Source organism: Lolium perenne, chromosome 4 (assembly GCF_019359855.2).
Source record: "Lolium perenne isolate Kyuss_39 chromosome 4, Kyuss_2.0, whole genome shotgun sequence".
Lineage (NCBI taxonomy): Eukaryota > Viridiplantae > Streptophyta > Magnoliopsida > Poales > Poaceae > Lolium > Lolium perenne.
In genome coordinates, this window is record NC_067247.2 from 399467598 (window position 1) to 399539686 (window position 72089).

At 46.2% G+C, this 72089-nt stretch overlaps 6 protein-coding genes across 6 annotated transcripts; all 6 read left to right on the top strand.

Moving 5' to 3' along the window:
* The first annotated feature begins 14654 nt into the window (after positions 1-14654).
* LOC139829756 (pollen allergen Lol p 3) lies at positions 14655-15318 on the top strand. Its single transcript, XM_051327884.2, has one exon. The coding sequence runs from the start codon at positions 14682-14684 to the stop codon at positions 15036-15038; it is 357 nt and encodes a 118-aa protein (XP_051183844.1). The 5' UTR covers positions 14655-14681; the 3' UTR covers positions 15039-15318.
* A 416-nt stretch (positions 15319-15734) lies between these two features.
* Positions 15735-16885, top strand: LOC139830403 (uncharacterized). Its single transcript, XM_071818405.1, has 3 exons — positions 15735-16064; positions 16146-16555; positions 16621-16885. The coding sequence occupies exons 1-3, from the start codon at positions 15735-15737 to the stop codon at positions 16883-16885; spliced, it is 1005 nt and encodes a 334-aa protein (XP_071674506.1).
* A 1263-nt stretch (positions 16886-18148) lies between these two features.
* Positions 18149-18789, top strand: LOC127297562 (pollen allergen Lol p 3). Its single transcript, XM_051327883.2, has one exon. It carries the CDS (start codon positions 18214-18216, stop codon positions 18568-18570), a length of 357 nt encoding a protein of 118 aa, XP_051183843.1. The 5' UTR covers positions 18149-18213; the 3' UTR covers positions 18571-18789.
* A 2902-nt stretch (positions 18790-21691) lies between these two features.
* LOC127297563 (pollen allergen Lol p 3) lies at positions 21692-22339 on the top strand. The gene has a single exon (XM_051327885.2). The coding sequence runs from the start codon at positions 21762-21764 to the stop codon at positions 22116-22118; it is 357 nt and encodes a 118-aa protein (XP_051183845.1). The 5' UTR covers positions 21692-21761; the 3' UTR covers positions 22119-22339.
* Positions 22340-22810: 471 nt separating this feature from the next.
* LOC127348222 (uncharacterized) lies at positions 22811-23470 on the top strand. The gene is made up of 2 exons (XM_051374310.1): positions 22811-23140; positions 23222-23470. Exons 1-2 carry the CDS (start codon positions 22811-22813, stop codon positions 23468-23470), a joined length of 579 nt encoding a protein of 192 aa, XP_051230270.1.
* A 29387-nt stretch (positions 23471-52857) lies between these two features.
* On the top strand, positions 52858-53480 carry LOC127297564 (pollen allergen Lol p 3-like). The gene has a single exon (XM_051327887.2). The coding sequence runs from the start codon at positions 52922-52924 to the stop codon at positions 53279-53281; it is 360 nt and encodes a 119-aa protein (XP_051183847.1). The 5' UTR covers positions 52858-52921; the 3' UTR covers positions 53282-53480.
* The last annotated feature ends 18609 nt before the right edge of the window (positions 53481-72089 follow it).

The following is a 72089-nucleotide window of genomic DNA, read 5'->3' on the forward strand; positions in this document are numbered from 1 at the left end:
GTCCAAGGATGAACTACTCACGCATCAGTCCGGAGGCGGGCATGGTGATGTAGAGCCCTCCGGTGATGATTCCCCTCTCCGGCAGGGTGCCGGAGGAGATCTTCTGAACCCCCCGAGATAGGGTTGACGGCGGCGTCTCTGGAACTGTTCTCGTATTTTGGCTCTCGGTACTAGGGTTTTCGGAGACGAAGGAATAAATAGGCGAAGGGGCAGCGTCGGGGGAGCCAGGGGGCTCCCTCACCACATGTCGGCGCGGCAGTGGGGCCCCCCGCGCCGCCCTATGGTGTGGGCCCCCTGCTGGCCTTCCTCGACTCTTCTTCGGTCTTATGGAACACTCCGTGGAAAATAGGGACGTGGGCTTTTGTTTCATCCAATTCCGAGAATATTTGTAAACCAACTTTTCTGAAATCAAAAACAGCAGAAAACAGGAACTGGCACTGTGGCATCTTGTTAATAGGTTAGTCCCAGAAAATGTATAAAAACATTATAAAGTGTGAATAAAACATGTAGGTATTGTCATAAAACTAGCATGGAACATAAGAAATTATAGATACGTTGGAGACGTATCAATCATCACTATTGTCACGTGACGAACATATCACATGCATTCAATTTATCCCTAGTGAGGTAGCGAAAGAAAAGGCGAAGCCATAATTGATCTTGAACATATTGTCACTATCCAATCACTAAAACCATGCTACTCCATCTAATACACAAAACACCCCACACACACTCGTGCACATAAGTTTGATCATAAAAAATACTTAAGAAAGGGGTACACAATATGCATCTACCAATACATCTCACATATAATATGATCAGATCTCATAAAATAATATCATAGAATAAGGATCCATCACACATGTATTACAAATATGGCCATAATCATAATAGGAAGCTCATATATGGCACTAAGAACTATGAAGAACATGAAATAAATAGATCAAGCTACTACCACAAACCCGTAGTCCAGAGGTAGACTACTCCCTCTTGGTCATGGTGATGATGATGAAGACGTTGGAGAAGGTGGAGGTCCCTCCGGCGGTGATCCCGGCGGAGTTTCCCCCTCCAGTCTTCTCTACAACAGCCTCCGTTTTCGTGTTTATGTGTTTCTGCGGCGCTCTCCTCCCGAGAACTCTTCGGGGTCATGTATATGGGCGTTTTAAGGCAAAATACGTCGGTTGCAAAAGAATCAGGGCAATCGGATGATCCATAGTCAAAAGAGGCGGGATGGCGTGCCCTACCTTGCTAGGTGCAACAACTATGCTCTTCCGGACATCATGCCTCTCAATGTGTGGTTCTAGGGCCCAGGGTGCTTCTACCAATGAAAAAGTGATGCTCTAAAAATTCCAGGTCAATTTGACTCCGTATAGGTCTCTAAAAGTGAAAAATACACAAGACTGAGATTTCATGTTCTGCTGTGTTATAAACCAAATAAAGGGGATCATTGGTAAATCCCATTAAATCAATGTAAAACATGGTATTATCATCATATATGTTGCAAATATGTGGTAATTCAATATGATAAATGACAAAGTTCATGTATGCATGTTACATGCATCAGATGCCTGGTCGGAAGAAATCGACGATGCCACGGATACACAACCTTCTTACATCTATCCAAAAATATACTTTAAGTCTCACCTAAATAGTGCGTACATGCATTGTATCCCTTGTTTGTATGTCCTGATAGGTTACTAAGAGAAGGCCAATCACTGATGATTACGAACATCAATGCTCTTAGGTCAAATTTCTCTTGTTTATGCTCATCCACACACGTACACCTTTTTCGTGCCACAACTATAAAAGTCTTAAACTAATGGCCATAGGTACAAATCAATGTATTTGCTAGATTGCGTATTTGCATGAGCACTGACATCATAATGAACGTCCACTTAATGCACAACCAAGGAAGAAGTTTGTAGATGCATAGAGTCACATGCCAGATGTTCTGACTATAGTAGCTCTGCTTCCTAAAAGGATTCATGCCATATGTATTTAGACCAAACCATAAGTTCCTTGCGTCCTTTGCAAAGTCTAGGAAACTGCCTCTCGATTTTTCTCCACTGCGGCCCATTAGTGGGTTGTCTCAACATCATGTGTTTCTTACGGTCTTCTTTGTGCCATCGCAACAACTTTGCGTGCTCTTTGTTTCTTAACAAACGTTTCAACGGTGATATTATAGGAGCATAACACATCACCTTGGCAGGAACCCTCTTCATGGGGCTCTCGCCCTCAACATCGCTAGGGTCATCTCGGTTGATCTTATACCACAATGCACCGCATACCGGGCATGCATTCAAATTCTCGTACTTCTCGCCACAATATAGGATGCAGTCATTAGGGCATTCATGTATCTTATGCACCTCTAATCCTAGAGGGCATGCAACCTTCTTTTCTTCGTACGTCCTGGCGGGCAATTCATTATCCTTTGGAAGGATCTTCTTGATCATTTTAAGTAACATCCCAAATCCCTTATCAAATACACCATTCTATGCCTTCCATTGTAGTAATTTCAGTGCAATACCTAGCTTTTTGTTGCCATCTTCGAAATTTGGGTACAATAATTTCAGTGCACTGCTCGATGAGATAAGGCATATAGTGCATGACGCCTTGTCGGAGGAACAAGACGAAGGAGAAGTGGCACTGTCCTATAAAAGGAGCGTCAATAATCGCCATGGCAAGCAGCTCAACAAGCCAACCTAGAAGGTAGGGAGCGTCGTCCCCATGGCCGGAGGAAAGGGTTGGGAAATTGCCCTTGTTATGATCGCTTCGGTCGTAACCATGGAGCATCTTCATCATTTAACTTGATGCTTGGGTCAATGTTCACTATGAAGGGCGGAATTTCATCAAACTTATTATAATCTTCTGACATGTCTGTCTTGTCCTCCACTCCTACGATGTTTATTTTTCCTGAAAGAACTATGTGCAGCGTTGGCTCATGGTATGATGTATTCGTTTGCTTATTTTTGTTTTTCTCGGTTTGGTAGACATGTCCTTCACATAGAAAACCTGGGCCAGATCCTTGGCTAGGATGAATGGTTCATCTCTATAACCAAGATTGTTGAGATCCATTGTTATCATTCCATACAACTTGTCTACCTGAACCCCAGCTCCTGTTATCTTGACCCATTTGCACGTAAACAAATGAATCTTAAAAGAAGGTCCATAGTCAAGTTCTCATATCTCCTCTACGTAACCATAATATGTGTCCTTTTGACCTTTGTTGCTTGTTGCATCAAAGCAAACACCACTGTTTTGGTTGGTGCTCTTTTTATCTTGGGCGATTGTGTAAAATGTATTCACATTTAGCTCGTACCTGAAAGTCAATACCGTCGAAGATGGTGTCTGGGCCAACAAGTACAGCTGATCTCTGATAGTGCTATCATTCATAAGATGTTTTTGCAACAAACCGCCGAAACTCTCCATGTGTTCACGTATAATCCAGTCGTCTGACTGCCGTGGGTTTTGGGAGCAAACAAAATTCTTGTGTGCATTGATATACAGAGCCACCAAGGTGGAACTTTGTAGAACTCTGTAGTGTGCTTGAGTAAAAGAATGCCTATCCATACATATCATTGCTTTTTGTCCTAGCGTGCCTTTTCCACTCAGTCTCCCCTCGTGCCGAGATTCAGGAACACCAATCGGTTTAAGGTCAGGAATAAAGTCAACACAGAACTCAATGAACTCCTCTATTTCATAGCCCTTGGAGATGCTTCCTTCTTGCCTAGCACAGCTATGAACATATTTCTTTAAGATTCCCATGAACCTCTCAAAGGGTAACATATTGTGTAGAAACACATGTCCGAGAATGGAAATCTCATCGACCAGGTGAACAAGGAGATGCGTCATAATATTGAAGAATGATGGTGGGAACACCACCTCAAAACTAACAAGACATTGGACCACATCATTCTGCAACCTTTGTAGACTTTCTGGATTGATTACCTTCTGAGAAATTGCAATGAGGAATGCACATAGCTTCACAATGGGCACTCGAACATTTTCTGGTAGAAGCCCCCTCCATGTAATCAGAAGTAATTGCATCATTATCACGTCACAGTCATGAGACTTCAAGTTCTGGAATATTTTCTCTGCCATATTTATTATTCCTTTTATATTCGAGGAGAAGTGATGACCCACAAGTATAGGGGATCGCAACAGTCTTCAAGGGTAGTATAACCCAAATTTATTGATTCGACACAAGGGGAGGTAAAGAATACTGATAAGCCTTAACAACTGATTTGTCAATTCAGCTGCACCTGGAAAAGCACTAGCAACAGGGGTGATGTGAAAGTAGCAGTAATATGAGAGCAATAGTAACAGTAACATAGCAGCAGTAATAGCAATATGAGAGCAATGGCACCGGAAAATAGTTGATACTACTTCCAATGACATGTAGAACAAGTATATTATGATAAGAGATGGACCGGGGTTCCCAGCGATCTACACTAGTGGTAACTCTCCAATAACAAGTGACAAGTGTTGGGTGAACAAATTACAGTTGGGCAATTGATAGGAATCAAAACATTAAGAAAGAACATCAATTCATTAATCATGTAGGCATGTTTTCCGTATATAGTCGTACGTGCTCGCAATGAGAAACTTACACAACATCTTTTGTCCTACCAGCCGGTGGCAGCCGGGCCTCAAGGGAAACTACTGGATATTAAGGTACTCCTTTTAATAGAGTACCGGAGCAAAGCATTAACACTCCGTGAAAACATGTGATCCTCACATCACTACCATCCCCTCCGGTTGTCCCGATTTCTGTCACTTCGGGGCCATTGGTTCCGGACAGTGACATGTGCATACAACTTGTAGATACAATCTAATCAACAATATAGAGCTCAAATCTAAGATCATGCCACTCGGGCCCTAGTGACAAGCATTAAGAATAACAAGATTGCAGCAACAATAACTTCACAAACTTTATAGATAGACTAATCATAATGTATCATCCATCGGATCCCAACAAACACAACACCGATTACATCAGATGAATCTCAATCATGTAAGGCAGCTCATGAGACCATTGTATTGAAGTACATGGGGGAGAGTATACCGACATAGCTACTGCTAGAACCCGTAGTCCATGGGGGAACTACTCACGGAGCATGGCGGAGGCGGTGGCGTTGATGGAGATGGCTTCCGGGGGCACTTCCCTGTCCCGACAGGGTGCCGGGACAGAGTTCTGTCCCCCGAATTGGAGTTTCGCGATGGCGGCGGCGCCACAGTAACTTTTCTGGAGTTTCGTCAATTCGTCCTGCGTTTTTAGGTCGAAAGGGATTTTATAGGCGAAGAGGCGGCGCAGGGGGGCACCTGGGGGCGCCACACCCTAGGCCGGTGCGGCCAGGGTCTGGCCCGCGCCGCCATGTGGTGTGGTGGCCCCCTGGCCCCTCTCCGACTCTTCTTCGGTGTTCTGGAGCCTTCCGGGAAAAATAGGAGGTTTGGCGTTGATTTCGTCCAATTCCGAGAATATTGCCCGAACAGCCTTTCTGGAACCAAAAACAACAGAAAACAAGAACTGGCACTGTGGCATCTCGTTAATAGGTTATTTCCGGAAAATACATGTAAGTATTGTCATAAAACAAGCATGGAACAACAGAAATTATGGATACGTCGGGGACGTATCAGCATCCCCAAGCTTAGTTCCTGCTCGTCCCGAGCAGGTAAACGATAAAAAGAATAATTTCTGTAGTGACATGCTACTTACATAACCTTGATCATACTATTACAAAGCATATGAAATGAATGAAGTGACTCAAGGCAATCATCTATAGTTGCTAACAAATAGGTAACATATAGCAAAACTTTTCATGAAGAGTACTTTCAAGACAAGCATCAAAAGTCTTGCACAAGAGTTAACTCATAAAGCAATAAATTCAAAGTAAAGGCATCGAAGCAACACAAAGGAAGATATAAGTTTCAGCGGTTGCTTTCAACTTTCAACATGCATATCTCATGGACATTGTCAACATAAAGTAATATGATGAATGCAAATATGCAAGTATGTAAGAATCAATGCACAGTTAACACAAGTGTTTGCTTCTAAGGTGGAAGGAAGTAGGTAAACTGACTCAACATAAAGTAAAAGAATGGCCCTTCGCAGAGGGAAGCATTGATTGCTATATTTGTGCTAGAGCTTTGGTTTTGAAAACATAAAGAGAGCATAAAAAGTAAAATTTTGAGAGGTGTTTGTTGTTGTCAACGAATGGTAGTGGGCACTCTAACCCCCTTGCCAGACAAACCTTCAAAGAGCGGCTCCCATTTTATTTTTATTTTTGGGTGGCACTCCTTCCAACCTTTCTTTCACAAACCATGGCTAACCGAATCCTCGGGTGCCTGCCAACAATCTCATACCATGAAGGAGTGCCTTTTTATTTTAGTTTTATTATGATGACACTCCTCCCAACCTTTGCTTACACAAGCCATGGCTAACCGAATCCTTCGGGTGCCGTCCAACAATCACATAGCATGGAGGAGTGTCTATTTAGGTTAATTAATTTGGGACTGGGAATCCCATTGCCAGCTCTTTTTGCAAAATTATTGGATAAGCGGATGAAGCCACTAGTCCATTGGTGAAAGTTGCCCAACAAGATTGAAAGATAAAACACCACATACTTCCTCATGAGCTATAAAACATTGACACAAATCAGAGGTGATAAATTTTGAATTGTCTAAAGGTAGCACTCAAGCAATTTACTTTGGAATGGCAGGAAATACCACATAGTAGGTAGGTATGGTGGACACAAATGGCATAGGTTTTGGCTCAAGGTTTTTGGATGCACGAGAAGTATTCCCTCTCAGTACAAGGCTTTGGCTAGCAAGGTTGTTTGAAGCAAACACAAGTATGAACCGGTACAGCAAAACTTACATAAGAACATATTGCAAGCATTATAATACTCTACACTGTCTTCCTTGTTGCTCAAACACTTTTACCAGAAAATATCTAGACCTTAAGAGAGATCAATTATGCAAACCAATTTTAACAAGCTTTACGGTAGTTCTCCACTAATAGGTTTAAACTACATGCAAAAACTTATGATCTACTTGAGAGCTCAAAACAATTGCCAAGTATCAAATTATCCAAGACATATGAGGCATTTTCTGCTTCCAACCAAATAAAGATAAGTATTGTAGCTTCCAACTTTTATCATTGAACATTAAAAGTAAAACGAAGAACAGGTGTTCATATGAAAAAGCGGAGCGTGTATCTCTCCCAAACAAGGATTGCTAGGATCCGAATTTATTCAAACATAAACAAAACGAAAAATAAACACACAGACGCTCCAAGTAAAGCACATATGATGTGACCGAATAAAAATATAGTTTCAGGGGAGGAACCTGATAAGTTGATGAAGAAGGGGATGCCTTGGGCATCCCCAAGCTTAGACGCTTGAGTCTCCTCGAAATATGCAGGGATGAACCACGGGGGTATCCCCAAGCTTAGACTTTTCACTCTTCTTGATCATATATCATCCTCCTCTCTTGACCCTTGAAAACTTCCTTCACAACAAACTTCTCATAAACTTCATTAGAGGGGTTAGTACTCAACAAAAAATTTGAATCCACCTTGGTCCTGTAGTGGCACATTGCAAGAACTCAATAAAACATTAGCTACAGCTCTCTATGTCTAGAAAAGCTCGCTTAAAGTCCACAAGAGACAATGCAAAAAACAGAGACAGAATCTGCCAAAACAGAACAGCCAGTAAAGACGAATTTTAATAAAATACTTCCGTTGCTCAAATCAGAAAACTCAAAACTAATTAAAGTTGCGTACATATCTGAGGAAGACGTACGTAAATTGGCATAATTTTCTGAGTTTCCTACAGAGAATTAGACCCAGATTCGTGACAGATAGAAATCTGTTTCTGCGCAGAAATCCAAATCTAGCATCAACCTTCGATTAGAGGCTTCACTTGGCACAACAAAACACAAAACTAAGATAAGGAGAGGTTGCTACAGTAGTAAACAACTTCCAAGATACAAATATAAAATAAAGTACTGTAGCAAAATAACACATGGGTTATCTCCCAAGAAGTTGCTTTCTTTATAGCCATTAAGATGGGCTCAGCAGTTTTAATGATGCACTCGCAAGAAATAGTATTTGAAGCAAAAGAGAGCATCAAAAGGCAAATCCAAAACACATTTAAGTCTCACATGCTTCTCATGGAAAGGAGTCTTGTACACAAATAAATTCATGAAGAACAAAGTGACAAGCATAGGAAGATAGAACAGGTGTAGCTTCAAAATTTTAAGCACATAGAGAGGTGTTTTAGTACCATGCAAATTTCTACAACCATATTTTCCTCTCTCATAATAATTCTCAGTAGCTTCATGAATAAACTCAACAATATAACTATCACATGCAGCATACTTTCCATGATTTCCAAACACATAATTTTTATCAAGTTCAAGAATAGTGGAATTAAAACTTTCAAACTTACTTTTATTAATAATATAACAAGGTAGTTGATCAATCTCAAGAGATATGGGACACATAGATAAAGTTAAATCCTCTCCAATCCCATTTTCATTAGTAGTACAATTAATAGTATCAAGTAACATAGGACCATCATCTAGAGCTTTATCATAAACATTTGCTAAGCAAAATTCTTTAGTACCATGCATTTCGACATCAGGCACAAACAAAGCATTATCATAAGATTTATCAAAGTAGCATGGATTATCATAAATAACAGTAGCATAATTATTCTCACAAGTTTTACTTATAGGTAATATTTCTAGAGAATCCACAGGAATATAACATTCAACCTCTTTCGGTAAGCATGGAGGACAATCAAATAGTGTAAGAGATAAAGAGTTACTCTCATTAGAAGGTTGGCATGGGTAGCTAATCCATTCTTCCCCCTTTTGTTCGTCGCTCTCCTCTTCTTTTTCATCCAATGAGCTTTCAGGTTCATCAATTTCCTCCTCTTTTTCATCCAATGAGCTTTGAGGTTCATCAGTTTCTTCTTCCACATGTTCCTGCAAATTGTGAGTGCATTCTTGTGCATTAATGTGTCTCTCTTTATAATCAAGGATATAAGGATTCCTATTGTAGCATTCTATGCAAGAATTAAGGATAGTAGAGACATAATCTTTAAGGTCTTTACAAATAGCACAAGTTTCATAATTCTCAACCATGAAGGATTCTATCTCGGAGGCTCCCATAAATAAGACAAATTGTTCTACCTCTTCGAACCCATAATGAATATAGCAATTCCGATTATAGCTCTTAATAAAATATTCCTCACTAAAGCCACATTGAAATTTAAGATGTTTAGTATCCTGTTGAGAGCAACAGTTTATGTCATGGCGTCTAAGCAAGATTCTAGCAATTGTATTTAATTTTTCTATCATAGCACTCATCACTTTTCCCGTTCTTGATTCTCTATAACAATTATAACATTCCATAAGCTCCAAGTAGGTTGTAGGTTCTCCCATAACAGCAGTTTTTTCATTTTTAGATTTTTCAAATTTTTATGGATTTTTGGGTATAAAATAAAACAAGACAAAAAGAAACTAAGCAAAAGTAAACTACGCAAACTAATACTAGACAGAAATAAACTAAGCACAAATAAACTAGACAAAAGTAAACTAAGCAAAACAAAATAAAATAAAACAGAGAAAGAGGTAGAGTGTACTCCCCAGGTGAACTTATGAGTAGAGCTATGCCTCCCCGGCAACGGCGCCAGAAAATAGTCTTGATGACCCACAAGTATAGGGGATCGCAACAGTCTTCGAGGGTAGTATAACCCAAATTTATTGATTCGACACAAGGGGAGGTAAAGAATACTGATAAGTCTTAACAACTGAGTTGTCAATTCAGCTGCACCTGGAAAAGCACTAGCAACAGGGGTGAGATGTGAAAGTAGCAGTAATATGAGAGCAATAGTAACAGTAACACAGCAGCAGTAATAGCAATATGAGAGCAATGGCACCGGAAAATAGTTGATACTACTTCCAATGACATGTAGAACAAGTATATTATGATGAGAGATGGACCGGGGTTCCCAGCGATCTACACTAGTGGTAACTCTCCAATAACAAGTGACAAGTGTTGGGTGAACAAATTACAGTTGGGCAATTGATAGGAATCAAAGCATTAAGAAAGAACATCAATTCATTAATCATGTAGGCATGTTTTCCGTATATAGTCGTACGTGCTCGCAATGAGAAACTTGCACAACATCTTTTGTCCTACCAGCCGGTGGCAGCCGGGCCTCAAGGGAAACTACTGGATATTAAGGTACTCCTTTTAATAGAGTACCGGAGCAAAGCATTAACACTCCGTGAAAACATGTGATCCTCACATCACTACCATCCCCTCCGGTTGTCCCGATTTCTGTCACTTCGGGGCCATTGGTTCCGGACAGGTACATGTGCATACAACTTGTAGATACAATCTAAGCAACAATATAGAGCTCAAATCTAAGATCATGCCACTCGGGCCCTAGTGACAAGCATTAAGAATAACAAGATTGCAGCAACAATAACTTCACAAACTTTATAGATAGACTAATCATAATGTATCATCCATCGGATCCCAACAAACACAACACCGATTACATCATATGAATCTCAATCATGTAAGGCAGCTCATGAGACCATTGTATTGAAGTACATGGGGGAGAGTATACCGACATAGCTACTGCTAGAACCCGTAGTCCATGGGGGAACTACTCACGGAGCATGGCGGAGGCGGTGCCGTTGATGGAGATGGCTTCCGGGGGCACTTCCCCGTCCCGGCAGGGTGCCGGGACAGAGTTCTGTCCCCCGAATTGGAGTTTCGCGATGGCGGCGGCGCCACAGTAACTTTTCTGGAGTTTCGTCAATTCGTCCTGCGTTTTTAGGTCGAAAGGGATTTTATAGGCGAAGAGGCGGCGCAAGGGGGCACCTGGGGGCGCCACACCCTAGGCCAGCGCGGCCAGGGTCTGGCCCGCGCCGCCATGTGGTGTGGTGGCCCCCTGGCCCCTCTCCGACTCTTCTTCGGTGTTCTGGAGCCTTCCGGGAAAAATAGGAGGTTTGGCGTTGATTTCGTCCAATTCCGAGAATATTGCCCGAACAGCCTTTCTGGAACCAAAACAAAGCAGAAACAGAACTGGCACTGTGGCATCTCGTTAATAGGTTAGTTCCGGAAAATGCATGAAATCATCATAAAGTGCAAGCAAAACATGTAAGTATTGTCATAAAACAAGCATGGAACAACAGAAATTATGGATACGTCGGGGACGTATCAAGAAGCCAGATGAGTCGACCTTGATACTGGTCAGGCATTCAAAAAATATTTCATTCTCTGCTTTTGTAAGAGTGTAGCTGGAGTAATGACGTCCTTTATCTATCTCATGCAGTTTCCTTGGGTCTTTCATAAGTTGTTTGTCCTCCCGTGCTTCTGGTTTATCTTTTATCTTCCCCTACACGCCCAGGAAGCCTAGCAGGTTCACGCAAAGTTTCTTCGTCACGTGCATCACGTCGATTAAAGTGCCCCTACACGCCTTTTATCACGTAAGAGTTCACGCAAAGATTCTTCGTCACATGCATCACGTCTTTTATCTTCCCCTACACGCCCAGGAAGCCTAGGACTTTCCAATAGGGTAGCTCCCAAAATAAGGATTTCTTCTTCCACATGGCCGTGTGTCCGGCAGCGTCATTCGAAACAAACTATTCGTCAGGACCCTTTCCAAAGATTACTTCTAGATCCTTGACCATACCAAATATATCATCACCATGACGGTGGGCATGCTTCTCCCGGTGATCTGCCTCATCGTTAAAATGCTTTCCTTTCTTTCTTACGGGATGGGTACACGTAAGAAATCGATGATCCCCAGGTACACAACCTTCTTAGATTTATCGAAATATACATTGTCAGTCTCATCTAAATAGTGTGTGCATGCATTGTATCCCTTGTTTGACTATCCAGAAAGGTTACCAAGAGCAGACCAATCGTTGATGGTTACGAAAAGCAACGCTCGTAGGTCTAATTCTTCCTGTTTGTGCTCGTCCCACACACGTACACCTGTTATGGCTCACAGCTTTAAAATTTCTTCTACTAATGGTTTCAGGTACACATCAATGTCCTTGCCAAGTGCTTCGGGCCTTGGATGAGCACTTGCATCATAATGACCGTCCGCTTCGTGCACAACCAAGGAGAAATATTATAGATACATAGAGTCACATGCCAGGTGCTATGACTGCAGCTCTGCTATCCCAAATTTTTCATGCCATCTGTACTTAGACCAAACCTTAAGTTCCTTGCGTCCTCTGCAAAGTACAGGTACTTTCTATCGATTTTTCTCCACTTCTACCCATCAGTAGGGTGTCTCAACATCGCGTCTTTCTTATGGTCTTCTTTGTGCCATCGCAACAACCTGGCGTGCTCTTTATTTATGAACAAACGTTTCAGCCGTGGTATTATAGGAACATACCACATAACCTTGGCAGGAACCCTCTTCCTGGGGCGCTCGCCCTCAACATCACTCGGTTCGTCTCATCTGATCTTATACCACAATGAAGTGCACACCGGGCATGCATCTAAATTCTCGTACTCACCGCGGTAGAGGATGCAGTCATTAATGCATGCATGTATCTTCTGCACGTCTAATCCTAGAGGGCAGACGACCTTCTTTGCTTTATACGTACTAGCGGGCGATTCGTTACCCCTTGGAAGCTGTTTCTTAATTATTTTCAGCAACTTTTCAAACCCCGAGTCAGTCACACCGTTCTCTACCTTCCATTGCAACAATTCTAGTGTGATACCTAGCCTTTTCTAGCCATCTTCGCAAGTTAGGTACAATAATTTGTTGTGATCCTCTAACATCTGGTCGAAGTTCAACCTTTCTTTTTTTAGTTTCACAGTCACTCCTTGCATCAGCAATGGCCCGACCAAGATCATTAGCAGGCTCATCTGATGCCTCTTGATCTTCTCCTTCATTGTCTTCATTACCTTCAGATGGAAAACAATCACCCTTTGCAGTATCACCGTATTCAGTGAACATGGGATAGTTGTCATCATCATCCTCTTCTTTTTCATTGTATTTCATCATAACCCCTCTTTCTTCGTGCTTGGTCCAACAATTGTAGTGGGGCATGAAACCGGACCGCAACTGTGGGTGTGAATGGTCCTTGAGGAAGAGTAATTTATGACATTCTGACAGTCAACACATGAACAATATATAAAACCACCCGTTTGTTTTCCTCGACCACATCGATAAAAAAATCATGCCCGAAGTGAACTCGTGAAGGCGTCGTTCAATGTACATCCGTTGGCGATTCATCTGCATGATATAATTAAGCTTATCAAAAACCATTACAGAACATCATGATTAGTGAAGCGATGTATATATATACACATGCATTTTATCAATGATAGATGAAATGATAAAATTGTTAACCTCAATGGACAAGGTAAAAGATAGGAGAAAGGTTTAAGCGTGGCTTGTTTTGAGTGAACTCAAGTGGCAAAATCTCTTAGGCATTTCATCGAACACCTCTTGTGCATAAGAAGATAGCAAAGCAACATACACCTCTCTTGTGCTAAGAAGTGGAAAATGATAAGTGTGGCTCACACTTGGGCAGGGCTTGGGTGTATATATAGATATGGGCCTTTAGTCCCGGTTGGTAAGGCAAACCGGGACTAAACATCAGTCATTTGGTCCCGGTTTGTAAGGAAAATCGATCTGGACCAAAGGTGCTCGTGGCTTGACACGCCCTGAAGGTCTCTGCTGTAACCCCTTTATTACAAACCGGAACCAAAGGCACCAAATGAACCAGGATTAATGGGTGGCATCGCCCCGCGTCGGATGAATCGGTACCGATGCTCCCACTGGTTTCGGTTCGTTTTAAAATCGTACTAAAGCTCTCAAGGGCATTGGACGAAAGCCGTGTTTTCTACTAGTGGTATCTCCAACCGAGGCTAAAGGTCTTGTTTGACCCAAGACTAAAGCCGGCCATGCCCGTGCGGCGTCCTAACTATTGGAACCGGGACTAAACACAGTCGGAACTAAAGCTTTGAACCGAAGCGCCTTTTCTAGTAGATCAAATCTAACAACGTACAATTTGATGGATAACTTCTTATCTCCGTGACCACGTAATGCTTAACTAGAGGACATGAACATGCATACTCCCTTCATACCGGTTTATTGGGCTTGCTAACAAGGACACCGCGACCAAGCCGACATATGATAGGGTGAGAGAATTTTTCAGAGGATAATTTTCAGCCAATCACCATGCTTAACAGTGTTCGATAATTGTGGGGTTTAATACATGGAAGCTAAACAGGCCACGTCCAGCTAGTTGATCACATGCAAATAAATTTTCAGCCAATCAAGCCTTGCATGCTTAACTAGACGACAGGAACAGGCATAACACATTTTGGTCCAAGTAATTAAGCTCCACCGCATGATTATTAATTAGAGTATTATATTCACTCCAGCCGAAAGAAATGGTCTGCTTGGACGTCATAGACGATCGAGGACGTGCATGCAGTGGTGTTGCCTCCGATGGTGATGGCCAGGCGCATACGGATCCAAGGACAAGCGCCAGTCACGGCCAGCCACCGGCACCGCCTGAATGCCGCTTGTCGGGGCCATAAATACCAGTCCCACATCATCCATCTGAACCACCCAAGCTCGCAGCACACACACATACACACACACAACGGTTTTAGACCAATCTAGATGGCTTTCTCAAGGATGCTGGCGATGGCGGTTCTGGCGGCGCTGTTCATCGGCGCGATGTCCACGAAGGTGGACTTGACGGTGGAGAAGGGTTCTGACGCGAAGACGCTGGTGCTGAACATCAAGTACACGAGGCCAGGGGACACCCTGGCGGAGGTGGAGCTCCGGCAGCACGGCTCGGAGGAGTGGGAACCCATGACGAAGAAGGGCAACCTGTGGGAGGTGAAGAGCGCCAAGCCGCTCACCGGCCCAATGAACTTCCGCTTCCTCTCCAAGGGCGGCATGAAGAACGTCTTCGACGAGGTCATCCCCACCGCCTTCACGGTCGGCAAAACCTACACCCCGGAATATAACTGAAGATCCAGTGATCCAGTCCACATCCATCCGTCCAAGTTTGGTAACATGGCATGCATGAATCACACCTGACGATGCGCATGCATATATAGTATGAATATAAGTGGCGACGCGCCTGAATTTCTTTGAAGTGCTATAGGAGAGGCAAAGTGAAGAATGTGTTTGCCCTCAACTTTTTTTTAACCAAATGTATTGGAGTTGTGAAATATTGATATTGCCTTTTTTTTACCTTTCGGCCTTCCACTATCCTTTGTTTTATGAGATAAACTGGTTTTATGTTTCACATAGGCTTGTACTATAGTTTTGCGTAACGCTCGAAATACTCCTCATTTCTGCTCTCATTCCTCTAGCAAAGCTCACGAATATCCACAATCCGCTAACAAACATGTTAGACAACCGAGTATCCTCAAGATATTCGGTGTAGTTAAAACGATATCTCCTGATATCGCTGCAATCAAACCATATCTGGTGCCCTGCTATGTATAGGAGATTGGACCATTATGGTGAAGATTGTATATGGGTTCATTACCTTGTAATCACCTATTTATATGATATACGAGGCGAAGGTCCAAGCGTGGCCTAATTCACCCAACTCTTTCTTTCTACATGGTATCAGCCAGAAAAATTTCCGCAGCCAAACTCATCACGTACCACCGTCGCCCCAAGTCCTCTCGCCGCTCCACCTCTCCCGACGCGGCCATGGCCGACGGCAACACCGCCCTCTGGGTGCAAGCCACCTCCATCCAGAGCGTCAAAGCGCTCATCCCCATCACCCTCGACCTGAAGGCGTCCAACTACTCCAAGTGGCGCAACATGGTCGACATCGCCGTCCACACCTACGCCCTCGCCGACCACCTCACCACGGCCGTCACTCCGGCCGATGAAAAGTGGCTCCGCCTCGACTCCACGGTCCTGCGCTGGCTCTATGGCTCCATCGCCCCGGACATCCTCAACATGGTCATGACAACGACCACGTCGGCCTACTCCGTCTGGACGCGCATCGAGGCCCTCTTCCGCGACAACAAGCAGGCCCGCGCCGGCTACCTCGGGCAGAAGTTCCGCAACCTGGAGTAGGAGGGTAAGTCCATCACGGCCTACTGCCTTGAGCAGAAAGCCGTCGCCGACGCGCTGGCGGATATCGGCGCCCCGGTCTTCGATGACGCCCTCGTCTGGAAAGTCCTCAAGGGCCTTGACGAGGCCTACGACAACGTGGCTGCCCTCGCCCCGCTCCACACGCCCTTCCCGTCCTTCCTCCAGCTCCGGAACATGCTTCTTCTCCAGGAGTTGAAGCCTCATCATGGCGGCCGCGGTGGACTGTCGAACGCCACCGCCCTCTACAGCAACACGGGCGGTGGTGATGCACCTAGCCCTCGTGGCCCTGCACCTCCACACCCTCCACCACCAGGATTTGGCGCCCCTCCAGCTGGCGGGTACGGTGCTCCGGCGCCCTACAACACTGGCAAGAACAAGGGGAAGAAGAAGAAGGGCCCGGTGGGTATGGCGGTGGTGGGTACGGCACTGCACCACCCTGCCCCACCTTGTACAATCCATGGACGGGGGCCATCTACATGTACCCCATGGGCAGCAACGCCGGCATCCTCGGCCCCCGCCCTGGCGCTCCTCCACCGCGCCCCGTCGCCCACGGCTTCATGGCAACACCACAGTCTCAGCTGCCCTACCACCAGCAGCAGCTGCACTACTATGGCGCGCCCGCCCCTGTCTACCAGTACGCGCCGGCCCCGACAGCACCCCATGCCACCCCATCATGGGACACCGCCGCCCTCATCAACCAGCTCAACACGATGACCCTGCAGCCACCGACGGAGTGGCACATGGACACAGGCGCCTGATAATCACCAATTGACCATCATGCATCATGTTTCACTAACAAAAAAAATCAATAATTAATACTGTCCTTCTACCATTGTAAGCACAGCTGTCCAGTTAGGCCGTAGAATCACAATACCCTGTATAAGCATGTGCATTCTCAACCTCGATGGAATGTTAGAATTTCCCAAAAAATAACTGTGATTTTGTATGTTTCATCTAAATAAATGTGATTTTTATGTTTCATCTAGGTTGCATTTTACACGTTCTTTTGGTTTACTTACTCAGTTACTCCCGTAGGATATTATATTATCCTATTTTAAAAGATTATGCAGTTATATTTACCACACAAAGCTTTATTTTCCAAGAATTCTGGGTGAACAAACAGTTATCAAGTAATGATCCAGAAGTAAACCATTGTCCTATTTATTGCAATACATGTTGGAGTGTGCACTTTAGCTGTATACACGATAACAATCTAGTGGAAGCTGCACACGTATGTAAATATGTCAGTAACTCTATCAGTGTCTTTCGATGAATGCCGCTTGTCGGACCGTGTTTTCTACTAGTGGTATCTCCAACCGAGGCTAAAGGTCTCGTTTGACCCAAGACTAAAGCCGGCCATGCCCGTGCGGCGTCCAAACTATTGGAACAGGGACTAAACACAGTCGGAACTAAAGCTTTGAACCGAAGCGCCTTTTCTATTAGATCAAATCTAACAACGTACAATTTGATGGATAACTTCGTATCTCCGAGACCACGTAATGCTTAACTAGAGGACAGGAACAGGCATACTCCCTCCATACCGGTTTATTGAGCTTGCTAGCAAGGACACTGCGACCAAGGCGACATATGATAGGGTGAGAGAATTTTTCAGAGGATAATTTTCAGCTAATCACCATGCTTAACAGTGTTCGATAATTGTGGGGTTTAATACATGGAAGCTAAACATGCCACGTCCAGCTAGTTGATCACATGCAAATAAATTTTCAGCCAATCAAGCCTTGCATGCTTAACTAGACGACAGGAACAGGCATAACACATTTTGGTCCAAGTAATTAAGCTCCACCGCATGATTATTAATTAGAGTATTATATTCACTCCAGCCGAAAGAAATGGTCTGCTTGGACCGTCATAGACGATCGAGGACGTGCATGCAGTGGTGTTGCCTCCGATGGTGATGGCCAGGCGCATACGGATCCAAGGACAAGCGCCAGTCACGGCCAGCCACCGGCACCGCCTGAATGCCGCTTGTCGGGCCCATAAATACCAGTCCCACATCATCCATCTGAACCACCCAAGCTCGCAGCACACACACATACACACACACAACGGTCTTAGACCAATCGAGATGGCTTTCTCAAGGATGCTGGCGATGGCGGTTCTGGCGGCGCTGTTCATCGGCGCGATGTCCACGAAGGTGGACTTGACGGTGGAGAAGGGTTCTGACGCGAAGACGCTGGTGCTGAACATCAAGTACACGAGGCCAGGGGACACCCTGGCGGAGGTGGAGCTCCGGCAGCACGGCTCGGAGGAGTGGGAACCCATGACGAAGAAGGGCAACCTGTGGGAGGTGAAGAGCGCCAAGCCGCTCACCGGCCCAATGAACTTCCGCTTCCTCTCCAAGGGCGGCATGAAGAACGTCTTCGACGAGGTCATCCCCACCGCCTTCACGGTCGGCAAAACCTACACCCCGGAATATAACTGAAGATCCAGTGATCCAGTCCACATCCATCCGTCCAAGTTTGGTAACATGGCATGCATGAATCACACCTGATGATGCGCATGCATATATAGTATGAATAAGTGGCGACGCGCCTGAATTTCTTTGAAGTGCTATAGGAGAGGCAAAGTGAAGAATGTGTTTGCCCTCACTTTTTTTAACCAAATGTATTGGAGTTGTGAAATATTTATATTGCCTTTTTTTACCTTTCGGCCTTCCACTATCCTTTGTTTTATGAGATAAACTGGTTTTATGTTTCACATAGGCTTGTACTATAGTTTTGCGCAACGCTCGAAATACTCCTCATTTTTGCTCTCATTCCTCTAGCCAAGCTCACGAATACCCACAATCCGCTAACAAACATGTTAGACAACCGACTATCCTCAAGATATTCGGTGTAGTTAAAACGATATCTCCTGATATCGCTGCAATCAAACCATATCTGGTGCCCTGCTATGTATAGGAGATTGGACCATTATGGTGAAGATTGTATATGGGTTCATTACCTTGTAATCACCTATTTATATGATATACGAGGCAAAGGTCCAAGCGTGGCCTAATTCACCCAACTCTTTCTTTCTACATTGTATCAGCCAGAAAAATTTCCGCAGCCAAACTCATCACGTACCACCGTCCCCCCAAGTCCTCTCGCCGCTCCACCTCTCCCGACGCGGCAGTGGCCGACGGCAACACCCCCCTCCGGGCGCAAGCCACCTCCATCCAGAGCGTCAAGGCGCTCATCCCCATCACCCTCGACCTGAAGGCGTCCAACTACTCCAAGTGGCGCAACATGGTCGACATCGCCGTCCACACCTACGCCCTCGCCGACCACCTCACCACGGCTGTCGCTCCGGCCGATGAAAAGTGGCTCCGCCTCGACTCCACCGTCCTGCGCTGGCTCTATGTCTCCATCGCCCCGGACATCCTCAACATGGTCATGACAGCGACCACGTCGGCCTACTCCGTCTGGACTCGCATCGAGGCCCTCTTCCGCGACAACCAGCAGGCCCGCGCCGGCTACCTCAGGCAGAAGTTCCGCAACCTGGAGTAGGAGGGTAAGTCCATCACGGCCTACTGCCTTGAGCAGAAAGCCGTCGCCGATGCGCTGGCGGATGTCGGCGCCCCGGTCTCCGATGATGCCCTCGTCTGGAACGTCCTCAAGGGCCTTGACGAGGCCTACGACAACATGGCTGCCCTCGCCCCGCTCCTCATGCCCTTCCCGTCCTTTCTCCAGCTTCGGAACATGCTTCTTCTCCAGGAGCTGAAGCCTCATCATGGCGGCCGCGGTGGACCGTTGAACGCCACCGCCCTCTACAGCAACACGGGCGGTGGTGATGCACCTGGCCCTCGTGGCCCTACACCTCCACGCCCTCCACCACCAGGATTTGGCACCCCTCCAGCTGGCGGGTACGGTGCTCCGGCGCCCTACAACACTGGCAAGAACAAGGGGAAGAAGAAGAAGGGCCCGGTGGGTATGGCGGTGGTGGGTACGGCACTGCACCACCCTGCCCCACCTCGTACAATCCATGGACAGGGGCCATCTACATGTACCCCATGGGCAGCAATGCCGGCATCCTCGGCCCCCGCCCTGGCGCTCCTCCACCGCGCCCCGTCGCCCACGGCTTCATGGCAACACCGCAGTCTCAGCTGCCCTACCACCAGCAGCAGCTGCACTACTATGGCGCGCCCGCCCCTGTCTACCAGTACACGCCGACCCCGACAGCACCCCATGCCACCCCGTCATGGGACACCGCCGCCCTCATCAACCAGCTCAACACGATGACCCTGCAGCCACCGACGGAGTGGCACATGGACACGGGCGCCTACGCACACATGTCCTGATAATCACCAATTGACCATCATGCATCATGTTTCACTAACAAAAAAAATTCAATAATTAATACTGTCCTTCTACCATTGTAAGCACAGCTGTCCAGTTAGGCCGTAGAATCACAATACCCTGTATAAGCATGTGCATTCTCAACCTCGATGGAATGTTAGAATTTCCCAAAAAATAACTGTGATTTTGTATGTTTCATCTAAATAAATGTGATTTTTATGTTTCATCTAGGTTGCATTTTACACGTTCTTTTGGTTTACTTACTCAGTTACTCCTGTAGGATATTATATTATCCTATTTTAAAAGATTATGCAGTTATATTTACCACACAAAGCTTTATTTTCCAAGAATTCTGGATGAACAAACAGTTATCAAGTAATGATCCAGAAGTAAACCATTGTCCTATTTATTGCAATACATGTTGGAGTGTGCACTTTAGCTGTATACACGATAACAATCTAGTGGAAGCTGCACACGTATGTAAATATGTCAGTAACTCTATCAGTGTCTTTCGATGAATGCCGCTTGTCGGACCGTGTTTTCTACTAGTGGTATCTCCAACTGAGGCTAAAGGTCTCGTTTGACCCAAGACTAAAGCCGGCCATGCCCGTGCGGCGTCCTAACTATTGGAACCGGGACTAAACACAGTCGAAACTAAAGCTTTGAACCGAAGCGCCTTTTCTAGAAGATCAAATATAACAACGTACAATTTGATGGATAACTTCGTATCTCCGAGACCACGTAATGCTTAACTAGAGGATAGGAACAGGCATACTCCCTCCATACCGATTTATTGGGCTTGCTAGCAAGGACACTGCGACCAAGGCGACATATGATAGGGTGAGAGAATTTTTCAAAGGATAAATTTCAGCCAATCACCATGCTTAACAGTGTTCGATAATTGTGGGGTTTAATACATGGAAGCTAAACAGGCCACGTCCAGCTAGTTGATCACATGCAAATAAATTTTCAGCCAATCAAGCCTTGCATGCTTAACTAGAGGACAGGAACAGGCATAACACATTTTGGTCCAAGTAATTAAGCTCCACCGCATGATTATTAATTAGAGTATTATATTCACTCCAGCCGAAAGAAATGGTCTGCTTGGACCATCATAGACGATCGAGGACGTGCATGCAGTGGTGTTGGCGCCTCCGATGGTGATGGCCAGGCGCATACACGGATCCAAGGACAAGCGCCAGTCATGGCCAGCCACCGGCACCGCCTGAATGCCGCTTGTCGGGCACATAAATACCAATCCCACATCATCCATCTGAACCACCCAAGCTCGCAGCACAGACACATACACACACACAACGGTCTTAGACCAATCGAGATGGCTTTCTCAAGGATGCTGGCGATGGCGGTTCTGGCGGCGCTGTTCATCGGCGCGATGTCCACGAAGGTGGATTTGACGGTGGAGAAGGGTTCTGACGTGAAGACGCTGGTGCTGAACATCAAGTACACGAGGCCAGGGGACACCCTGGCGGAGGTGGAGCTCCGGCAGCACGGCTCGGAGGAGTGGGAACCCATGACGAAGAAGGGCAACCTGTGGGAGGTGAAGAGCGCCAAGCCGCTCACCGGCCCAATGAACTTCCGCTTCCTCTCCAAGGGCGGCATGAAGAACGTCTTCGACGAGGTCATCCCCACCGCCTTCACGGTCGGCAAAACATACACCCCGGAATATAACTGAAGATCCAGTGATCCAGTCCACATCCATCCGTCCAAGTTTGGTAACATGGCATGCATGAATCACACCTGATGATGCGCATGCATATATAGTATGAATAAGTGGTGACGCGCCTGAATTTCTTTGAAGTGCTATAGGAGAGGCAAAATGAAGAATGTGTTTGCCCTCACTTTTTTTTAACCAAATGTATTGGAGTTGTGAAATATTTATATTGCCTTTTTTTACCTTTCGGCCTTCCACTATCCTTTGTTTTATGAGATAAACTGGTTTTGTGTTTCACATAGGCTTGCACTATAGTTTTGCGCAACGCTCGAAATACTCCTCATTTCTGCTCTCATTCCTCTAGCCAAGCTCACGAATACCCACAATCCGCTAACAAACATGTTAGACAACCGACTATCCTCAAGATATTCGGTGTAGTTAAAACGATATCTCCTGATATCGCTGCAATCAAACCATATCTGGTGCCCTGCTATGTATAGGAGATTGGACCATTATGGTGAAGATTGTATATGGGTTCATTACCTTGTAATCACCTATTTATATGATATACGAGGCAAAGGTCCAAGCGTGGCCTAATTCACCCAACTCTTTCTTTCTACATGGTATCAGCCAGAAAAATTTCCGCAGCCAAACTCATCACGTACCACCGTCCCCCCAAGTCCTCTCGCCGCTCCACCTCTCCCGACGCGGCCATGGCCGAAGGCAACACCGCCCTCTGGGCGCAAGCCACCTCCATCCAGAGCGTCAAGGCGCTCATCCCCATCACCCTCGACCTGAAGGCGTCCAACTACTCCAAGTGGCGCAACATGGTCGACATCGCCGTCCACACCTACGCCCTCGCCGACCGCCTCACCACGGCTGTCGCTCCGGCCGATGAAAAGTGGCTCCGCCTCGACTCCACCGTCCTGCGCTGGCTCTATGTCTCCATCGCCCCGGACATCCTCAACATGGTCATGACAGCGACCACGTCGGCCTACTCCGTCTGGACTCGCATCGAGGCCCTCTTCCGCGACAACCAGCAGGCCCGCGCCGGCTACCTCGGGCAGAAGTTCCGCAACCTGGAGTAGGAGGGTAAGTCCATCACGGCCTACTGCCTTGAGCAGAAAGCCGTCGCCGATGCGCTGGCGGATGTCGGCGCCCCGGTCTCCGATGATGCCCTCGTCTGGAACGTCCTCAAGGGCCTTGACGAGGCCTACGACAACATGGCTGCCCTCGCCCCGCTCCTCACGCCCTTCCCGTCCTTCCTCCAGCTCCGGAACATGCTTCTTCTCCAGGAGCTGAAGCCTCATCATGGCGGCCGCGGTGGACCGTTGAACGCCACCGCCCTCTACAGCAACACGGGGCGGTGGTGATGCACCTGGCCCTCGTGGCCCTACACCTCCACGCCCTCCACCACCAGGATTTGGCGCCCCTCCAGCTGGCGGGTACGGTGCTCCGGCGCCCTACAACACTGGCAAGAACAAGGGGAAGAAGAAGAAGGGCCCGGTGGGTATGGCGGTGGTGGGTACGGCACTGCACCACCCTGCCCCACCTCGTACAATCCATGGACAGGGGCCATCTACATGTACCCCATGGGCAGCAATGCCGACATCCTCGGCCCCCGCCCTGGCGCTCCTCCACCGCGCCCCGTCGCCCACGGCTTCATGGCAACACCGCAGTCTCAGCTGCCCTACCACCACCAGCAGCTGCACTACTATGGCGCGCCCGCCCCTGTCTACCAGTACGCGCTGGCCCCGACAGCACCCCATGCCACCCCGTCATGGGACACCGCCGCCCTCATCAACCAGCTCAACACGATGACCCTGCAGCCACCGACGGAGTGGCACATGGACACGGGCGCCTACGCACACATGTCCTGATAATCACCAATTGACCATCATGCATCATGTTTCACTAACAAAAAAAATTCAATAATTAATACTGTCCTTCTACCATTGTAAGCACAGCTGTCTAGTTAGGCCGTAGAATCACAATACCCTGTATAAGCATGTGCATTCTCAACCTCGATGGAATGTTAGAATTTCCCAAAAAATAACTGTGATTTTGTATGTTTCATCTAAATAAATGTGATTTTTATGTTTCATCTAGGTTGCATTTTACACGTTCTTTTGGTTTACTTACTCAGTTACTCCTGTAGGATATTATATTATCCTATTTTAAAAGATTATGCAGTTATATTTACCACACAAAGCTTTATTTTCCAAGAATTCTGGATGAACAAACAGTTATCAAGTAATGATCCAGAAGTAAACCATTGTCCTATTTATTGCAATACATGTTGGAGTGTGCACTTTAGCTGTATACACGATAACAATCTAGTGGAAGCTGCACACGTATGTAAATATGTCAGTAACTCTATCAGTGTCTTTCGATGAATGCCGCTTGTCGGACCGTGTTTTCTACTAGTGGTATCTCCAACTGAGGCTAAAGGTCTCGTTTGACCCAAGACTAAAGCCGGCCATGCCCGTGTGGCGTCCTAACTATTGGAACCGGGACTAAACACAGTCGGAACTAAAGCTTTGAACCGAAGCGCCTTTTCTAGAAGATCAATGCTGCGAAAGAAGAGATTTGCTGTGCGATCGAACGGAAAGGGCCAAACCGTGAGACACGCAGGAACCAAAAATCTCTTTATCCCATAAGGGCATCTCCAACCGGGCGACCCATCCCGCGCCCGCGCGTCCGGATGGGTCTAGCCGGACAAAAAACCGGCCCAGCGCGTGGACCCATCCCTAAAACGGATGTCCGCGGCGTCCGGATCGACGCAAACCCGGCCCAAATCTTGGCCTGGTTTGCGTGGCCGCGAACGCGAAAGGCTGGTCGCTCGCGTCCGCCCCTTGTCCGCCCCTGGCCCGCGTGTCATAGGCATGAACAATATTTTTCATTAAAAAGAACTCATTACATTTTTTTTGTAGCTACTACTTCTATCCTAAATACGTACGGGGCCGGCGGGCTCGCCGGCGACTCCTCGCCGGCTCGCCGTCGGGGCCATGGATTTCACTCGACGCGGGCGGCCTGTACGCGTGAGGATTCCACTCCAGCTTACGGGCTGGGTGGCGCGGCGGCGGCGCGGCGCGGCGGCGGCGCGGGCGGCGGCAGCGGCGGCTTGGGCGGAGGCCACCATCCTCCTCCTTTCCGTCCGCGCACCTCGGGCGCGCTCGCGCTCCGCCTCCTGCGGCGGAATCATCCGCTTCCCGCATAGCTCCACCTCCTGCAGAGCGGCGCGTTCCACAGCGGTGCGCGCCTCCAGGCGGACGCGTCCGGCGGCCTGGGCCTCGTGGTTCTCCTGCCGCCGGCGCATGCGCTCTTGCCGGCCACGCTCCGCCGACTCAGCATCCTCCCGGGCGCGCCGCTCGGGGGACGGCATCTGGATGAGCTGACGGGCTGCTCGCATAGCGAGCAGCTCGTTCTTCTGGCCGAGGAGGTCGCCTAAGCGGCGGCGGCCGGCCCGCCAGATTGTAACATCCCAAAAATTCAAAACAAAATAAATGAATTTCACTAGTTCCAAATTTTGGAACCAACAAAAACTTTTATTAAATTAAGTTTGATACATAGTGATCTTGCTTAATTCTTGTGCTATTGCCATGATTGCTTGTTATTAGTATTTGAAATAATCTTAAACCCTAAACCCCACCCCTCTTTTCATCATCCTAGTTAAAATAAAATAAAAGGAAGTTAAATAAGAAAAAGGCATATGTGCCTATGGCTCTAATTATAAATCTTTACCCTAGAACTTTCCACTTTGTTTAGAGGTTTGGAAAACCTTCACACACCTTACCTAGTACTTATCAAACCTAATTCAAGTTGTTTCCAAAGAAAATAAAAAGAAACTAAAAATGCCATAGAGGCATATGTGAGTAAAATAGCAAATTTGTGAATTTGAGATCCTTGACCCTAAGACTTGTTGTGAATGGTGGGATCACTCATATATACCATTTTCACACTCAACCACACCATTTGGGTCAAGCCAAGTCAAATTCAAACTCAAATGCAACATATGCATAGAGGCATATGTGGCACATAGTCATTTCACCAAATTTTGCCCTATGACTCTAAACCTTGACCAAATGATGTGAAACCATCTCTCAACCTAATATAACACTAAATTGACCCTAACCCATGTCCAAGTAAAGCAAGATCAACAATTTACAAGTTTAATGAAATTTGACACATCATCTCTTATGTGTTATGGCCATTTTTGCAAATCTTTGAACAAAACCATTTGAAATGGTTTCAATGGTTTGAAAATGTTTCTAAACTAATAGGAATCACATTAGAGTCAAGAAAAGTCAAATCAATTGGAGGGAAATCAAATAAGGAGAAAATCCCCATTTCACTCACATACACTTAGGCCAAAAATTGCAAATCTTCACTAAAGTTCACCATAGCTCAATCTCTGGTTTCTAAAATACTTATATAACTCAAACAAACCCAAATGCATCGAAGAAACCAGAATCAAATCCAAATTTAACTCAAAACCATCTCACATGTGATGATGGTCATTTGGGTAAATTTTAACATGATCCCCTCTTTACCCCTCTGGTTTAATTCTTTCCTAAACCAAACTTAGTCAACCAAAGCCATGTCATCCAAGACCATGTCAAAGTCTACAACTTTCATGTTTACCATCATGGTTAAAGTTGACCAGGTTGACCAGTAGAATATTGACAAGAGGAGACTTTGAATCCATATGAAGATGACCCCAAATTTGAAAATCTGCATTTCTTTTCCAAATTGAACCCCACCACCACCAAACTAACCTATAATTAATATGTTTGAGATGTACCAAAAAGATTTCCAAAAATCATCAAAAAGGTTCTTGCGGCCATATGATCGAACACTTGGCAGGCATAGTTTCTGAATTGCAACACAGCCCTTTGTCTAGTGGTTTCTTGCCTAAACCACTTTCTAATCTTGATCATTGTTGCTCTCTGAGCCTCCCTGCATCACACCATGTACTTGCCTGGTCATTTAAAGTGGAGAAGAACCCTAAACTATGCCATGTCATGCACACCCGGCCACCTTTGGCATCCCTCTCTCTAGCCACCATCTCAACCCTTCTCCTTGTCCTAGAGCATCTCTGCAGCACAAGGATCATGCCAGTACATTGCACTCGATCGCCAACGCACGGCATTGGCCAGAACTAGCTCGCCCAAAACCTTGCCAGTACACGCCGTGCACACGGTCACCGCGCTCTGGAACGCTGTAACATCTCAAGTTTCAACCATCATAAACAAGAAATAGAAATTCCCCAAACTCAAATTTTGCAATTAACAAAAACTTTTTCTATACATATAGGGCCACATATAGATAAATGCATTTGAGTGATTTCTTTTGTGCAATTGCCATGATGAGTGTTAGTATGTATAAACCTTACCATGTGAACCCTAACAAAGTTCACCAAACCCTAAATTGGGGAGAAATAAAGAAAATGGGAAAAACCCCTCTCTCACTCACATACCCTCTATGTAAAATAACCAACTCTCAACCAAGGCCAAGTTAGCTTGCCCCATTGCTTCTAAAATACTTCAATGTGATAAACTAACCCTTTTGCACCCTTGGATCAAGAATCAAACCAAAAGAAATCAAATTTTCTTCACACATGTGATAATGGTCACATCTCACAAAAATATTTTCTTCACCTCTTTACCCCTCTGTATTTCTCAAATCTTGAACTAAGCAAGGTCAACTAAAGCCAGGTCATCCAAGACCATGTCAAGGTGAGTAACTTTGGTGTTGACCACCCTCCCTAAAGTTGACTAGGTTGACCAGAACAAGAGGGCAAAGAGGGAACCCGGGAGAGAAAAGAAGATCACCCCAAATTTTGAAAACTTGCAAATCAATTCCAAATTGAGTGCCACCACCACCAATACATCACAATGTTTATATAAATGAGAATCACCAAAAAGATTTGCAAAATTCGAAAGAAAGTTTCTTGCGGGCATTTTATCGAACAGGTGGCAGGCAGCTTCTAGAATAAGTGAGACATGCTATTATCCAGTGGTTTTGACCCTAAACCACTTTGGCAAAGTGATCATCAGCCTCCCCTACACCCCCTGCCTCTAGCCCAGTGCTTGCATGGCTGAATAAAGTGGAGGAGAAACCCTAAAACATGCTACACAATGCCATGCCGGCCACCTTTGGCACTCCTCTCCCTAGCCCTTCCCTTGTCGTTTCTCCATGTCCTCGAGCATCCCTGGTGCATAAGGATCACGCCCGTACCACTGAATCGATCGGCATTGCACGGCCCTGCCCGAACGCCCGTGTCCAAAACGCTCCAGGACGCGCCAGCCGGCGTGGTGATCACGCCACGGACGCGCAAGGACGTCGTCCACTTACACGCCCTCGTCCTCGCCACTGCATCCCTAGCGCCGCATCAAGCACCGCCTCTCGCACCATCTACGAGCTAGACGAACGCCCGTGCACTGCCTCGCACCGTCGCCGGCGCCCGAGACGAAATGATGCCGCGCGCCCAGTGATGGACATTGCACGCGCCCGAGCGATCCCATCCCCCTTTTGCCGCGCCGGCTACTCCTTGAGCATCTCCAGGACAAGGCCTACACGCTCCGTCCTTCGCTTGCCCTTTCGCTTGCCGGAACCGCCACGCCATGGCCGCGCCCTTGCAGCACCCCCACGGCACCCTCGCCGCTATAAATAGAGGCCATCCCAGCAAGCTCCTCTCACACCACTCGACTCCCCTCGCACCACTGATCATCCTCACCACCTCAATTCGTTCGATTGCCGCCGGAGGAGGAAGAATTTCAAGATCGGAGCCGCCGGGGACGCAGCTCACCGTCGACGATTGGTGCCGCCCCAAGCGCCGCCGCTGCTCCCAACCTCTTCCTCATCGACTACACCTTCACCGCGCATATTGCACGAGTCCTGCATCGGCCTGGTAGGCTCCCCGACCCCCTACCGCCGCCGTGCCCTCGTCGGAATCCCGCCGGGGACGACGACGCTCCCCAGCCCTTGATCTCGGTTCTAATCCAACGGCCGTTCTCTCGCACCGGTTCGGCGTTTAAATAGGCGCCGACAGGTGGCCCCCACCCTGTCAGCGCGGCCCGAGCGCGCCAGCCGCGTGTTGGGCTGCGAAGTGCTGCCGAATCTCGTTTCGGCCCAATTACTTTTCCCGCCCAGCCCAAAAATTTAAATCTGGTTTATTCTTTAATTCAAATTTGCTCTGCTGAATGTTTAGTAAAAATTGAATAGTTTAAATTCTACCAAACCAAATCTAGCAAACTTTATACCGTTGGAAAGCTCATGAAATTTCCCATCCAATGCCACTGGCCCCCTCTCCATTTTCGTTGTAGAATTAATTTGACAAAAAAGACAAGACAGGGACTTTTACACATTCAAACTTTATTTAAAATTCAACCAAAATAGATTTTTGAGTAATTCCAATTCTAATAAATCCTAAATGATGTCCTCTAATTGATTATGCAATAACATAGCCCTGTTGTTTGTATGATCATGGACTAGAGCAAATAAAATGGCTATGTAGTCATTTCTAGAGCATTTTTAAGTGGAATTCAAACTCAACCCCAATATGAGAATTACCTCTCATTTAAATTTTGATCCTAAGTACTAATAACCAGGGGGAATGACTTAGGCTAATGAACCCTTGAGAATTATTACTTAGAGATTTTAATTCATTTAAATGCTAAGTTCTTAAAACTTTGTGAAGTGTAACACTGCTATTAAATTGAACTCACATATAATAGATATGAAATGTTGACTTTGGGGTCAACCTATATTTCATACCCTATTATTATATGGAGAGATTAAATCTTAATATTAAGTAATGCAAAGAAATGGAATCCTTTAAAGACCTACATATCAAATTTAAGAAATAGGAATAATGAGAGGAAAGTATTTTCTTTCTAATAAAGACCAATCCTATAATCCACCATGCCATGTTTGATTGATGATAGGACTAGTGTGTGAACTATTTTTGAGTGACTCTAGTTAGCATGTGAGCTTGGTTTAGTATTTATACCTCGTATTCGTATATAGACGCTAGTAACGAGGAATACCAAGAAGAGGAGGGCTACTCTCAGGAAGAAGAAGAGAACTTCGATAACTACCCAGCTCAAGGCAAGCTAACCCTTGCTAAACACAAGTGCTTAGCTCTACAAGAGCAAAGGCACCATCACACTTTTTTTTTATGTATTTACCTATCCCATGTTTTTTTACTTACAATTGCTTTTGCTTATGTATTTCAAAGTACCCTTTTTATTTATGATTCCCTTGTCTAGAGTAGAACAAGAGTATCAAAGTTAGCCTAAGCAAATAAAGCTAGATAGCACCCCTCTCACATAGTTGCTAGTGCTAATCAATTAAAATTGACTACTCTAGATGGGAACATTTGTGAAGTGAACATAAGTGAAAGATTTTTGAAGGTGAATATGACCAGGAGAAGATGGTGATTCTTGATAAAACTGATAGTGGGGTTTGAATGCGATACCCTTCCAATGATACAAGTACCCCCACAATACCTGATTATGGGTAGGGCTTAACTAGAAACTTGTGTATTTTAGTATGGGTTCCCTCTGAACAAACATCATAGGGGTTACGCTGCGGCTGCCTCCGTTACTTGTGGATTGATGTTGAAATGAGGTGAATATACGGCCCAAGCCCTGTGCAGTTCCCGGGTTGACTGCGGTTTCCACCGGGAGGCCAAGCTCATGGGGAGAGGTGCTCATACTAGCATATATAAGTGAAAGGTTTCGATTGATGATCCGCGTACTGTGTTACGATGATTCGAGGTTACCCTCGACGGATGTAATCAAAAGTTGTGGCACAAGAGTACAACCTCTGCAGTGTTAAACCTATTCGAATAGCCGTGTCCACGGTTACGGACGATTGGAAAGGCCATACTATCTCCGTTATCATTAAAATGTTTTGGGTTCTAGAAATGAATGGTGGTTTGAAAGGTGACATTATGGTGATCCATAATGTGGTGTGGGAACGACACTAATGTTCCCACTTGAGTTAGTCTAGCACATGAATTAGGCTTTTACCAAAGATTTATGAAACTAAAACTTGGCTTTATGCGAATCAACCTAGAGCTTAGCACCCCCTTACACTTAATGAGTATTTCTCTTAGAGTTAGTTTGCGAGTACTTTAAAAGTACTCATGGCTTTGCCCTGGCTATTCAAATGCCAGACTATGAAGGAGAGCACCGGTATCAGGATGACGGACAACAGGACGTCTACGATAACTAGGATCATCTTCTAACGTCAAGCGTTGCCTGTGGAATATATCGTCCACTACTACTTCGCTTCCGCTACTATGTGTGATGTTGAACAATATATTTGTGTAATATTGGATCATGTGATCTATGGTTGTGAGACAATATGTGTTGTAATAAAGGATGACTCTATGCTACTTACTATTATGTCTCGCAAAAACATTATTCCTGGGATTGCGATGTACGGCATAATAGGCATCTGGACTTAAAAATCCGGGTGTTGACAAGTTGGTATCAGAGCCATTGTTTGACCTTAGGAGACCCTAGTTAGAATGGACGCTCAAAAACTTAGTTTCAAATTTCATGAGTTGACTAGTTATGAAAATCTTATTCACCTCCTTACCTTGAAGAGTCTTTTACAAACTTCAAATTCATGCCCTTCTTCGAAGAGAATTAAAATTTGGAACACTGGCACTTATCTAACTTAATCCTCTCATCTCTCTACAGATGGATCACGTTGTGGACGCGCAGCCCTTTCTCCAGACTGAGTTCTATCAGTTGGGGAACGGTGGAGAGATCATCTTCGAGAGGGACCTCTTCTCCCTCTCCGAATTCCTCGGGCGCCCACCACCGGAAGTCTTTGGCGGAATGCTGAATGACCAACCCGGTGGTCAACTTCAGTGGGTGATCATGGTGGACCTTCGTGGGAGGTTCACACTCCCAATGAGCGCAAGGATCCAGTTCTCATTCAGGGAGAACAACTGGGCGGATGGTCTCGCAAGGGGACTTCAGGAAGGACTCGCACGTCTGTGCGGGCAAAACTTCATGGACTTCACCGACAGTCGCTTTGTGCACTATGCAAGGCACAACTCACTCGGAGTGCCAATGAACCTGCCGTCACACCCACAGCTTCGCCACCATGTTGACCATCTGGACTTCATGCTGAGCGAGACCCGCATCGACCTCGACAACTCCCGCGAATACGCCAACCACACTCACATCCAGTTGGCGCAGCGGCGGAGACCATCAAGGTCATCGCCGGAGAACGCAGGGCACTCCGCCGTGCCAACCGTAAGAAGGATTACACCATCAACCGCTGAAGGCCAGGATCGCCACTCAAAGGCGACCATCGCTGCACAAGCTGAGCAGATCCAGGAGCTGGAGGGTGAAGAAGAAGGGGAGAACATCCAGGGAGACGGCTACTCCTACGTCAGCAACGACGATGACTACGAAGAGGAGGAAGACGAAGACCTGGAGTTCCACCCTTACGAGGATGGCCACGAGCACCTCGATGCCGGGATGGACAATGTCTACCCTATCAACGTCGATGGCGAGTAGTCCCGTCTGAGCACATGCGCCCCGTGTTACGTATTGGTCCTTTGTACCCACCCCATGTATCGTAGTTTGTTGAAAGGGTTCTTAAAACCCTCCGGAACATTTGGCTTGTAATATGTGCTACCTCCATGACTATGTTTGTGTGTGTGTAATATTATTATTATGAAACAAGTTAAGTTGTATTATCCCAAAATGAGCCATAGACATTTCCCTCTTATCTCATGATCCCTATCACTGTTCAGATGGCACCCCCAACTCGCAACATGACTCAGGAGGCAATGCTGCAGATCTTTGCACTGTGAGATGTTGGCTGATAGAGAAGTTGAGAGAGCTGAACGGCAAGCCAACCTAGCTGCACTTCAACAACTTGCTCAGGGCAATCAAGGCCACGGAAACCACGACCACCCAGGGTCAAAGCTGAAAAACTTCCAGAACACTAACCCACCTGTGTTCAACAAGACAGAGGAACCCCTCGATGCTGATGATTGGCTCCAGACTATGGAGAACAATCTCGAGGTTGCCGGAGTGGAGGACAACGAGAAGGTGTTGTTCGCCACCCACTATCTGGCTGGACACACGTGCACGGTGGACAAGTACCCGCGCCTTACATGCGGGGAACATGATGACTTGGGAAGACTTCAAACTCAAGTTTAGCAAGTATCATGTGCCCCCGGGTTTGATTAAGAAGATGAGGGATGAGTTCAGGGAACTGAAGCAAGGCAGAATGACCGTGGTAGAATACCGCGACAAGTTCCTCACCTTGTCAAGGTACGCCCCGGACGAGACGGACACCGTCGAGAAGAGAAAGGAGAGGTTTCTGAATGGACTGCATGATGAGATGCAGACGGTGCTGATCAACATTCCCTTTGCTGATCTAGAAGCCCTTGTTGACTCCGCCATTCAGATGGAGGGGAAGATACACCAAGCCAATGAGAACCGCAAGCGACGTATGATGAACCAGAGTGGGCCCAGCAACCACCAAAAGTATCGTCCCAACTCAGGTGGAGGTTTCGCCCCAAGAAACAACAAGCCCCCGATGCAGAATCCACGTCCGAGTTATCAGAACAGGAGTGGAGGAAACCCCAGGTCTGGAGGACACAACAACTACAACAACAACCACAGCAACTTCAACCGCGCCCCACCTCGCGCCCCCAACAATAACTCCAACACTGCTCCGAGGACTGGGAGCAACGCTGTTCCCATCACCCCCAAGGACAAGTCCACCTACAACTGCTACGAGTGCGGAGTAGCTGGGCACTTTTCCTATGAGTGCCCCAAGAAGCTCGCCAAGACTGCCGCCAACACCTCAGGCCCTGCGCAGCAGCAGCGTCGTGTCACCACCAACAAGAAGTTCGCCCCCAACAACCCGAACAACCGCAACGGCCGCCTCTACCACATGAATGCAGAAGAAGCTCAGGAAGCCCCAGACGTTGTGCTGGGTATGTTCTCTGTTAACTCAATACCCGCAAGAGTGCTGTTTGATTCTGGAGCATCGCATTCATTCATTACCGAAGATTTTGCATGCACTAGTAAGATTCAACCCATCAGTTTGAAGCATGTCATGATAGTTCAAATACCTGGATCAACAACTAAAGCTAGAAAAATTTGCAAAGATGTGCCCATCAGAATACATGAAATAGATTTCTATGCAAATTTGATTGTTCTGGGAGCCAAAGGAATGGAAGTAGTCCTGGGAATGGACTGGATGGCGAAACATCATGGACTGATTGATTGTGCCAAGAAGGCCATCACCATGACTAGTAGCACCGGAATAATAGTCGAACACATATCTGAAAAGATGCCCCGAAATTTTACAGTAACCAAAGCCTAGCCAAACCCACCTTGGACCAGATCGTGGTCGTTTGTCGATATCCTGATGTGTTCCCGGATGATCTACCCGGTATGCCCCCAGATCGGGATATCGAGTTTATCATCGAGTTAATCCCCGGAACCGGACCCATAGCCCAGAGAGCCTACAGCATGAACCCGGCAGAGTTAGTGGAACTGAAGAAACAGCTGGATGATATGCTATTCAAAGGTCTGATTCAACCAAGTGCGTCACCCTGGAGATCACCAGTTTTGTTTGTGGATAAAAAGGACGGTGCCACTCGTTTGGTTACGGACTATCGTAAGCTTAACGATGTCACCATTAAGAATAAGTATCCGTTGCCCAAGATAGAAGATCTGTTTGACCAGCTGACCGGAGCCCGAGTATTCTCAAAGATTGATCTGCGGACAGGATACCATCAGTTGAAGATTCGTGCCACCGATATCCCCAAAACTGCCTTTACCACCCGATATGGATTGTATGAGTACAATGTCATGTCATTTGGATTGACCAATGCCCCCGCTTACTTCATGAATCTCATGAATAAGATCTTTATGAACTTCCTGGACAAGTTTGTGGTTGTCTTCATCGACGACATCCTCATATACTCCAAGTCCGAGGAAGAACATGAGCAACATTTGGAAGTAGTCCTAGATACCCTTCGGGAACATCAGTTGTATGCCAAGTTCAGCAAGTGTGAGTTCTGGTTGAAGGAAGTAGGATTTTTGGGTCACATCTTGTCAGCCGGAGGAATTGCCGTTGACCCCGCAAAAATCAAGACTGTTGAAGAATGGAAAGCCCCAACCACTCAGACCGAAGTCCGTGCTTTTCTCGGATTGGCGGGATATTACCGCCGATTCGTTGAAGGATTCTCGAGTATAGCAAGACCGATGACTCAATTGTTGAAGAAGGACCGGAAGTTCGAATGGACCGACAAGTGTGAAGAGAGCTTTCAACAGCTCAAATTAAGATTGACAACAGCCCCAATATTGGTTATGCCGGATATTACCAAGCCCTTTGATGTGTACTGTGACGCCTCCAAGATTGGTCTTGGATGTGTGCTGATGCAAGAACGCAAAGTGATATCTTACCTATCAAGACAGTTGAAGCAGCATGAACAGAACTACCCAACCCATGACCTAGAGCTAGCAGCGGTGGTGTTAGCCCTGAAAGTATGGCGTCATTACCTCATGGGTAATCGATGCGAGGTTTATTCGGATCACAAGAGCCTGAAGTATATCTTCACGCAGAAGGAGCTGAATATGAGACAGCGCAGATGGATAGAGTTAATCAAGGATTACGACATGGAAATCCACTATCACCCCGGCAAGGCCAATGTGGTAGCAGATGCTCTGAGTAGACTGCCGTGTCAGTTAAACTCCATGTTAGCAATTGAGCAACCTAGCCTGTTTGAAGAGTTTGAACAGTTTAGACTTGAACTGGTTAGCGAAGGATACCTTGCCAGCATTGAACTCCAACCCACCCTGATTAGTCAGATCAAAGAAGCCCAGAAAGGAAATGCTAGCATTGACGGAATCAAGAACCAAATAGCCGCCGGAAAGGCACCAGGATTCACCATAGATAAAAAAGGAGTGCTATGGTATAACAAGCGCCTTTGCGTACCGTCAGACTCAGAATTAAAGCAAGTTATCCTGAAGGAAGCTCACGACACCCTATACTCCATTCACCCCGGAGGAACCAAGATGTACCAGGATTTGAAGGAACAATTCTGGTGGCATGGAATGAAGAGAGAAATTGGAAGCTACATCGCCAAGTGTGACATCTGTCAAAGAGTCAAAGCAGAACACCAACGCCCCGCAGATCTGTTGCAACCCCTACTGATTCCCGAATGGAAGTGGGATTCCGTAGGAATGGACTTCATCACCGGACTGCCCAAGTCTAGTAAAGGAAATGATTCCATCTGGGTAGTGGTCGACAGACTGACCAAAGTCGCCCACTTCATCCCCGTCAAGACCACCTATCAAGGACCGAGACTCGCGAGCTATATATCTCAAGGATAGTCAGCCTGCACGGAACACCGAAGTCGATAGTATCCGGCAGAGGATCCCAATTCACCTCCAGTTCGCGAGAAAGTCCATGAAGGACTCGGAACTCGCCTGAATTTCAGCACAGCCTATCACCCGCAGACAGATGGACAGACTGAAAGAGTCAACCAGATATTAGAAGATATGTTGAGAGCATGTGTGCTAGAGTATGGATCTAAGTGGGAAGACTGCTTGCCGTACGCAGAATTCTCGTACAACAACAGCTACCAGGCCAGCTTGCAGATGGCCCCCTTCGAAGCTAATCGTACGGAAGGAAGTGTCGTACCCCTCTGAATTGGTCAGAAGTAGGAGAGAGTCAAATCTTTGGACCCGATATTCTCCGAGAAGCTGAAGAGAAGGTTCACAAGATCCGCGAGTACCTCAAGACAGCCCAATCAAGACAGAAAAGCTACGCCGACAAGAGACGCCGAGAAATGACCTTCGAGATCGGAGACTTCGTCTATCTCAAAGTGTCCCCTCTCAAGGGAATGCAGAGATTCCAGCTTAAGGGAAAGCTCGCACCCCGATATGTCGGACCTTTCAAGGTCCTGAGTCGCCGAGGAGAGGTATCCTATCAGCTGGAGTTACCGGAAGAAATGTCAGCGGTGCATAATGTGTTTCACATCTCGCTACTCCGGAAGTGTTTAGAAGTGCCTGAGAAGACCGAGGTTTTCAAGAACATCGACCATCGAGCTGTGGATATCAACTCAGATCTGACATACCGCGAAGTACCTATTCGCATCTTGGAAGAAGCTTTCAGAACCACCCGTACTCGAAGTATCAAGTTTCTGAAGATCCAATGGAGTAACCACACCGAAGAAGAAGCCACTTGGGAGAGAGAAGACTTTATGAGGACTGAGTACCCAGATCTCTTTAGTACCTAGTTTTCTCAGATCTCGGGACGAGATCTTTTGTAAGGGGGAAGGGTTTGTAACATCTCAAGTTTCAACCATCATAAACAAGAAATAGAAATTCCCCAAACTCAAATTTTGCAATTAACAAAAACTTTTTCTATACATATAGGGCCACATATAGATAAATGCATTTGAGTGATTTCTTTTGTGCAATTGCCATGATGAGTGTTAGTATGTATAAACCTTACCATGTGAACCCTAACAAAGTTCACCAAACCCTAAATTGGGGAGAAATAAAGAAAATGGGAAAAACCCCTCTCTCACTCACATACCCTCTATGTAAAATAACCAACTCTCAACCAAGGCCAAGTTAGCTTGCCCCATTGCTTCTAAAATACTTCAATGTGATAAACTAACCCTTTTGCACCCTTGGATCAAGAATCAAACCAAAAGAAATCAAATTTTCTTCACACATGTGATAATGGTCACATCTCACAAAAATATTTTCTTCACCTCTTTACCCCTCTGTATTTCTCAAATCTTGAACTAAGCAAGGTCAACTAAAGCCAGGTCATCCAAGACCATGTCAAGGTGAGTAACTTTGGTGTTGACCACCCTCCCTAAAGTTGACTAGGTTGACCAGAACAAGAGGGCAAAGAGGGAACCCGGGAGAGAAAAGAAGATCACCCCAAATTTTGAAAACTTGCAAATCAATTCCAAATTGAGTGCCACCACCACCAATACATCACAATGTTTATATAAATGAGAATCACCAAAAAGATTTGCAAAATTCGAAAGAAAGTTTCTTGCGGGCATTTTATCGAACAGGTGGCAGGCAGCTTCTAGAATAAGTGAGACATGCTATTATCCAGTGGTTTTGACCCTAAACCACTTTGGCAAAGTGATCATCAGCCTCCCCTACACCCCCTGCCTCTAGCCCAGTGCTTGCATGGCTGAATAAAGTGGAGGAGAAACCCTAAAACATGCTACACAATGCCATGCCGGCCACCTTTGGCACTCCTCTCCCTAGCCCTTCCCTTGTCGTTTCTCCATGTCCTCGAGCATCCCTGGTGCATAAGGATCACGCCCGTACCACTGAATCGATCGGCATTGCACGGCCCTGCCCAGAACGCCCGTGTCCAAAACGCTCCAGGACGCGCCAGCCGGCGTGGTGATCACGCCCTGGACGCGCAAGGACGTCGTCCACTTACACGCCCTCGTCCTCGCCCTGCATCCCTAGCGCCGCATCAAGCACCGCCTCTGCACCCTCTACGAGCTAGACGAACGCCCGTGCCTGCCTGCACCGTCGCCGGCGCCCGAGACGAAATGATGCCGCGCGCCCGGTGATGGACATTGCACGCGCCCGAGCGATCCCATCCCCTTTGCCGCGCCAGCCTACTCCTTGAGCATCTCCAGGACAAGGCCTACACGCTCCCGTCCTTCGCTTGCCCTTTCGCTTGCTGGAACCGCCACGCCATGGCCGCGCCCTTGCAGCACCCCCACGGCACCCTCGCCGCTATAAATAGAGGCCATCCCAGCAAGCTCCTCTCACACCACTCGACTCCCCTCGCACCACTGATCATCCTCACCACCTCAATTCGTTCGATTGCCGCCGGAGGAGGAAGAATTTCAAGATCGGAGCCGCCGGGGACGCAGCTCACCGTCGACGATTGGCGCCGCCCCAAGCGCCGCCGCTGCTCCCAACCTCTTCCTCATCGACTACACCTTCACCGCGCATATTGCCTGAGTCCTGCATCGGCCTGGTAGGCTCCCCGACCCCCTACCGCCGCCGTGCCCTCGTCGGAATCCCGCCGGGGACGACGACGCTCCCCAGCCCTTGATCTCAGTTCTAATCCAACGGCCGTTCTCTCGCGTACCGGTTCGGCGTTTAAATAGGCGCCGACAGGTGGCCCCCACCCTGTCAGCGCGGCCCGAGCGCGCCAGCCGCGTGTTGGGCTGCGAAGTGCTGCCGAATCTCGTTTCGGCCCAATTACTTTTCCCGCCCAGCCCAAAAATTTAAATCTGGTTTATTCTTTAATTCAAATTTGCTCTGCTGAATGTTTAGTAAAAATTGAATAGTTTAAATTCTACCAAACCAAATCTAGCAAACTTTATACCGTTGGAAAGCTCATGAAATTTCCCATCCAATGCCACTGGCCCCCTCTCCATTTTCGTTGTAGAATTAATTTGACAAAAAAGACAAGACAGGGACTTTTACACATTCAAACTTTATTTAAAATTCAACCAAAATAGATTTTTGAGTAATTCCAATTCTAATAAATCCTAAATGATGTCCTCTAATTGATTATGCAATAACATAGCCCTGTTGTTTGTATGATCATGGACTAGAGCAAATAAAATGGCTATGTAGTCATTTCTAGAGCATTTTTAAGTGGAATTCAAACTCAACCCCAATATGAGAATTACCTCTCATTTAAATTTTGATCCTAAGTACTAATAACCAGGGGGAATGACTTAGGCTAATGAACCCTTGAGAATTATTACTTAGAGATTTTAATTCATTTAAATGCTAAGTTCTTAAAACTTTGTGAAGTGTAACACTGCTATTAAATTGAACTCACATATAATAGATATGAAATGTTGACTTTGGGGTCAACCTATATTTCATACCCTATTATTATATGGAGAGATTAAATCTTAATATTAAGTAATGCAAAGAAATGGAATCCTTTAAAGACCTACATATCAAATTTAAGAAATAGGAATAATGAGAGGAAAGTATTTTCTTTCTAATAAAGACCAATCCTATAATCCACCATGCCATGTTTGATTGATGATAGGACTAGTGTGTGAACTATTTTTGAGTGACTCTAGTTAGCATGTGAGCTTGGTTTAGTATTTATACCTCGTATTCGTATATAGACGCTAGTAACGAGGAATACCAAGAAGAGGAGGGCTACTCTCAGGAAGAAGAAGAGAACTTCGATAACTACCCAGCTCAAGGCAAGCTAACCCTTGCTAAACACAAGTGCTTAGCTCTACAAGAGCAAAGGCACCATCACACTTTTTTTTTATGTATTTACCTATCCCATGTTTTTTTACTTACAATTGCTTTTGCTTATGTATTTCAAAGTACCCTTTTTATTTATGATTCCCTTGTCTAGAGTAGAACAAGAGTATCAAAGTTAGCCTAAGCAAATAAAGCTAGATAGCACCCCTCTCACATAGTTGCTAGTGCTAATCAATTAAAATTGACTACTCTAGATGGGAACATTTGTGAAGTGAACATAAGTGAAAGATTTTTGAAGGTGAATATGACCAGGAGAAGATGGTGATTCTTGATAAAACTGATAGTGGGGTTTGAATGCGATACCCTTCCAATGATACAAGTACCCCCACAATACCTGATTATGGGTAGGGCTTAACTAGAAACTTGTGTATTTTAGTATGGGTTCCCTCTGAACAAACATCATAGGGGTTACGCTGCGGCTGCCTCCGTTACTTGTGGATTGATGTTGAAATGAGGTGAATATACGGCCCAAGCCCTGTGCAGTTCCGGGTTGATTGCGGTTTCCACCGGGAGGCCAAGCTCATGGGGAGAGGTGCTCATACTAGCATATATAAGTGAAAGGTTTCGATTGATGATCCGCGTACTGTGTTACGATGATTCGAGGTTACCCTCGACGGATGTAATCAAAAGTTGTGGCACAAGAGTACAACCTCTGCAGAGTGTTAAACCTATTCGAATAGCCGTGTCCACGGTTACGGACGATTGGAAAGGCCATACTATCTCCGTTATCATTAAAATGTTTTGGGTTCTAGAAATGAATGGTGGTTTGAAAGGTGACATTATGGTGATCCATAATGTGGTGTGGGAACGACACTAATGTTCCCACTTGAGTTAGTCTAGCACATGAATTAGGCTTTTACCAAAGATTTATGAAACTAAAACTTGGCTTTATGCGAATCAACCTAGAGCTTAGCACCCCCTTACACTTAATGAGTATTTCTCTTAGAGTTAGTTTGCGAGTACTTTAAAAGTACTCATGGCTTTGCCCTGGCTATTCAAATGCCAGACTATGAAGGAGAGCACCGGTATCAGGATGACGGACAACAGGACGTCTACGATAACTAGGATCATCTTCTAACGTCAAGCGTTGCCTGTGGAATATATCGTCCACTACTACTTCGCTTCCGCTACTATGTGTGATGTTGAACAATATATTTGTGTAATATTGGATCATGTGATCTATGGTTGTGAGACAATATGTGTTGTAATAAAGGATGACTCTATGCTACTTACTATTATGTCTCGCAAAAACATTATTCCTGGGATTGCGATGTACGGCATAATAGGCATCTGGACTTAAAAATCCGGGTGTTGACAAACGCGCCAGGATACCCTGCGCTCGAGCGCCCTACTCCGCCCCTGCAAAGGCTACCACTGCGTCAAGCACCGCCTCCACGCCCTCTAGCCACTAGACATGCTCAAGCGTGCGCAGGAGCCTCGTCACCGTCGCCATCATCAAAAACCTGCCGCACCCGTACTGCAAGCACTCGATCGTCGCCAGCACGCCCCCGTCCTTCCCTCGCTGCCCCTTCACGCGCGATAGCTCCGCCTAGTCATCGCCTACCTCGCGCGCCCCCTAGCTTGCCCCTTCGATCGCTGGAGACGCCGCGCCATGGCCGCCCCTTCGCAGCACCCACGGAACCCTCGCCCTCCTATAAAAGGAGCACCCTCTCGACCCAATCGCTCACACCCTCTTGCTCCCCTCTCACCACTGAGTCTTCCCACACCACTAGCTCATCCAATTAATGCCGGAGCCGCCCCAATTGGAAGCTCGGAGCCGCCGGAGTCCGCAGATCATCGCCATCGATCCGCGCCTCCCCAAGCTCCGCCGCCGGTACCAGTCGACATCTCGTCATCGACAACGTCGCCTAGCCTCCGCGCCAGCCCCGCGGGAACCTCCGTCACGCCGCCGACCCCCTACCTCGCCGGAGCAGCACGTTCCTCTCCACCGTCGACGACGACAAAGCCCCACCGTCGGATCCCCTTCTAATCGCACGGTTCCAGTTGAAAGGTACCGCTTCGACGTTTAACACTCACTGACGCGCAGGCCCCACTTCGTCAGACGGCCCGCGGCGTGGGCAGCGCTAGTTGGGCCAGCCCAGCTCGTTTAAATCTGTTTAGCTCGTTTAGTTTTCCCGCGCGGCCCAGGTCATTCAAATTCGATTTAATCTATTTAGCAAAATCCAATACTGCTGCCCACTTCAAATTTGAATAGTTTGAAATCTACTACACCAAATTTAACCAATTTTATATATTTGGAAAGCTCATGAAATTATCTAAATAATGCCACTGGCCTCATGTCCAAATTCGTAATTAAATTTAAATGATAAAAATAACAAGGTAGGGCCTTTTCTAACTTCAAATAAATACTAAAAATTATCTATAAATGATTTTGAGTTGATTCCAACTCTAATAATTCACATTTGACATAATCTAATTGTTTATGCAAAAATATAGCATAGTTGTTTTGCATGATCATGGACTAGATTCAAATAATGGCTATGGAGCCATTTCTAGTCCATTTAACACATACACATAAACTTATTTAAATAGTATGGGAGCTTCTCTCTCATTTAAATTGTGATCCTAAGTAATTCAAATAGAGGTACTGGCCTTGGTCTAATAAGCCTCATGCTTGGTTACTTAGAGATTTTAAATCACTTAGATGTTAGTTTTAAATTATATGAGGTGTAGCACCTCATTTTAAATTATTACTCCCTCATAATAGATATGAAAGGTTGAACGGGGTCAACTTATATTTCATACCTTATTATTATTTGTGGAGATTAAATCTTGATAGGATTTAATGAGAGGAAATTATTTTCTCCAACGACTTAAATAGCAAATCAAATAAATGCTCCTAATGAGAGGAAATTATTTTTCTCTTAAATAAGAACAAACCAAGTAACTCACCATACCATGCTTGAATTGATGTTAGAATAAGTTGTGTGAACCCTTTGGTGTGTTTTAGTCTAGCATGTAAGTATTGTTTGGTGATTGTGTACCTCGTATTCATCTATAGACGCTAGTACCGGAGACTATCAAGAGGAGGAGGTATTCTACCAGGAGGAAGAGCCAGAAAACTTTGATCACCTCACCAATCAAGGCAAGCTAACACTCTTACAAGGTTCCCTTGTGCAAAGCTCTACAAGAGCAAGGCACCATTATTTTTATTTTATGCTTAATGCTCCTATCCCAAGTTTTTACTTTACAAGCTTTACTAAATTTTGTTTATCAAAGTATCTTTTTGATTCCTGACTCACTTAGTCTAGTTATGGAGTAGTGCAAGAGTATCAAACTTAGCCTAGAGCAATCCAAGATACTTAGCATCCCTCATAAGTAGTTGCTAGTGCTAAACTAAAATTGACTACTAGAGATGGGAACTTGTGAAAACCAATGACTTTGAAAACCTTGGAATGATGAGTCATTCTATTGAAAGATTTTGAAGGTGAATATGACTGGTGAATGACTTGGTGAATTTTACGAAAACTGATGGTTGGGTTCGGATGCGATACCATTCCAATTTGAAAGTACCCCCACAATACCCAATATGGGTAAGGGCTTAACTAGAAATTTATGTGCTTTAGTATGGGTTCCCTCTAAACAAGCGTCATCGGGGTTAGGCTGGAGGCTGCCTCTACAACAAAAGAACTGATGAGAAATGATGTTAATATGAGGTGAATGTACGGCCCAAGCCCGGTGCAGTTCCCGGGTTGACTGCGGTTTTCACCGGGAGGCCAAGCTCATGGGGAGAGGTGCTCATACTAGAGTATGTAAGTGAAAGGTTATGGTTGGTAGTCCGCATACGGAGTATGGTAAATCAGGGCCAGTTAACCCTGACGGATTATAGCAAATGTTGTGGCACAAGTGTACGACCTCTGCAGAATGTAGAACTATTCGAATAGTCGCGTCCATGGTTATGGACGGTTGGAAAGGCCATACTGTTCCGTCATCAGGATTTTTTTTAAAAAATGTGACATATGACTTGGGACTTGAATTTAAAAGGTGAATGGTGACTTTGAATTGAATCACAACAGAGTTGTGGGAATGACACTAATGTTCCCACTTGAGTTAGTTTAGCAAATGAAGAGTCTTTACTAAATGTTTATGAAATAAACTTGGCTTTATGCAAATAAACCTAGAACTTAGTATCCCCTTACTAAAAATTGATAGTGCTTACACTAGTATTAGTTTGCGAGTACTTTAAAAGTACTCATGGCTTTGTCCCTGGCTATTCAAATGGCCAGGCTATGAAGGTGAACAGCAGTACGAGGAAGATGGACAGCAGGACGTCTACGACAACTAGGACTACTCCTGACGTCAAGCGTTGGCCTATGGATTAGATAGCCACTACTACTTCGCTTCCGCTATTTGTGATGTTCGTTGATCAATAGATCAACTACTATTGTAATATTGGATCATGTGATCTACCTTTGTAAGATGATTATGTGTGTAATAAATGATGACTCTATGATATTCAACTATTATGTCTCGCAACAACAATATTCCTAGGATTGCGATGTTGTTGACGTCCGAAACCCACCGGCGGGCAGCGACGGGCAACACCGTAGAGCCGGGAACAACCTAGGGCTGCGGCTGGCCGAGGTCCCTCCGAGCGACGGCCCGCAAAGCCTTCTGGTCACACGTCCGATGCTGATTGCAAGGGCGTGCCACCTGACCTATACCTGGCCAGGAAGGTGATGGAGATGCCTCGCTTAGTTTCCTGCATGGCATACATGTAAACATTAAATACGAGCCTCGATCGGCTCTCAGGTTATCCTGTGAATCGGCTCAAGGAGCCGATCCACCCATGATTCGTACGGGGTGCACGAATATATGGTGGTCCTGCTTGATCAAGATAAAGCTAATGAGATCTACGACGATTTAGGGTTTTCACCGCATAATCGGATCATCCTACTCAGGATTGGGCCTCGCGGCCACGCACGGTGATCGTAAGCCGATCCTAGACAAGGCCTAAAAACCAACACGAGGTTGATCCCCGGAACATCCTGTCTAGGACTAGCAAACGACACCCTACGTGCCGCTGGATCCTCCCGCCCTTTGTAAGGCCTAACTATTGCAGATATTAAACTAATCCTTGATGAACAAGGAGCAACCGTAATGGATCGGATCTACTAAATAATGATCAAGCGGGGTGCCGCCCCTACACCTAAGATAGGTGTAAGGGCGGCTAGACATGCAAGGGTTGCACTACGATAGCATGTTACACGAAGAACTATGCTAACCCTAACACATCTATGATAACTACGTTGCTCGCCATCAAAAAGGCTTCAGTACGAGCAACGCATGAACAACGTGGAGCTTGTGCTGCCTAGATCGCAAGATGCGATCTAGGCAGCATGTTGCTTACCGGTAGAAACCCTCGAGACGAAGGAGTTGGCGATGCGCCGAGATTGATTTGGTTGGTTGAACGTTGGTTGTTGTTTATTCCATAAACCCTAGATACATATTTATAGTCCAGGGGACTTTCTAATTTAGGCGTGCACCTAACCGTGCACGGGTAAAACTCTATCTAAGATACGATCTACTATATTACAGATATATGGGCAATCTAGCCCAACTTTGCATATAAGGCCGATCTACGTATTTTCTCCGTATATAATCTTCAAGCCCATCTTAATCGTGGCCCACCTCTGACTTGGTCAAATTCCGGTGATAACACATGCCCCCCTGGTTTTGGAATTATCAATTCCAAAATCACTCCGTTTTTTCTTCGTCGGGTCATGTCATGGCAGAACCGTTGCAGTATCCTTTATCATGATGCCTTGTCTCCTCAACTTCTTGCAAAACTTGATACCTTTAGCACCACTTCCTTGGAAACCGCAATGGCTTTAAATCCCCATTAGGCTCCTCCGTCTACTCCGGCCTCTCTTTCCAATCTTTTTTTCCAAGCAAGCCAATGTCGGAGCCCGAGTGGGACTTCGATCTCATGTCAGATGGCGACATGCCCCTGACCGATGAGGAGGGTGACCTCCACCTCCTCGTTGAAGGGGAACTGGAGAGCGAAAATGAGGATGACCTCTCCTCATGGAGGAAGCCCACTTCCTATGATAAGGAAGAGGAAGACGAGGATGCAGAGGAGGAAGATGATTCCTCCTCCTCTGCTGGGTACCCGCCGACGAAGCGCCTCCGTGCTTGGGCAGACAGTGAAGATGACGATGACGATGCAGAGGAAGAAGCTCCGGTCGAAGGCTGGAGCAGCAGTGACGAGGAGTCCTCCGGAAGTAGCGCCGGTGACAGCTACGATGCCGACGACGAGGGCAGCGAGGATTAGTGATATAGCATCAGTAGTACGCGAGCAATCGGCTCTTCTTTTGTTCCTCTTTGAGCAATCGGCTCTTCATTGTAAAAACCCTCCTTTGTTAATGAAGGAGTATTTCCAGTCAACTATTTTGCCGATAGTCAAAGTCACAAAATCTCCAAAAAGAGCCGATGGCATCGCATCGGTCTCTATCATAAAAACACGAGTAAAGTCGACCTAGCCGCCCTTCCAAACGGTAACCTGCGACCTCCATCTGAACAGGCAAACTCAGATCCCCAAATCGCCGCCTGAGCAGTTCCAACCTAAAACCACCTACACAGATCTCGACCGCGCCGCCCCCAGCTCCTTCAACGCGTCCCATGGCGGAATCATCCAATACCGACACCACGGCTTCCGGACTGAAGGTAATCCTCAACCTCCTCTAGCCGTTCGCCTTGACATGGGATTAATGGCAAACGCCTGAATTAATGCTTCGCTCCGCTACTAATTTAGGTTTCAGACATTCTTCTGCCACATCCTTCTCTCGCAAATTCGATGTGCCTCGGTCCTCGTTCTTCTGAGAGTCCCGCCCTGTTAATTTCATGTGAAGCTAACAGAATCCCCTTCGTGAGCCAGAACCTAGATCTGACTTCCTGGGCCGACTGCTTGCGAGCCTGGCCTAATCCTCCTGAGGGTTGGGTGGCATGGTACAATAGAGTATCAAAAACCCACTATGCCACTTGGGAAACCATAGGGATAGCCGATGCCCTGTCCTTATCATTATCTCCTCTCGAGAAGAATGAGAACATCCTGAAAACCATCGGCTACTTCTGGTCTGATGCACTGAACTGCTTCATGTTTGGTCATGGCCCTATGACACCGACCCTGCTGGATGTGGCCATGATCACAGGCCTAGACATTGCATCCCTGAGCCCTTCTGCATTCAAACTGCCAAAAGTTCCTTTCACTCTTTCCTCTAAAAAAGAGTGTACCAGCTGGGGCGCCTATCTCAATCGTTATATGAAAAACAAAGGCCCCGTGACAGAGAGGGAGCACACAGCCTTCCTGAATTTCTGGCTGGAGCACTTCATATTCTGTGGCCCATCACTTGCTCCTACCAAGAATTACCTCTCCCTGGCCTATGAACTTGCTAAAGGCACCCAACTCGGCCTAGGCAAACTGTTTCTGGGAGAGGTCTACCGATCCCTTCAACTGATGTCTGTCAAACTGTTCTCTCAAAAGACAGTTAAAACTGGCGGCCCCTGGTGGTTCATTCAGTTGTGGGCCCAACTATACTTCCAAAACCAAATCCCAGACTTCCCACCGCTGACCACCTGCACCTTTCCGGATGTAAATGGAAAGGAAATTCGATGCACCAGCTACGGCCAAGCTCTGTATGGTCTCCCAGGCAGCAGGCTGATCCCCAAGGAAGCAGCAGGGTGGTTTAAGATTTTCTTCCAAGGTTTGGACAACCCCCTGTTCCAACCTTATACTGAATCGGCAAATTTTGAAAACCCAGTCTCTTTCCGATTGGATGACTTTGCCGATGACGCCAGCACACAGCATTTGTACTCCCTCATGATTCGTCCTTGCTTCCTCCCTGTTGGCATGAGTACCTCGAACCGGATCATCAAGCCCGGTTATGAGTGTTATCAACCGGTAGTGGCAGCCCGACAGCTTGGTTTCGGACAGGTGCCTCCACACTTCTTCTTACACCACCTGACAGCAAGTAGAGCTGAACTGCCTGACATCCTTACTTCCCAAAGGTGTTATACCTTCTTTGATGCTTTGGCCATTCCAATTCCCCACGACCTCCGTTTCTCCTTCACTACCGATGGTTTTGAAACTTGGTGGTCCATGTGGAAGACCCACGTCTTCAGGAAGGCTCTAGGACCGCTGCTGAGAGAGCTTGACGCCGAGTATGAGATCCCTGCAGACCAGGTACCATCACTTAAACTTTTCTTATAACCGCATTATGGTGATCGTCTGTGACCTGATTCTTTCTCCTGGCAGCAACAAGATGGTCCGGCTCCCACACAAGCCGACGGTTCCCCTTTCGTATTCCTTCCTCCGGCACCAGTGGTTCTCTTCTGCCAGAGCTCGCCACCCCTGAAGAAAGTCATAATGCAGAGTCAGCCGATTTCACCGAAATCGGCTCCCAAGAGTAAAGCATCTTCGGGGCCAGTTGCCCCCCGAGCCTCAACTCAGGCGAGGACGGCCGTGAGGAAGGTGGCTGCCAGGAAAACCCTGAAGCGTAAGGCTCCTGCCCAAGAAAGCCCACGTGTAAGTTGGCTCAGACCCTGTCCACATTTATCTGTTTTCCAAAAAAATTCTACAATACGCTCGTATATTTTTTTTTTTTTTTTTTTACAGACTTCCACCGAAGAAACCTCTAGCAGGGCCGAAGAATCCAGTCAGGGGGACTCAAGCTCGGGCAACTCTGAGAGGTCCACCAACCAGAGCCAGACGGCTTCACCAGTGCCGGCTTCTAAGAAAAGATCGATTCCTGAACCTCCTGCTCCCCAAGCCCCAACCAGATCGGGGTCTCGCACAAAGCGCCGCTGCGTCAAAAGGGCTCGTAAGAACCCACGAGCCTCTCCATCAAGCCAGGAGGTCTCAAATGTAATTATCTCCCTGGTCACACTTCATGCTAACCCGTTGTCATTTGGATCGGCTAATCACTTCCCCCTGCAGACTGAAGAAACTTCTAGCGGAGACGTTGAGGAGGTACCGATACCGCCCGCCACCCTAGACCTGGCCACCTCGACGATCGCGGCTGCCCAAGTAGCTGACCTATCCAAGTCCACAGAAAAGCCGATCGTCACTACATCGGCTGTTCCTCCTTCCTTGGGAGAGGTATGCCCCTCCTCCTTGGCTCCATTAATTTCTTCATTGCACGCTAAACTCACTTTGTTTGCCCCACCAGGGTTGTGATCTTTCGAGCTTGCTGACGTTCGATCCAGAATCCATCGAGCCAACCTCTTCCAAGGCAAGTGGGGAGCCGAGCCTTAGTACGGTCCATGGTCCGCTCCGACGTCTCAAAGACTTGCTTTCTTCCTCAACTGAGACCCTGATTGAAAATTCCGAGGAAGTCAAAGGCATCCTCGAGGATATCCAGCCCCATCTCCCTATGACACTGCAAGTGAAGCTCTGACCAGCTGTTACCCTGTCAGTCTTTAAGTCAAGGGTGCAATCGGCTCGGCAACGGATTACTGTTCGCCACTCCCAGCTTCCACTGAGAGCCGATATTGTCGAAAAGTGTCGACGGCTCAACGAGAAGAAGGCTGCCCTGGACGCCAAGACGGACACTTCTGCCAATCGCGCCGAACTCGAGACCCTGCGCAAGGAGCTGGAGAGCCTCGAAGAGAGGGTAAGGATGACCAAGGAGCTGATCCAAGACAAGGAAGCCCTTATTGCCCGTTCTGAAGACGAAGCAAAAGGCCTCACAGCCGATCTGAAGTCCGATCTGGCTGAAATTCGTACCCTGAGCGGCCAGCTGGTGACGGGAAAAGATGAGGACGACGAAGCTGAGATCGCTGAGGCAGATCGCATCCGTGTCGAAGCCCTTCATGCCCTTGACGCGTTCCTCCAGTAGGGACCTGTTTCGCTGAACTCGAGTGAATCTGCTTCGACTGTACTTGCTACATTTTTTTTACTGGCCGATTTTCCACCGGCTCCTAATATTTCATTGACCCTATGTGTCTGTCTACCTGCTCATGTGCCCCCCCCCCCCGAGCCGAATCTGTCAGGTAACTGCGGATGTCGGCTCTGCGGTTGTCGGTAGGATCATGCCTGAACATCGGCTCTGCAGTCATGGTCCAATGCCGATTCCCCTGCCCTCGCAAACCGATGTAAACCCATACTCCAGTCTTCCGTCACCCGCTAGATTGATGCCGAATGCCGCCGAAAACGTATGGCACGGACAATACGGGGCGGCTGCTGAATTGGTCTCTATTTCGACTGCACTGCTCGAGAGAGGTTCACACTTCGCCGTGCCGGCCGATGTCTCCTCGCCGGCCTTCCTTTGTTTGATGTCCCACCGGGCGTGCCAGAATGTGTTGACGTCCGAAACCCACCGGCGGGCAGCGACGGGCAACACCGTAGAGCCGGGAACAACCTAGGGCTGCGGCTGGCCGAGGTCCCTCCGAGCGACGGCCCGCAAAGCCTTCTGGTCACACGTCCGATGCTGATTGCAAGGGCGTGCCACCTGACCTATACCTGGCCAGGAAGGTGATGGAGATGCCTCGCTTAGTTTCCTGCATGGCATACATGTAAACATTAAATACGAGCCTCGATCGGCTCTCAGGTTATCCTGTGAATCGGCTCAAGGAGCCGGTCCACCCATGATTCGTACGGGGTGCACGAATATATGGTGGTCCTGCTTGATCAAGATAAAGCTAATGAGATCTACGACGATTTAGGGTTTTCACCGCATAATCGGATCATCCTACTCAGGATTGGGCCTCGCGGCCACGCACGGTGATCGTAAGCCGATCCTAGACAAGGCCTAAAAACCAACACGAGGTTGATCCCCGGAACATCCTGTCTAGGACTAGCAAACGACACCCTACGTGCCGCTGGATCCTCCCGCCCTTTGTAAGGCCTAACTATTGCAGATATTAAACTAATCCTTGATGAACAAGGAGCAACCGTAACGGATCGGATCTACTAAATAATGATCAAGCGGGGTGCCGCCCCTACACCTAAGATAGGTATAAGGGCGGCTAGACATGCAAGGGTTGCACTACGATAGCATGTTACACGAAGAACTATGCTAACCCTAACACATCTATGATAACTACGTTGCTCGCCATCAAAAAGGCTTCAGTACGAGCAACGCATGAACAACGTGGAGCTTGTGCTGCCTAGATCGCAAGATGCGATCTAGGCAGCATGTTGCTTACCGGTAGAAACCCTCGAGACGAAGGAGTTGGCGATGCGCCGAGATTGATTTGGTTGGTTGAACGTTGGTTGTTGTTTATTCCATAAACCCTAGATACATATTTATAGTCCAGGGGACTTTCTAATTTAGGCGTGCACCTAACCGTGCACGGGTAAAACTCTATCTAAGATACGATCTACTATATTACAGATATATGGGCAATCTAGCCCAACTTTGCATATAAGGCCGATCTACGTATTTTCTCCGTATATAATCTTCAAGCCCATCTTAATCGTGGCCCACCTCTGACTTGGTCAAATTCCGGTGATAACAGATGTATGGCATAATAGGCATCTGGACTTAAAAATCCGGGCGTTTGACACAGATGCCCTCGTGCTCCTTCGTCACGCGCGTGAGGTCGGCGAGTCGCTCCTCGATGGCGGCGTTGATGTTCGCCAGCGCGAGATCCTCCTCGTTGACGGGCTCCTCCGCGGCGGCCGCCCCCTCCTCCGCGGCCTCGTACCAGCCGTCCGCGGTCTCGTGCCAGCCCTCCGCGGCCGCCTCCACCATCTCCGCGTCACCGGCCTTCTGTGCCGCCGCCTCGGCAGCGACGCGGAGCGCCTCGTCGTCGGCGACCCACCGCGAGTCCGCGCGCTCCTCCTCCACCGTCTGCGGGAACCTGGCCCGGGCGGCGAGGGAGAGCTTGGCCCATGTGGCCTGCAGGGTGCGCGGCATGGCGACGGAGAAGGTGGAGGGGAGAGGATGGTGTTGCGGTCTGTGTGAGACCGCCGCCGTCTTTTATAGCCGGCGGCCTGGCGGGAAACTTGGGCGGTCGCTCGCGCCAATGGCGTTTTCGCGCGCGCGGGAACCTTGGTGCGCGCGGGAACTTTCCCGCGCGTTCCACCGCCCACCATGGCTGTCCCGTCGAGGCCTGCCATGGCGCAGCGCCGCGCAAGGAAGACGAACCACGTGGCGTCTCTTTGGGTCGCCGCGTTGGGCGCAGCGTGCGACCCAAACGGACACGCGGACGCGGGGCGCTGTCCGCGTGTCCGGGCGGCGACCCAAACGGCCCAAAACGAACGGCCCAGCGCGTCCGTTTGGGTCGCGCGGTTGGAGATGCCCTAAATGGTCAGGTCAGACCGCCATAATAATCACAGAGGACCTGCATGCAGTGCGCTAGCTAGCCTCCCCGCTGGTGGTGGCGAGACACATATGCATCCATGGTCGACCGGAGGTTACGGCCAGCCAGCGACACCAACGGAGCAACGCTCCCCGGGCGAGTTCGTTCCCCTACATAAATACCACCGGCATCATTCATCAGTATCCACACAAGCTCGCAGAAGCAGCACATATAGAAACACAAAGCAAGCAAACCGAGATGGCTTTCTCAAGGACGATGCTGGCGGTGGCGGTTCTGGCCGCCCTGGTCGTCGGCGCGATGTCCACAAAGGTGGACTTGACGGTAGAGAAAGGTTCTGACGCGAAGACGCTGGTGCTGAACATCAAGTACACGAGGCCAGGAGACACCCTGGCGGAGGTGGAGCTCCGGCAGCACGGCTCGGAGGAGTGGGAGCCCATGACGAAGAAGGGCAACCTGTGGGAGGTGAAGAGCGCCAAGCCGCTCACCGGCCCAATGAACTTCCGCTTCCTGTCCAAGGGCGGCATGAAGAACGTCTTCGACGAGGTCATCCCCACCGCCTTCAAGGTCGGCAAAACCTACACCCCGGAGTATAACTGAAGATCCAGTGATCCATTCGACATCCATCCATCCAAGCTTCCCTCATGTTTTCTTTTCAAGATTGTTTCGTAACATAGCATGCATGCGTTACACGGGATGATGCGCATGCATGTATAGTACTATGAATAAGTGTGTATTCGCCTGACTGTCTTTGAGGTGTGGTAGGAGAGGCAAAGTGAAGAATGTGTTTGTCTTCCCATCTTTTTGTGTAACCAAATCACTACAGGAATGGACGCATATACCGACGGCCAGCTACCCTCGGCGTAGCCACGCCTGGCCCTCGGCGTAGGCTACGCCGACGGCAGCGCGCCCTCGGCGTATGGCGTCGGTGTTTAGGTCCCTCGGCATAGACAATATTGCCGTCGGCGTAGCCCGGCCTACGCCGACGGCAAAACCGTCGGCATACAAATTTTAAAAATTCGAATTTTCTTTTTTTCAAAAAAAAATTCAAAAAAAAATTGGAAAAAAAATATTTTTTCTATATGCCGACGGCTTTAATTTTTTTACACCGTTTTTTTTCTTTTTTTTTACTTATTTATCTTTCACCATACACTTTTAACTCTAAGTACACTTAATCTTAGGTTAAATTACAATCATGGTTAAACTTCCCAGTCGGTCACCCATCCTCACACTACTCCAACCTCAGCACGCTTAACTTCTTGGTTCCATTCGGATGAGCTTCCCTTAAAGAATTGACACCTTGCTGATAATAATAGCCTATCAACTCTATTAACCCTTGACCGTTATGTCATAACTCTTTATTTTTGAATTCCAAACAATTACTTAAGTAAACAATAATGAATATATAAGTAACAATGATTAATAATATTGAATTCAAATAACAATAAAATGATTTTATTTTTTGGTTTTTTCTATTTAATATGGAATAATTAATATCTTTAAATCGAAAAATCGAAATTCCACAAATAATATGTCTAAATCGATCAAAAAATGAGACGAATCTAAATATAACATCCATATCATCATTTGAACCTAAAAATTAGAGGAATCCAAATATGACGACCAGTTTGCCATCTAGCCAAAACGGCCCCCTCGGGAGATGCGAAATGGCCGTACCAAACGCGTTGGTGCACTGTTCGCCAACACGCTAAACGGAAAAAAATTAGCACATAAAGTGATGTGCTATAGACCTAAAAAAAAATTCGCGGAATTTATTGAGCGACGGAAAGTGTACCCCTATTTCAAATCCGGTCAGTTTCCAACGGATTCGGCGGGACACCGCAGGAAGCCGCAGAGATTCCCAAATAGCTAGCGTGCACATAGAGCATGTGATATGTGGTATGAAGGCGGTGTCCTACCACTACGCGGAGGTCTCGCGCAATACTAAAATGCGCCCCATGTAGCTGCTTCACAAAAAAAACCCGTTTTGACACCCCGAAAATGAAAAACCATCTCACATGGGTCGGATTGAAAATCCGCTCCCGGGGCCTTGCTTCCCATCCCAGGTACCACACACGTGCCAAATATGGCCTCGGTTCGACAAACTATGCGGTGTCACAGGCCGTTTCCTACTTATTTGCCCTAAAAGCCTAAGAACTCCGGACGTGATAGCTCTGTTTGTGAAGGGTTTTCCAAAATAATTGTTGTATCCTAATTCTAATTTTTGGAGTGGTTACTAGAACACATGAAATTACGTTATGCGGCTCCAAGAGATTTTCTAACTTAGTTTAAATTGCCATCCGGCCAAAACGGCCCCACGGAGATGCGGTATGGCCGTACCGGGCGTGCTGGTGCACCCGTTCACCATCGCGCTAAACGGAAAAAATTTAGCACATAAAGTGATGTGTCGTATACCTAAAAACATTTTTCGCGGAATTTATTGAGCGACGGAAAGTGTACCCCTAGTTCAAATCCGGTCAGTTTTCAACGGATTCGGCGAGACACCGCAGGAAACCGCAGGGATTCCCAGATAGCTAGCGTGCACATATGGCATGTGATATGTGGTGCAGAGGTGGTGTCCTACTACTACACGGAGGTCTCGCGCAATACAAAAATATGCCCCATGTAGCTGCTTCACAAAAAAAAACGTTTTGACACCCTGAAAATGAAAAAACCATCGCCCATGGGTCGAATTGGAAATCCGCTTCCGGGGCCTTGCTTCCCATCCCAAGGATCACGCACGTGCCAAATATGGCCTCGTTCCGACAAACTATACGGTGTCTCGGGCCATTTCCTACTCATTTTTCCTAAAAGCCATAGAACTCCGGACTTGATAGCCCAGTTTGTCATGGGTTTTCCAAAATAACTGCCGTATCCCAATTTCGTCTTTTGAAGTGGTTACTAGGACACATAAAATGACGTCATCCGGCTCCGCGGAATTTTCTTACTTCGTTTAATTTGTCATCTGGCCAAAACGGGAACCCGATGACATATAAGAAAGTGTTTGAATTGTTACTATGTTAACATGATACTTTACATGATTCAAATATGCATGATTTTGACATATAAGGATGTTTTTCTGAACATTTTGATACCTTATACGCATTTTTCTGACATCATATGAATTAGTTATGATTTTTACAAAATTAGACAAATTTGAAAAATAGTCTACGCCGAGGGTGGCCGTCGGCGTAGCCCTGTCTACGCCTAGGGCCAAGTATATGCCGAGGGCTGCCCTCGGTGTAGACTTCGCTACACCGACGGTAATGATACGCCGAGGGTGAGACGGCTGGCTGGCCGTGCCGGGCCATACGCCGACGGCCCCGACATTTGGCCGTCGGTGTACGCCACGGCCATCGGCGTACGTCGCCATTCCTGTAGTGAATGTATTGGAGTTGAAATATTTATATCGCTTTTTTCTTTTTTACCTTTTCTGCCTTCGGCTATCCTTTGTTCTATGAGATAACTGGTTTCGTGTCCCACATAGCTTTGCACTATTCAGTTTTGCCCAACGCTAGAAAGACTCCTCATTTTTGTTCTCTTTTCTCTAGCCAACGTCACTAATACCCACACGGAGCGTTTCCATCGAGTAAAGGCCCTTTGACCATTACTCTGCTGACAAACTGACATAAATGGAACCCGGTAGCCCTTGCTTACAAGTGCGAACAAGATACGCGGACATGTGTATAATAGCAAATTCCTGACAATAAGTACTGTAATATCTTTACTAGGACAATGCCCACGCGTTGCTGCGGAAGATAAAAATATTTTTTTAAGTAAGCTGGAAAATTGCTCTAGCAACATGGTTGAATAAACTAAATTATACGTTAACTTCAAAATAGAAAGCACAGAAATTGCTCTAGCAACATGGCTGAACAAACAAAATTTATAGTTTTTCATGAATAAGAAAGTTTATTAGATAACTGCAGAAAAGTAAGAAAGAATGAGTGAATACACCTAGAGATATAAGTCAGATCCGTGAGATGGAGCAGAAACAATTTTCATTAGCTTTGCTGAAGTTTCAATTATAAAGAACAAATAAATGTTGTGTACTAACTCTGGACTTGGCTCTAATGGAGAGCACATATTGACAGTATCAGTGCACCCTGGATCGATATCACAATACCAACATTATCTTTGTGCACACCTCGCATAGATTGAGGGATAGAAGAGCTTCACACCTAGCCGACGTGGTTCTACACTGCAATCAGCAACAAGCTGAGCTTCAGCTTTGACGACTACGAACGTCACCAGCATGTCTGCCTCCGTGGGACTCTTATGGCTGGACTTGGGCAGGTTCAGGCCACGCTCCATTAGGGCTGCCCGAGGCGGCATGAGGCTGGCCAACTCCTCCAACGTTGCACGTGGCTCCGCTAGAGGTGCAGATTGCAGAATAAGCAACGGGAAATCACGACGGCGGATAGAGGTGATGAAGTACACTTATAGTGCTTGGCCAAGGCTGCGGTAGATCAGCTGCTGAGCGGCATGGCCAAGGTGTGAGGCGCAGCTGCGGGCAAGGAGATTGCGCCTTGTAGGATCCATGTCGATTCCCTCCAGAGGTGGCCAAGGTGTGAGGCGCAGCTGCGGGCAAGGAATTGCTTCAGCCCAGAGGCAAGCGTCGATGGCATATATGGAGTGGCGGCGCGTCGATTTGGGCGAGGGAATGTAGACCGTCGATGTCTTCTTCGGAGAAGAGCGCCTCCACGTGGCCATCTACTTTGGAGCACGCTGCTCTCAGTGCACAGGAAGATCGTCGTGCGCGGTGCGCCCCGTCGGTAACAAGCGCGCGTCGACGCCTCCGCTGCTGAGGCCCGTCTGCGTATATGCTATATGCTAATGCGCTTGGCTTGAAGCCGGTCTGCGTTTCCTGCTTCACGCCTGCGTCCGTCGTTAATTTCAGCCGTCTAGTCGGCAGCCCGCCGCTCTCGGCGCCGAGGCAGCTGTTCGCTGCGCGCTCCGCTGTTATCTGCGCGCCGTCGATGGATATCCAATCCATTCAATCAAACTTTATTTGAAACCGGACATACAACTTGGACACGGACACCAAGTCCCTAATCCATCCGACCGGTTGATGGCTTTTTTATTATTACTTATTATGTAGGTAAGGTGTGACAGAATTAATAGATCCGTATTTGGAGATATTGGGCCTAGGATTTTTAGGAGACATCGGGCTCTTTGGCCCGTTTGTGACACCAGTCAGTCACCTATTGCAATTTAATAGTAAAGACAGGTAGAGCCATGAGAAATGGAGATGAAAAAAAATAGAATGGCTAACATTGAAACCGCAAAACCCTTACATGTGTGACGCAAAAATGGGAAAATAACCAACTTTAAGAATGCTACACAACCACATTATGCTTTTGGTTGGATATGAAATTTTGCTGCCAGCAGATTCTTTTTTTCGCTATTATTTCAAGATAGACTCGACACTAGAGACATGCTTCAGCGTAAACCTTCTTTCTGCCTGATTACACATGTTTTATGTGCGATGAAGTGGTTTTGGAAACATGAGGTTATTTACTATTCAAGTAAATTCTTGCCTAGTTCATCTCAATTAAAGTTTACCTAGTTCTTGCTGGAAATATGTTACACCTCTATGGACCACCAACACCTAAGAAAATCACTTAAACTGCATCTCTAAAGGAGAGCATTAGCGTATGTAGCTAATTATTTTTCGGGCCACGGGCACTTTGGAAATCCAGGAAATATTTTCAGAATATCATAGATATTTTAGCCTTTTCTGACTTCTTTAATCTGTATAATCCTTTTATACACTTGTAATAAAAACTACAAAAAAATGATAAACATGCCCTCCTTGTGCGGAGGTCCCACCCCCATGGCTGAACCAAAAGAGCACACTTTCGAGTTTAGGGAGAGTCCCCCCTGGTGGGACGGGCACGGTGGGATATTTTTCGTCTTTTTTTATTTGAATACAAAATATGAAGTACGTAATATCTTTGAACGGAGCATCTAAATCATGATCCGTTTTCACGGATGTGGAAGTAGTCGAGATCTTCAACCTATGTTGATGTGTTTGGAGAAACTTTTTTTTTCTTTGCACTGCCTTTAGTACCAAGGATGCATTGTCTGGAGAACCAACCTGAGGTTGGATGGTTAGGAGGGTGGTTCTACCCCCAGCCCACCAGAGTTCAAACTCCAGGTTTGACATTTGTGTGTCTCATAAAGGTGGAATAATATTCATTCAGTGGACACTGGTAGAAAAATGGGCTTTAGTCCCGGTTTCGCAACCGGGACTAATTATGCGAGAATAAAGCCCGCCCCCCCCCCCCCCTTAATCGTGGTTCGTAAGCAACCGCGACTAAAGGCCCATCCACGTGGGGTGCAGGCGCTCGACGGGGCGGAGGACCTTTAGTCGTGGTTAGCCAGACCAACCGGGACTAAAGGTCTCCGCAGGTTTAGGGTTTACACCCCCCTAAATCTAGTTTTATTTAGTTGTGTTTTCATTTCTTTTATATTTTATTTTAATTTCAAAGAAGTTTCAGTACACATATTCTACGCTACTATATACACGTTACACGTTGATGCATATGAATATACAATTTCAAACAAGTTTGAAATTTCAAACAAGAACAATTCAAGAGGAATATATAATATTCAATCTCGGGTGACCATATACAACTTCAAACAAGTTTCCATATACAATTTATCGCAGTAAAAGTTCTTCGTCCTCGTAATAGTGTTCTCCATTAGGATGGAGAACTTCCCTCATCAAAAATCCTGCCAATTCCTCTTGAATTGGTCGGAAGCGAGCTTCCGGATTAAGCTTCTTCCGCAAGTCATTTCACCGCAAGTTGATATCCTGAGCCCTCCGCTCAGAGGTGTGTCCTCGGATGAACTCACAAATATAGTATCCACATAGATTGGTCCCTGGTGGCTGAGTATCCATATTAGCTAACCTTCTAAATGTTAGCTCATCTTTGAATTCACCGGTTATGTCTTCTTTGAACCGTTTCCAAACCCTACAGGCCAAAGAAATTAAATGAACAAGGGAGTTATTAGTTACTTGATATCAGGAAATGAACGAAAGAGGCCGATATAGTGAGCAAATGATTGAAAATAATTACTTTTGCAGCATTAATCTTATGCCGATCCAATGCTGGTTCCATATTCAGAGAGTCCATGACGAGAACTCTGGAATTGTCAAATTCAATTATTAGCAGAATCCAGTGGAACCTGCGGACACGTTACATGCACAGTTATCCATAACTCATCGATTAGACATAACATGCATGGAGTAAACAAAAGAGAATGTGCACAAGACAGAAACACTCACGCAAAATGGTAAGAACATAGAATTTGACTTTTGAGTTTCTACTTTGTAAGAAACTGATACAAGTCTTTCTCCACGTCTTGGGGGTATTTTTCTAACACATATCCATTAATGATATGTGGGTCAATGAATCCAATATCATGGATGTTCCTTCTTTTGCATTCCCCAAGCTTCATTCTTCATAATAGCGTACACAAGAATATAGTTACGACAATATAGTGCAGGCAATGAACGAGATGAGGTGGAGATTTAATTATAGAAATAAATCACTTACAGAATGTAGCAACTCAGGATAGATTTGTCGAGCTCGCGCAGATTGAACAACTGGAACAATTCACTCATATGAACTTGTACATGGTACTGTTTGAAGTGATGCTCCTCTCTAACTTCCGCATAAATATATTCTTTGCCGGCCTTATTTTTTATGAAATCCTTGTACCAGCGTAGCAGATTTCGCATTTGTGTTGGTAGACTCGCTTCCTGCGCAGGCTCGACGAGAGGCCCATTCGGCACATATGTAAATTCTACCTTGCTTATTGGCGCATCCTTAAGGCCTAACAATGCACGAAGAGTCATATCGAACTCGCCCGCTTTTTCTTTGGCCGCCGTTACAGTCAGTCCATGTACTTTTGCAGCTGCTAGGATAGTGGGGTCCAATAGTTCCATGTCCTTATCCATACCGGCTCTGAAGGACGTCGTAACGGAAGGACCGGCTTCCACCTTGAGTGGGGGATCGATTGTTTTTTCTGTTCCCCGAGCTGAGAAACTTGTTTCCCGCATTTTTTACTTGCTTCTTTCTTCTCCGCCATGGCTTCTTCCAATAATGCTACTTGCCTACGAAATTCACGTCCATAGTCGTCAAAAAATCCTTAGCCCACTTCTTTTGCTTCTCAGTATATACCGGCTTGGGCTCAGGCTCTTTTTTCGACTTGACTTTTGCCTTCCATTTCTTGTGGTGAGCAGCCGCGGCCATGTCGGTTTCCTCGACACTAAATTTCCAAGGTCTCGGGAGGAGAGGCTTAAGTGATGGCATTGGTACCCTTGTGGTCTTAGGAACATAAGGCTCCGGGTTAATAGTCTAGGAGGGGGTTGCCTTGCTGTCCTTTGTAACCCCCTGCTTCTGCTTCTTCGCCGGAGGTGGACTGGGTGGCGGCGTACCCGTCGGAGGCGGACTGGGTGCGGCGGCTGCTTACCCGCCGGAGGTGGATTGGGGGGCGGCGTCGACTGACGTGAAGGAGGTGTAGGTGGACCACCACCAACACCGGAGGGGGGTGGACTTGTTGGGTGATTCCTCGGGGTCGGTGGCCTTGGCGCCTCGCCTGGAAACTTGATGTACTTCTTTTCCATAGAACGAATTGGCGCTTGACATCTCGAAGTCTTTTCTCCCCTTAGGGTGTAGCATAGTCATTCTCCAGGTCCTCGCACCCTTGGACTATGTCTTCCACCGTGACACAAGCATAGCCATCTGCAATGGGATTGTTGTGGTGGAGTGCTCCAGGTGTACAAGGTAAAGCGCTGCCGATCGCTACCTTCATGGAAATGTTCCCCATTGGATAATGCAGCTCACATTTTTTCATCTCCTGTACATCGTCCACGGAGTAGTGAGGCTCCGGTGCACGAATATCGATCGTCGGTGCATTTGCACCAGCCGGGGCCAAGGGTGCATTAGCACCAGCCGGGGCCTGCGTGGAAGCCACCTTGCTTCTCCGCTGCTGGCTTCCGACATCCGCTTGATGTCTACGCACGCTTCTATTACTGTAGACAGTGTTGGGCCTCCAAGAGCAGAGGTTCGTAGAACAGCAGCAAGTTTCCCTTAAGTGAATCACCCAAGGTTTATCGAACTCAGGGAGGTAGAGGTCAAAGATATCCCTCTCAAGCAACTCTGCAATTAAGATACAAGAAGTCTCTTGTGTCCCCAACACACCTAATACACTTGTCAGATGTATAGGTGCACTAGTTCGGTGAAGAGATAGTGAAATACAAGTAATATGGATGATTATAAGTAGTAATTGCAATCTGAAATAAAAATGGCAGCAAGCGAACATGTAGCAGAACTTGCTGGAAACGGTGTTTCAATGCTTAGAAACAAGGCCTAGGGATCATACTTTCACTAGTGGACACTCTCAACAATGATCACATAATTGAATAAGTAAATGCTACTCTCAAACACTCTCTTGTTGGATAAAAAACACCATTCATTGTGTAGGGCTGCAAAAGCACACCTCAAGCCGGAGTAAACAAGCTCCACAACGTCATAAAGGAATCACACACGATGCGCACACTGTCACCATCACACCATGGAGAGTGACTCCGGAGTTCATATTAAAGAAACCTCTAGAGTGCATAATAGACAAGAGTAACATCTACATATTCAACTAGATTACAAAGCTCATGATCACATAAAGATCACACCATGGGAGAGAGAGAGAGAGATGAACCACATAGCTACGGGTAGAGCCCTCAGCCTCGGGGGAGAACTACTCCCTCCTCATCATGGGAGACAGCAACAACGATGAAGATGGCGATGGAGTCGATGGAGATGGCTCCGGGGGCAATTCCCCGTCCCGGCAGGATACCGAAACAGAGACTTCTGTCCCCCGAATTAGGGTTTTTGGTGGCGGCGGAGCTACGGAACTCTTCTGGAGAAATCGTCGATCCCCTTACGGTTTTCAGGGCAGGAGCTTAATATAGGCGAAAGGGCGGCGCGAGGGGGTGCCCGAGGGGCCCACCCCATAGGGCGGCGCCGCCCCCTCCTGGCCGCGCCAGTGGATGGGGAGGAGGCCGTGGGCCTCCTCTGTCCTGGCCCTTCTGGCTCCGTGGGTCTTCTGGCGAAATAGAATTTCTGTAATTTTTCTGGATATTTCCGATCACTTTGGTTTTTGGGTCTTTTCTGCAATAAACATACATAATAAACAGAAACTGGCACTGTGGCATCTTGTGTAACATCCCAAAATTCAAATAAATAAAGACAAGGAGTTTCCAAAATGCAAAAATGAGAACCAACAAAAACTTTTTAATAATACATGTGCTATGCATAGAACTCATCTTTAATCATTGCATTGGTGTGCTATTGCCATGATACTTATTTGTGTGATGAACAATGATTCTAAAACCCTAACCCATGATCCCATGATCAAAAATAGAGAAATAAAAAGAAATAGAAAATTCACAATTTAAACACACACATGTGCTTATGGCCAATTTGCAAATCTTTGATCTAGGCCAAGTTAGCTTGTGCCATTGCTTGTAAAATGTTAATAAACACTTAATAACACTTTGGGAATCAAAGAAACTCAAATCAAATCAAATTTGAAATCAAATTGTGCTCACATGCACTAATGGTAATATCTGCCAACTTTAACATGACACCCACTTTGAGCCTCTGTTTTGGAAAATTTTCAAACTAAACATTTCCAACTCTTTGCACCTCATCCAAGACAACATCAAGGTGAACAACCTTTCCCAAAACAACCCCTGCAAATTCTTGCTCAAATTCAAATGGTGATCAAGCAAAGTTGCAACCATAAAGCAAAACTAAGATCATACCCATTTTGAGATTTTGCAAACCTACTTCAATTTGACCACCACCACCACCAATAGACTTCAATTATTATATGATTGCAACCCACCAAAATTCAATCAAAATTTCAAAAATTATTTTCATGCGGGCATTGTGTCGAACATGTGGTGTGCACAATCTAGACAACTAGAGACATTGCAAAATCCTGTGGATCATAGCCTCTACCATCAACCCTAGGTCACCCTTGGTACTCCTCGGACCCCTCTACACCCTGCCAAGCCTCAGAGACAAGGAGAAGTACACGAATTCGTCACCATGTTGACAAGGTCTAGCCATGTCGTGGCATGACATAGGCACTCCCATGCCATCCCTCTCTCTGGACCTTTTCAACGTGCACCACCATGTCACGTATCCTCCTCGCACCCTCCTGAGTCTACTAGACACGATCATCGACCAAGTGGTGCAGTGCACGCGCTAGAACATGTGTGCCCAGACGTGCACGCACGCGCCAGAGCGTGCACGGCCGTGCACCAGAGCGCGGCAGGGCACCACGTCGCCTCGCTCGCCTGCGTCGCCCCGACCTCTCTCCGCTCGCCAGCAGCTTCGCCACCTCACCCTCTCCACGCTAGACACCGTCACTGGCCCGCGGGAACGCTGTAGCCGACGACATTGTCGACGACCACCGCCGCAGTACTGCCCGCCTTCGCCACCCTCTCGTCCTCGTATGCGCCTCGTTTTCACCGCAATCACGCGCTGCGTCACCGCCAGGACCTCGCCAAACCCGCTGCGTCAGCGCCTGTGCCTCCACGCCCCTGTAGCCGCGTCGCCGCAGCTGACCTCACCGCCAGACCACGGCCACCATCCGCCGCAATAAAAGCAGGCCTCCCCGCGCTCAATCCTTCACACCATCGCCTTCCCCTCTCATCTCTGCCTCTCCTAGCCACCTCGCCGCTCGACATTGCACCGTAGCGCCGCCCAATTTCACCTTCACTCCCGTGCTACAGAGCAGAAGCTCGCCGAATATTTCGGCCACCGTGGGAGACGCCACTGCTACCCGCTGCTTCCCCGTCGTCGACAACGCCGCCGCAGCACGTCGCCGACCATCGCCGCGCCGCCGGTGAGCCTCCCACCCCCCACCGTCGCCGCCAGTAGCTCCGCCTCTCGTCGTCGTCGACGATGCACGTGGACCGTTAGATTAGGTTCTAATCGTGCATCCCAGAAAGAGGGGTACCGTTTCAGCGTTTACACGTCGCTGACGAGTGGCCCCCACTGTCAGGCGGCCCGCGGTGTGCGAGATGCGCTAGCTGGGCCGGCCCGTTTGTTTTCGTCTGTGCAGCCCATTTTCTTTTCCCGCCTAGGCCCAGATATTCAAATTTGAAGATTTTCGAATTTGCTAATTTGCTCACATATGCTGTTTTCAAATATAAATAGAATCAAATCTACTTGGCCAAATTTAATAAATTTTATATATTTGGAAAGCTGAGAAAGTTATCTAAACCACTACACTGGTCTCACCCTTAGATTCATTGTAGAATTAAAGTGACAAAAATAACAATGCAGGGCCTTTTACAACTTCAAACATTTATTAAAAATCAACCAAACATGATTTTGAGTTGATTCCAACTCTCAAAAATCCCATTTAACATTGTCTATCAGAATATATAAAAATATGGCATAGTTGTTTGTATGATCATGGTCTAGATTACAAAATGGCCCTAGGGCTATTTCTAGTCCATTTAAAGTGTGCAAAATTATTTATTAAATAATATGGGAGCTATTCTCTCATTTAAATCTTGTCTCAAATAACTCAAAATGAGGTAGTGACTATGGTCGGCTGATAGAGAGGATGAAAGGGCTGAAAGACAAGACAACATAGCAGCACTGCAACAGATAGCCAACAACAACCAAGGTCACGGGAACCATGATCACCCAGGATCAAAACTTAAGAATTTCCAAAACACCAACCCTCCTGTGTTTAGCAAGACCGAGGAACCACTCGATGCAGATGATTGGCTCCAAACCATGGAGAACAATCTAGAAGTAGCTGGAGTTGACACCAATGAGAAGGTCCTGTTCGCCAATCATTATCTAGCAGGACCTGCAAGAGCCTGGTGGACCAACACCCGTGCCATGAATGCTGGACAGATCATGACATGGGCAAATTTCAAGCTCAAGTTCAGCAAATATCACGTGCCCCCGGGTCTTATCAAGAAGATGAGGGACGAGTTCCGTGAACTCAAGCAAGATAAAATGTCTGTGGTAGAATACCGCGACAGGTTTCTCACACTGTCAAGGTACGCCCCGGACGAGACCGACACCACTGAGAAGAGGAAGGAAAGATTCCTGAACGTACTGCACGACAAGATGCAGACAGTGCTAGTCAACATCCCCTTTGCCGACCTTGAAGCCCTGGTAGATTCCGCTATCCAGATGGAGGGCAAGCTGCATCAGGCCAACGAGAAACGCAAGCGCCGCATGATGACTCAGAGTGGGCCTAGCAATACCCCAAGGTATCGCCCCAGTTCAAGCGGAGGATTCAATCCTAGAAACAACAAGCCCTAGATGCCGATGTCACGTCCGGGTTTTCAGAACCAGAGTGGAGGAAACCCAAGGCCAGGAGGCCACAACAACCACAACAGCAACAACAACAACTTCAAGCGCGCCCCGACGAGAGCCCCCAACAACAACAACACCAACACTGCTCCAAGAACTGGGAGCAACGCTATCCCCGTCACCCCTAAGGACAAGGCCACAATCACCTGCTATGAATGTGGAGTTATGGGACACTACTCAAATGAGTGCCCCAAAAGGTTAGCCAAGATTGCCGCCAACACCACTGCACCTAGTCAGCAGCAACGCCGTGTCTCCACCGGCAAGAAGTTCACCCCCAACAACCCCAACAACCGCAACGGCCGCCTCTTTCATATGAACGCCGAAGAAGCCCAGGAAGCACCAGATGTCGTGCTGGGTATGTTTTCTGTTAACTCAGTACCTGCAAGAGTGTTGTTTGATTCTGGAGCATCGCATTCTTTTGTTACTGAAGATTTTGCATGCACTAGTAAAATTCAACCAATCAGTTTGAAGCATGTCATGATAGTTCAAATACCTGGATCAACAACCAAAGCTAGAAAATTTTGCAAAGATGTACCCATCAGAATTCATGAGATAGATTTTTATGCAAATTTGATTGTACTGGGAGGCCAAGCTCATGGGGAGAGGTGCCTATACTAGGATATACAAGTGAAAGGTTATGGTTGATGATCCGCGTACTGAGTTACGATGATTCGGGGTTATCCCTGACGGATGTAATCAAATGTTGTGGCACAAGTGTGCAACCTCTGCAGAGTGTAAACCTATTCGAATAGCCGTGTCCACGGTTACGGACGATTGGAAAGGCCATACTGTTCTGTCGTCAGATGTTTTCTGAACTGATTGGTGAACTTGAATTGAATCACAACTGAGATGTGGGAATGACACTAATGTTCCCACTTGAGTTAGTTAGCAAATGAGGAGTCTTTTACTAAATGTTTATGAACTAAAATTGGCTTTATGCAAATAAACCTAGAGCTTAGCACCCTTTAATAAAATTGATGGTACTTACCCTAGTATTAGTTTGCGAGTACTTTAAAAGTACTCACGGCTGTGTCCCTGGCTATTCCAATGGCCAGACTATGAAGAGGAGCAGTAGTATGAAGATGACGGCCAGCAGGACGTCTACAACAACTAGGAGTTCTTCTGACGTCAAGCGTTGGCCTGTGGAATTAGATAGTCCCCTACTACTACTATGCTTCCGCTTTGTAATATTTGTGATGTTCGTTGATTAATAGATCAACTATGGTTGTAATATTGGATCATGTGATCTACTTTTGTAAGACGAGTATGGTTTGTAATGAATGATGACTTATGATATCAACTGTTATGTCTCGCAACAACATTATTCCTGGGATTGCGATGAATGGCATAATAGGCATCTGGACTTAAAAATCCGGGTGTTGACATCTTGTTAATAGGTTAGTCCAATAAATGTCGTAATATGATATAAAGTGCATATAAAAAATGTAGCTATTGGCATAAAACTAGCATGGAACATAAGAAATTATAGATACGTTGGAGACGTATCAAGCATCCCCAAGCTTATTTCTACTCGTCCTCGAGTAGGTAAACGATAACAAGAATAATTTCTGAAATGACATGCTACCAACATAATCTTGATCAATACTATTGTAAAGCATATGAGATGAATGAAGTGACTCAAAGCAATGGTCTATAGTTTGCTAACAAATAGATAATGACTAAACAACTGAATCATATAGCAAAAACTTTTCATGAATAGTACTTTCAAGACATGCATCAAAAAGTCTTCCATAAGAGTTAACTCATAAAGCAATAGATTCTTAATAAAAGGATTTGAAGCAACACAAAGGAAGATTTAAGTTTCAGCAATTGCTTTCAACTTTTAACATGTATATCTCATGGATAATTGTCAACACAAAGTAATATGATGAGTGCAATAAGCAAGCATGTAACAATCAATGCACACAGTTGACACAAGTGTTTGCTTCTAAGATAGAAAGAAGTAGGTAACCTGACTCAACATAAAGTAAAAGATAGGCCCTTCGCAGAGGGAAGCAGAGATTAAATCACGTGCTAGAGCTTTTCAAGTTTTAAAATCATATAGAGAGCATAAAAATAAAGTTTTGAGAGGTGTTTGTTGTTGTCAATGAATGGTAGTGGGCACTCTAACCCCCTTGTCAAACAGACTTTCAAAGAGCGGCTCCCATGAAGGACGTTATCTCTACCAGCAAGGTAGATCATCCCTCTTCTCTTTTGTTTACACATGTATTTTAGTTTTATTTATAGATGACACTCCTCCCAAACTTTTGCTTTCACAAGCCTTGGCTAACCGAATCCTCGGGTGCCTTCCAACATTTCACATACCATGGAGGAGTGTCTATTGCAAAATTAAGTTGCTTACTGATAAATCAGGGCAAAACATGTGAAGAGAATTATTAATGAAAGTTAATTAACTGGGACTGGGCACCCCGTTGCCAGCTCTTTTTGCAAAATTATTGGATAAGCGGATGTATATGCCACTAGTCCATTGGTGAAAGTCTGCCCAACAAGATTGAAAGATAAAACACCACATACTTCCTCATGAGCTATAAAACATTGACACAAATAAGGAGTAATAAAGCTTTGAATTGTTTAAAGGTAGCACATGAAGTATTTACTTGGAATGGCAGAAAACTACCACATACTAGGTAGTTATGGTGGACACAAATGGCATAGGTTTTGGCTCAAGGTTTTGGATGCACGAGAAGCATTCCCTCTCAGTACAAGGCTTTGGCTAGCAAGGTTGTTTGAAGCAAACACAAGTATAAACCGGTACAGCAAAACTTACATAAGAACATATTGCAAGCATTATAAGACTCTACACTGTCTTCCTTGTTGCTCAAACACTTTTACCAGAAAATATCTAGACCTTAGAGAGACCAATCATGCAAACCAAATTTCAACAAGCTCTACGGTAGTTCTCCACTAATAGGTTTAAACTACATGATGCAAGAGCTTAAACATGATCTACTTGAGAGCTCAAAAAAATTGCCAAGTATCAAATTATTCAAGACAATATACCAATTACCACATGAAGCATTTTCTGTTTCCAACCAAATAACAATAAGTGCTACGGCTTTCAGCTTTCGCCATAAACATGAAAAATAAAGCGAAGAACACAAGTGTTCAAATGAAAAAGCGGAGCGTGTCTCTCTCCCACACAAGAATGTTAGGATCCGATTTATTAAGAAAACTTAAAATACCAAACGAAATAAAAGCACACGGACGCTCCAAGTAAAGCACATAAGATGTGACGGAATTAAAATATAGTTTCACTAGAGGTGACCTGATAAGTTTGATGAAGAAGGGGATTCCTTGGGCATCCCCAAGCTTAGACGCTTGAGTCTTCTTGAAATATGCAGGGATGAACCATGGGGGCATCCTCAAGCTTAGACTTTTCACTCTTCTTGATCATATTATATCATCCTCCTCTCTTGATCCTTGAAAACTTCCGTTTCCTCTCTCCTTTTACTCCTCTTCTTCTTCTTCGTTCCCTTCTTCTTCTTCTTTTCCTCTTTAGGAGGGAGAGGCTTGAAAGGAAGCTTCTCCACATAACCTGGTTTATTATTAGAAACAATAGAAGAAACTTGGGTGGATACCTCTCTTTCATTAATAAGAACAAAACACATATTGGTCCTGTCATATTTTGGTAAAGTCCCATCCTTTATAACACTTTGTATGTAGGTGTTGGCATAGAAATTATTAACACAATAGAGATAACATCCATGCAACACACTATTCATATCAAGATCACTCATATCTAACAAAGAAATTTTTCTTGATAACTCTTCACACCCCAAAAATAAAGTAAGTTCATCATGCTGATTAGAAGTGATCATGTTATCACAATATAGACTTGAAGTACTCATTAAATTCGAAATACTATCATCATGACCAGAACATTGAAAATTAAAATGACCCACTTCATAGCAAAGTTCACAAATAAAAGGATGGAGGTCACAAACTATTTCACCAAGATCTTTTAGAGCCTTGTACCACATTCTAGTTTTTTCATTCCTATGATGGATACAATATTCATCTTCGATTTGATTAATTCCACAAGGTCTATGCATTCCACAAAAATTAACATGCTTATAAGAAATAGTATTTTCAGAAGTTTGGGCATGTTTATTGCAATCATTAGCAACAATTTCATTTTCCATGCAAGTATCTTTGAAAGGTTCATGATACACGTCCCAATTTTCTTTAGGAACATTAATATGAGAAGCAAAGGTTCTACAACAATCAACAATAATTTGAGAATCAAGACCATAATTATCACTAAGCTTTTGAAAACCAGCAGTTTCAATGAAAGACTTAATGCATTCATATTCATAGTTTATACCTGATTCTTTACCTTTGTCGTTCTCCCAATCTTCGGTATTGCTTTGAATTCTTTCAAGAAGATCCCATCTAGCTTCAACCTTCTTACTTGTGAAAGAACCCTGTGAACATGCATCTACATAATCCTTATAATGACTTGAAAGCCTTGCATAAAAATTAGTAACAATTATTTCCTCAGAAAGCTCATGGTTAGGACATTTGAGTATTAATGTTTTTAGTCTTCCCCAAGCTTGAGCAATGCTTTCTCCATCATGAGGGTAAAAATTATAAATGTGATTCCTATCTAGATGCACTTCATGAAGACGATAAAATTTAGAGTAAAAGAGAGATTCAAGCTGTTTCCAATTCGATGGTTGTTCATCCAGCAGCCTATACCATTCCTTTGCTTTGTCCTTAAGTGACAATGGAAATAGTTTCCTCATAACATTTTCTCTTGATAAACCTGCAATCTCAAATAACTCACAAAGTTCTGTAAGTTTAGACAAGTGAACACTTGGATGGACTGATCCATCCCCTACATACTGATCATTCATAACCCTTTCAACAATTTTCATAGGTATTTTAAAAGGAATACTTTCAATAGGTGGATTTGGAATATCACAAGCATCATTCGAATTACCACATATTGAAGACAAAGCATTATCAAGGCAAAATACTTCATCCAAAGCTGAGGAGCAAAAAAGATTATTTTTATATAAACTAGCTTCCCCAAGCTTGGGTTTTTCCATAGCATTAAAGTTAATGGTGTCCAAAGAATTTATACTAATAACATTACTACCACTATTATGCAGACAAACTTCCATAGGTTTTTTAATTTTCTCTTCAAAAGCATCATGTCCTAATTCAATATAAATTTCATAAAGATCTCTAATTTTGTTGTTGTTTTGCATTAAGCCTAACTAGTGAAATAAAAAAAAGAAACGAAAAGATACAATTGCAGAATCTAAAGGAAATAGCTTCGAGCACTCACACACCGGCAACAGTGCTAGGAAATGGCTTAGTAGTCGGAGGATGTGAATACCTTTTACCTTACCTCCCCGGCAACGGCGCCAGAAAATAGCTTGATGTCTATGCATGCTTCTATTCCTGTAGAAAGTGTTGGGCCTCCAAGAGCAGAGGTTCGTAGAACAGCAGCAAATTTCCCTTAAGTGAATCACCCAACGTTTATCGAACTCAGGGATGTAGAGGTCAAAGATATCCCTCTCAAGCAACCCTGCAATTAAGATACAAGAAGTCTCTTGTGTCCCCAACACACCTAATACACTTGTCAGATGTATAGGTGCACTAGTTCGGCGAAGAGATAGTGAAATACAAGTAATATGGATGATTATAAGTAGTAATTGCATTCTGAAATAAAAATGGCAGCAATCGAACATGTAGTAGAACTTGTTGGAAACGGTGTTTCAATGCTTAGAAACAAGGCCTAGGGATCATACTTTCACTAGTGGACACTCTCAACAATGATCACATAATTGAATAAATAAATGCTACTCTCAAACACTCTCTTGTTGGATAACAAACACCATTCATTGTGTAGGGCAGCAAAAGCACACCTCAAGCCGGAGTAAACAAGCTCCACAACGTCATGAAGGAATCACACATGATGCGCACACTGTCACCATCAAACCGTGGAGAGTGAC

Bases quoted from the DNA above. Each gene is read 5' to 3' on its own strand.
- LOC139830403 (XM_071818405.1), top strand. From the start codon at position 15,735: ATGGCCGACGGCAACACCGCCCTCTGGGTGCAAGCCACCTCCATCCAG. The intron at 16,065-16,145 runs GCCCGCGCCGGC...TGCCTTGAGCAG, and splicing joins TCTTCCGCGACAACAAGCAG to AAAGCCGTCGCCGACGCGCT. The intron at 16,556-16,620 runs GCACCACCCTGC...CCCCATGGGCAG, and splicing joins GCGGTGGTGGGTACGGCACT to CAACGCCGGCATCCTCGGCC.
- LOC127348222 (XM_051374310.1), top strand. From the start codon at position 22,811: ATGGCCGAAGGCAACACCGCCCTCTGGGCGCAAGCCACCTCCATCCAG. The intron at 23,141-23,221 runs GCCCGCGCCGGC...TGCCTTGAGCAG, and splicing joins TCTTCCGCGACAACCAGCAG to AAAGCCGTCGCCGATGCGCT.
- LOC127297564 (XM_051327887.2), top strand. From the start codon at position 52,922: ATGGCTTTCTCAAGGACGATGCTGGCGGTGGCGGTTCTGGCCGCCCTG.
- LOC139829756 (XM_051327884.2), top strand. From the start codon at position 14,682: ATGGCTTTCTCAAGGATGCTGGCGATGGCGGTTCTGGCGGCGCTGTTC.
- LOC127297563 (XM_051327885.2), top strand. From the start codon at position 21,762: ATGGCTTTCTCAAGGATGCTGGCGATGGCGGTTCTGGCGGCGCTGTTC.
- LOC127297562 (XM_051327883.2), top strand. From the start codon at position 18,214: ATGGCTTTCTCAAGGATGCTGGCGATGGCGGTTCTGGCGGCGCTGTTC.